This window comes from Hibiscus syriacus, unplaced genomic scaffold (assembly GCF_006381635.1).
Source record: "Hibiscus syriacus cultivar Baekdansim isolate YM2019G1 unplaced genomic scaffold, ASM638163v2 tig00110410_pilon, whole genome shotgun sequence".
Taxonomy (NCBI): Eukaryota; Viridiplantae; Streptophyta; class Magnoliopsida; order Malvales; family Malvaceae; genus Hibiscus; species Hibiscus syriacus.
In genome coordinates, this window is record NW_024062726.1 from 642587 (window position 1) to 714675 (window position 72089).

The window sequence follows — 72089 nt, forward strand, 5'->3', positions numbered from 1 at the left end:
TGGTAAAAAAAAACTAGTCATTTGAGATCATATAATGATCATACAATAGAAATGTTAAAAACATATAAAAAAACTTGAATAAAAATAAATACAAACAAATCTAATTGCATCAATAAACGAATCATTACTGAAAAACCACTGAGAATCATAAATCAGACTCGAGTATCGTGAGAAAACTATCTCAGAATACAAATCATGTATCCAAATTCAATCAAATGGTCTAAAGTAGGTAAGACCAATTAAGAATAAATAAGCAACATCATTATCAATCGAGATAACATTAAATTTAAAAAAATATCGATAAAAAAGGAAAATATGTCAAAAGGCATATAAAAGTGTGAAATAAGGATAGAGTTAGTAAAAACTAAAAAACAAAGAAAAATAAGGATGTGATATAAAAATAAAAAAGAAACAATGAACACTAACTATCTGGACCGATGTAAAACGATACAAAATAAACGAACATATAATGTAATTTGCTAAACTTTAAATTTAAAAAAGAAATATTGTTAAATGAATAATCATGAACCTATCCTAATCATAAAACAAACATAAACTATGGAAAAGTATACATAAAGAACTTACAAAAATGGTATTCAAATTTTTATTTTAATTATTATTTGATGTAAATACAAATTTAAATAATACTAACATGCGTTGCTTTCACGATGTTAGGAGAAACTTGTCCCTACCACAGCCCCACATTTTCCCCTCAATTATTGCTTTTGAAAATTATTAAAAAAAATTACATCAGCTCAAATAAAAAACATATACTAGCAGACTCAACTTTAGTCTTTTACCATCGTATTTTTTTTCTCCCCTCATCATGGAGAGCCCACCTACTGTTATCAGGCCACCGCCACCGTTACCGTCCTTCTTTCCGTCGTTACCACCTCCACTTCCCCAGCCTGATAACACCACTAACAGTACTATGATCCTCAGCCCACCTCCGCCGTTGCCATTCACCTCATCACCCCAAATATACCCCATAGATCAAAACGGAAACATCACCATAGTCACCATCAATCCACCGCCACCGTTCCCCGATGCACCGAGAAGCGTCGATTTATCTCCACTCGAATTCATCCTTTCCCTTATGGCCGTCATAACGATCCCAGCTATAGTCTACGCTTTCTTCTTCGCCGTCAAGTGCCCTCCTTGGTCTTCCGGTCAACGTCGTCCAGACAGCTCCGCCGAGGTTCCGAGGGACAACCGTGGAAGTTCTATCGAGGTGACCGAGCTACGGGAACCGGTTTCGGGTCATAAGTACATAAAAGAGACGCATTCCAAAGATATCGGAAATGAATGCCCGGTTTGTTTATCTGTGTTTACCGACGGGGAAGAAGTAAAGCAGTTAAATGGTTGCAAGCACTCGTTCCATGCTATTTGCATCGATTTGTGGCTTAACAATCACGATAATTGTCCAATTTGCCGGGCTAATGTCGGCGTTAAGAGGCCAAATAATTATCGTCGGCCGTCGTCGGCTAGAGAAAGTGATCATCATCAAGGTTTGCCTGATGCAGCCAATCTGGTTTGACATTTCTTATGTAGGTTTTTGATTTCATTATAGCTTCTTGGCCTTCAATACTTCACCAAGAAATGGTAGTTATAAAATGAATGTTTCTAAATTTGAATACAAATCGAGTTAGATCGAGTTCGAATTCATTTGAAGTTTGGGTTGCAGTAATTTTTGTTTACTCAATTACTCTCATACCTGGTTTGAGAAGAAGAGTGGAGGCGTTATAGATAAAAATAATTGAGGCCAATTTTACTTTGTAATTCCTTACAATCCTTTTAGGGTTGTTTTCTATTCATGATTGTGAATAGCAAGTAAACTTTTTAACAGAAAGTAAAAGCAGTCGGATCCCACAGGCATGATCCACGATTAATTTTTTGACCTTTGACACCACGTTTATTACGAGGAAAGAATTAAAATTCCAACATTGAAGTCGATATTATTTTGAAAAGCAACCCAAACCCTGAATATATATTGTTTTAATGGCCTTGGTAATGGAATATATGCCATTACTATTTGTTTATGAATTATGAGTGAGTGAGTGACTATCGATTATGGGTGATAAAATTATTCAAATACATCACAACAGGTCACGGCGTTTGTGAGCACTATTGACTATTTGTTTTGGGCTTTTAACCGCGTTTTTAATTGCCACTAAAAACTCTCTCGGCTCCAGTAATAGCACCACAAGAAGCGCCGCTACAAAATACATCACAACAAGTGGTGGCGTTTGTGAGCACAAAATATTGCAAAATGTTGAGATCTTTAGCGGCAATTTTCATACAAATGTTGCTATTAGTTATGATATATAGTGGCATTTTTATGCAAATGCTGCTAAGAGTCATGATATATAGTGTTTTTTTTACCCAAACTCCACATATATATAGTGACATTTTTATTCAAACGCTGCTACTGGGTATGTATGTAGTGGCATGTTTCATCACAAACGCCACAAATGCATGCTCTATTAGTGGCGTTTTTTTTCGTAAAATGCCGCAAAACATCGTGACTTGTAGTAGCGTTTTTATTCATAAAATGCTGCCGAGGTTATTTGATTTGGCGAATATTATTTTTGGTTATGTACTACTCAAATTTAACATCATGTACCATTATCCAATCACAACAAACTTCAAATTTAATTACGATATTTATTAGGTTGAAATACTTAACAACAAAAATATATTAAAAAAAATATCCAATAACAAGAAACATTAAAGTAAAGTATAATATAATTTAATATTGTTCATTAGAATAAATAAAATATGAACCTAAGAAATCATCTAATGTGGTGGATTTTGCGTTTGGTTCTGCCATATCATCCTCTTCATATCTTGAAGTTGAATTTGAAAGTCTCTATTTTTTTAGATATACTGCTCCCCTAGCTTCTGCTTCGACTTTATTATCCTCAAACGTAAGAGCTGCAAGATCATTCCAATACTTAATGAATACATATATAGTGCATCTCATAAAACAAGTCAATTCTGAAATAGCTTGTGAGTTAAAAAGTGAAAACTGAAAAGTTCGATTACCCTATAACATCATAGATCACAAGAGCTACAGTCTCGTAACCAAGCTTCTCACCACCTTGAAAAAAGTGAGAATCCAATTAGTAACTGTAACTCCCATAATCCGTATAATTATACCTATACAAATTATAGATGCCACCCGAATTTCTAAATACATTTTCCAATTCAAAAGTGATTTAAAAATTTATTTTCTTTAAAAATGATAATTGATATTATAAAAATATCATAACATATAATTTATAATTCGTTATTACAAATTTGATTCAAAAGATTTTTTTATTTATGAATAGTTAACAGTGAACAGTGGGGGAATCAGTTTCTGTAGGGGGAATCGGTGCCCCTTTAACATATTGGAAATTTTTTAACAAACGTGGTTAGTGTTCATTACTATTCACTGCTACAGTAACTAATACAATAATTTCAGCATTATATACAAAACTCATAAAATTACCATTTTGTTTCCAAATTTGTTCAACAAAGCAAATAAAACATTAATAATTACATGTCACTAATAATTTAAACATTACATCTTAGGATGTCTTATTGATATTAATATACACTCCTTGATGCTTGATGTCAACTTGAACTCTTTATTCCACTACTGGCTTTTTACCTACGCGTGAAAATCATCACACACTAAGTATATACTTAGTGAGGCAATTTAAAACAATAAACAGTGCAACACAATTAATGCATGAATTTCCATGTCAAAAATCAAATCAACATAATATAAATAAAATCATTTTTATCCATAAATATTGCCCACAATTCACAATCTATGAGGAACCCGATATAGGAGTCAAATATTGTACAAAAGTGCTGAGGTCGAGCATTGCTCACCTAATAATGCACCGTAGTGCTGAGGTCGGGTTTTACCCACCTGACTTGTACTATGCATCTTATTTGACACTATAGTACTACTTAATTCTGCAACTGCTAGACTCTATGGCATTCCATTAATACCACTGAACCTCAATAACATATTTGGGCATATATTCATCAATTAAATCATCCATGGAAACATCTAACCATGTATAAACATTAGGGCATTTCATACCCAAAATAACTTCCATATCAAATCTCATGTTGATAAAACAAGGTCGATTTATCGCAAGTCTTCCAGATGATGTATAAAACATCTACGTACACGATGTATAAAACATCTATGTACCATATCATGCATGTATTGCACTCACCTTGACACTTTATATATCCACAATACAAGTATATATACAGTTTTAATCTAACTAACTAACTAACTAACTGACAATTAGTTACAATTACAACAGAAAATAACAAACTTAACTTCTAACACTCCTCCTCAAGTTGGTGGGTAGAAGATATCTTTTACACCCAACTTGGATACAAGATATTCATGTTGTTGGCACCTAGAGCTTTATTAAATATATATGCTAATTGCTCTGAAAAAGACACAAATTCTGTCTTGATAAGCCCTTCTTGTATTTTCTCTCTTACAAAGTGGCAGTCAATCTCTATATGCTTTGTGCGCTCATGATAAACTGGATTTGCTGCAATCTGAAGAGCAGCCTTGTTATCACAATATAGCTTGATCGGATATTTTCTTTCCAACCCAAGCTCGTTGGCTAAACCATTTAACCAAGTCAATTCTGCTGATGTAACAACCATGCTTCTATATTCTGCTTCAGTAGATGATCTGGCTATGATATTTTGCTTCTTACATTTCCATGAAATCAGTGAATTTCCAAACTTGATGCAAAAACCAGAGACAAGCCTTCTTGTGATAAGACACGCAACCCAATCTGAATCACAGTATGCTTCAAGTTCACTACTGCTGTTCGAACCCATCAATATCCCTTGACATGGATTCTTTTTAATGTACCTCACTATTCTAAAAGCATAAAGCAAATGAGATTCCTTAGGCTGTTGCATAAATTGGCTCAAGTGATGTACAACAAAGGTTATATCAGGTCTGGTATGTGTGAGGTAAATGAGTCTTCCAATAAGCATCTGATAAACACTCTTGTCAGCTAACAATTCATCAACTTCATTATTCCATGTTGTGCATAGCTTATCATATTCTATAGTAGTAAACCTAATGTTCTGTTCAAGGGGTGTTTTTGCTGGTTTTGAACCACTCACTCTTGTTTCCTCAATCAACTCAAGAGCATATTTGCGCTGATTAACTAAAATCCCTTCTTTTGATCTCATAATCTCAAGACCCAAAAAATACTCCAATTCACCAAGATGTTTCATTTTAAACTTCTTGTTTAAAAGATTCTTCAAATCATCAATCAAACAATTATCATTGCCAGTGATCAACAAATCATCAACATTGTTGAGTTAATCGATTGACGGAATCGGCCAAGAGGGGGGTGAATTGGCAATTAAAAATTTGGTGGAAGCTTTTGCAGAAAATTGAAAGTAATTGCACAACGATTTAGAGTGGTTCGACTTTCTCAACCAAAGTCTAAGTCCACTACCTTAGCTATCCACACTAAGGATTTTCCACAAATTCACTAATTTGTCTTTCTTTTGAGGATAAAGAGTAACCTTACAAACCCTAAAGAATTATACCCCAAATTCTTGAGAACACTCTCTCCCAAAGAGAACAATACAAATTTGCAAACTTACAAGGAAATCTTCACAAGGTAGATTGTTTGCACAATTCTAGAACAAAGAAAAGAACACTCAAGAATGAATACAATTGAGTACAAGTAGTGTTCTTGAAAGCAAAATAAATATTGAATGAAAAATAGGCTTGAAATGCTTAAACTTGAGGTTTGATGCTTTCTCTTTGATTCTCTCTTGATTCTAGTTATTGATCAATGGCTTCTGAGCTTGTTTAAATACACCTTGAATCACTTCTGAACGTTGGGGATCATTAATGAAGTTATTGGAGCCGTTTAAGTGTGAAAACAATTAATATTTCTGCTTGGAGAGTGGGGGGAATCAGTTCCCCCTCATCGGGAATCGGTTCCCTAAGTGTAAAATTCAAATATTTCGACCGTTAAACAGGGGGAATCGGTACCCCCTTGGGGGGGAATCGATTCCCTCCGAGCATTCTGTTTTTCTTGGAGCCAAACCATTCAGGGGGGAATCGGTTCCCTCTAAGCAATCTGGAATTTTTGGCTTTGAAATAGTTCAAAATATTTTGTAAAATTGTTTTGAAATTATTTTAAGATTAAAACTTAATTTTACACTTGATTAAGGATTAAAAATGACATTTGAATGATTTGGAGTAATATTTTGATATTCGAATAATTATATCGAATATACTTAGAAAATCTTTTTGGAAAATCTTAAAATTCATTTAACTTAATTTGTTATATCGAAATATCAAAATGTTTTCAACAATCTCCCCCTTTTTGATATAACAAAACATTTTAGTAATTTTAAGATTTTGAAATCAAGTTTGAAATTACTCCCCCTTACTCTAACACTTCTCACTTTTAACATATTTATCCCCCTTTTTGTTAAATCAAAAAGATTTTTTTTAAAAGAATTGTAAACAAGGTTTTGAAAAGTACTTAGCCAATTGATTATAATAGATATAGCTTAAGCTGCTAAGAACAAAATCAAGAGAAACGTTAGCCATTAGCTTCATAATCAATATTCATAAACAATGTGACATGGCAAAATTGGTCATATATCTAATTGATGTAAATGATGCAATAATAAATTTAACCAAACAAAATATATAGAAATATAAGTTCAAACATCCATAATTCATCAAATTAATTCAAATATCCAACAACCAAAGTAAAAACAATCCAAAAACATTCAAAATGTTGAAACAATAAGCTTTAAGTTCAAAGTACTAAAGCATAACACAAAATCAAGCATCCGTAGGAGGATCAGGAGGAGGAAAATGAGCTCGCATAGCAGCCATCTCATGTGAGAGTGCATCAATGCGTTCATTTATAGAAGCGTTGTTTGTGCGCATCTCCTGGAGAATTTCCAATTGTTGAGCTCCCATTGTGGATAAATGAGATTCTATGGAAGTGAAGCGAGAATCTATGGAAGCATATCGGAAATCGAATGTCTCCATAAAGGATTGAAAGTATGGTGGCATTTTATCCTCTGGCTGTGACCAGTTTCTTCATTGATCTTCCATCCTGATTTAATTAAAGAGAATAGATTGATTTGGTTTTTGAGGGGAAAGGAAGCATCAAGACCAACTCAAAGCCCAACCTTTTTAAACAGATTACTAAGAATACAACCGTAAACTAAAGAAGAACACAATTTCTTATTGGGAACAAGATTTACGGTTTCGACAAGTTCAACAAAAATAATATGTGGAAGGTTAATTTTGTGATTATTTTGGACACAATGAAGCCAAAATAGATATAAGGCGCGAAGAGTAGAGTAACGGCCCCCGGATGGTCGAAACCCCCAAGAGATCATTAGGTGAAAAAAATGGTCAAGAAGGTCTAGAACACTTGCACTATCCCTTCGCTTATACTGAGATCCTACCGTAAGTTTTTCATTATCTAACCCTTTATTATCTAACCCTTCATTATCTAATCCTAATGATTTGTCAATGGATTCCGAGTCAAGATGAAAGAATCGTCCTAGAAGATAGGAACAGATTCCTATGGTTAAGGTTTTCTCTCGGTTTTTAATGCAAACAGCATTAGAGTAGAAGATACGAACAAGTTGATGGTAGACAATTGGTTCAAGCTCGAAGGGTTTGTCAAATTTCCACTCATGAAGAGTAGGAAGATGACGAAAATTGATGTCTAGCATGGCTTGAAGAGATGTGATACATTCTTCCCAGATTTTGTAGGACTCAAAGTATTGACAAAACCTATAGTAGAGATTTTGTTTACGACCGGGTTCATTGAAACAAGAATTGCGAATAGTCATGTTTGGATCATCAGGATTAGGAATAGGAATTTGTGGGATAAGTGGAGGATTTGGAGGTGAGTTTGGAGGTTGGCTAGAACGACTAGAGGAGGCCCCTAGAACGTTTATGAGACATGATTTAAGATAATCGGAATGGAAAGATAACCTGCAATTTTAAAAACATATGTATGCAAAATAATCAATCCCAAAACTCAATTGAGTCCTCAATATTTCAAGGTTCTCTATACCAATCCTAATGGGCAAAGTTTTTGAAAAACTTATTGAAAAATAAGGTTTTGAAAATCAATATATGTATAGTTTTCATAACAACAACATAATTCAATCAAAACACAATAATTTGAAAAACATTTTTTTATTTTGGAAAATTCTTGTGTTTTTGTTTAAATTAGTTGTAAAATCTAGTTTCTAATAACTAAACAATCAATGCCCGATCTAAAGTTTGACCTAGAACTAATTAAAACTAGTTCTATGTTCAAAAATTGATGAAATAGTAGTTTTAGAAAAAATACCTTGAAGAATTTCGGATTTGAGAGAGATTAGATAAAGTTTGCACGATTTTAATGATTCCAACAGGTTTAGGAGATGATATTTGAAGAGAATTTCGATTAAAAATGTTGTTTTGAGGAAAAATGGAGATTTGAGAGATTGAGAGAGTTATTTGCGTGAAGAAAGAAGAGAAAAGGGTTTTGAGCAAAACATAAGGGTTCTGCCCGATAAAACCAGAACCCTCAGGGGGTATCGATTCCCCTGTGGGGGGGGGGAATCGGTTCCCCTTCAAGGGGGTATCGATTCCCTCTGTACTAAAATGCTAAAATCTGATTTTTAAATACTCAAAATGCTAAATTAATTTTCTCTAGTGGTATTGGCAACTCATATTTTGAAAATTAATCATGTTCAATCAATCAAATTTATCATTAAAAATTATTTGAACATAAAGTTAATTTTCACCAAAAATCATAAACTCCCCCTAACTAAAAGCAATAAATGTAATCAGAAATTACTATTATAAGCATTTTTTTCATTTATTCTTTAAAAGTGCTAAAATTATTTTAAACACTAAGTGAAGATAGGTTGGTCAAACCTAATTCTCTCCTAAGTGTCCAAAAGCTTTCCTTGTCTAAAGGTTTTGTAAAGATATCCACTAATTGATGCAAAGTATCAACAAATTCTAGAACTACATCTTCCTTAGTGACATGGTCTCTAATGAAGTGATGTCTTATTTCAATGTGCTTAGTTCTAGAGTGTTGGATGGGATTTTTAGTGAGACAAATAGCACTAGTATTGTCACACTTGATAGGAATAGTACCTACTTCAATTCCATAATCAAAAAGTTATTGTTTCATCCATAAAACTTGTGCACAACAACTACCAACTGAAATGTATTCCGCTTCAGTGATAGATAATGCAACACAATTTTGTTTCTTAGAAAACCAAGAAATTTACATATTTATAAGGAATTGGAAAGTACCGGAGGTGCTTTTCTTATCTAATTTGCATCCTCCATAATCCGCATCAGAAAAGGCATGCAAGCTAAAGCTAGAGTCTCTAGGATACCAAAGTCCTAAACTAGGAGTGTCCTTAAGGTATCTAAAGATTCTCTTAACAGCTAGTAAATGTGATTCCTTAGGGCATGATTGAAATCTAGCACATAAGTAAACACTAAACATAATGTCCGGTCTACTTGTAGTTAGATAAAGTAAAGATCCAATCATTGACCTATATATTTTAACATCTACACATTTACCTCCTTCATCTAAGTCAAGCTTTGTTAAAGAGCTCATTGGAGTGTAAGGTTTGCCATTTTCCAGTCCAAACTTCTTGAGCATATCTTTGACGTACTTAGCTTGATTGATGAAGATGTCATCTTTTTTTTGCTTGATTTGGAGTCCCAAGAAAAATGAGAGCTCCCCCATCATGCTCATTTCGAATTCATTTTGCATTAGCTTAGAAAATTCTTGGCAAAGAACATCATTAGTAGAACCAAATATTATATCATCAACATAAATTTGAACTACTAATAAATCTTTACCTTTATGCTTTAAAAACAATGTAGTGTCAACCTTCCCTTTTGAAAAACCTTTTTCAATTAAAAAGTTTGACAATCTTTCATACCAAGCTCTTGGAGCTTGTTTTAAACCATAAAGTGTTTTTGTCAATTTAAGAACATGATTTGGAAATTTTAAATCTTCAAAACTAGGAGGTTGTTCCACATACGCCTCTTCCTTTATAAAACCATTTAAAAATGCACTTTTAACATCCATTTGATATAATTTAAATTCATGAAAACATGCAAATGCTAATAACATTCTAATTACTTCCATCCTAGCTACGGGAGCATATGTTTCATCATAGTCTATGTCTTCTTCTTGAGTATAGCCTTGAGCAACAAGTCTAGCCTTGTTTCTCACTATATTACCACTCTCATCAATCTTATTCCTAAATACCCATCTAGTACCTACATTAGATTTATTACTAGGCCTTTCAACTAATGTCCATACTTTACTTCTGTCAAATTGATTTAACTCTTCTTGCATAGCCATAATCCAATGTTCATCATTTAATGCTTCTTTAATATTCTTAGGCTCAATGCATGAGATAAATGCAACATAATTACATATATTTCTAAGAGAAGATCGAGTTATTACCCCTTTGGATGGATCACCTATAATCTCACCATCCTTGACATAGTTGTATTCCCTTGGGAAAGAGACTTCCCTTTCTTCAATGGTTGGATTCTCGAGAGGATCATGAGTTTCCTCATTTTTCGTTTCTTCCTTTGATGATGGTTATCCAATGTCATGTCTAAAGTCATTTGTATTTATAATACCTACATCATCATTCACACAAGAATCCTTCCTCGGAAGGAGGTTATCATCGAAAACAACATGTATAGACTCTTCTATAACCAAAGTTCTTTTATTAAATACTCGATAAGCTTTAGAATTTAAGGAATAACCCAGAAAAATTCCTTCATCACTTTTAGCATCAAATTTGCCAAGATTATCTTTACCGTTGTTTAAAACAAAACACTTACATCCAAAAGGATGAAAATAACTAATGTTAGGCTTTTTATTTTTGAAAAGTTCATATGGAGTTTTCTTTAAAATAGGCCTAATCATTACTCGATTTATAACATAACAAGCGGTATTTGTAGCTTCCGCCCAAAAATATTTTGGCAAATTGTTTTCACAAAGCATGGTTCTAGCCATTTCTTCTAAAGTTCAATTTTCCTCTCAAAAACTCCATTTTGTTGAGGAGTTCTAGGTGCTGAAAAATTATGGCTAATACCATTAGAATTACAAAACTCAGTAAATCCAAGATCTTCAAATTCAGTTTCATGATCACTCCTAACACTAGTTATAGAGTAACCTTTTTCATTTTGGATTATTTTTGAAAACGTGATGAATTTTTCTAATGCTTCATATTTAGTACTTAAGAATAGAACCCAAGTATATCTAGAATAGTCATCTACCAAGACAAATGCATATTGTTTTCTACCCAAGCTAGTAGTTCTAGATGGCCCAAAAAGATCTAAATGGATCAGTTGCAATACTCTACTAGTTGATACATCATTAATAGATTTAAAAGAAATTCACTTTTGTTTTCCTTTAGCACAAGCATCACAAATTTTATCATTATCAAATTTTAGTTTAGGCAGCCCTTGAACCAATTCTCCTTGAACTAACTGTTGTAAAACACTCATACTAGCATGTCCTCGTCTCCTATGCCATAACAAGTTATCATGCTCATCCCTAGCAACTAGGCACAAAATAGTCATATAAATAAAATCTAAATGCATCATGTATATATCCCTATTTTATGACCAACAAGCATAATCGAAAATATATGCAATGTCAATCAATTTTGCAATCATTTAAAATAAAACATTGTATCTTTTATCAAATTTATTTTTCAAAAGATTATGCTTTTAACCCATTTACATATAAAACATTATGCAATGTTGATTATAGAGATTAAGAGCACATGTATAAAGTTTTTGAAAATGTTATGCATTAAAACTTTATAATATTTAAACAAAAAATCTATGCATAAACATTAAGAAAATTTTCAGGTCAAAATTTTGCAAAACCAAAGTTCTTGAAAAATTGATATCAATTGTTAAAGAGATATCAATTACATTTTAAAAACAATTTTGACCAAAAATTAATATGATGAACTAGAGTTTATAAAACATTACCAAAATTTACCATGTTCATCATACAATATTTTCAACATACATGAGATAAAACATAATTCAACATTTTAAAACCTCATGCATGCATAAACTAAATGAGCAACCAAATAATAAAAACATTAAGTTTAGAGGTTACCCATTCCCTTTTTATGTGTGGCTAGAGCATCTTGAATATCATCATCTTTATCGCCATTGCTCTCACACACCTACAAGAGACATTTAAGTAGATTTTGGTATCCAAATTGCTTTGGATCCTTGAACATTAGTTTCAATGCCTCTTGTTCCTTTTGGAACCCATACTTGTCTAATTTTAAATCGTTTTCCTTTAAATGCCTCTTGTTTCTTTTGGAACCCATATTTGTCTAATTTTAAATCGTTTTCCTTTAAATGCCTCTTGTTCTTTTTGGAACCCATACTTGTCTACTTTTAAATTGTTTTCCTTTCTTTAAAGGAAAAGTACGTTCCTTATGACCATGATAATGACAATGTGAACATATTGTCATTATTGAACTAGATGAATTATTTAGAATGATCTATTTTTCTCTTGTTAAACATTCAAGCTTATCTTTCAAATTGAAATTTTCTTTTCAATACTTTTAAATTTCATTTTTGAGAGTTCTAAATCTTTCTTCAAGATTTCATTTTGATTTTCAAAATTCATTTTCATTTCTAGAAGAAGTTTGTTTAATTTGAAAATTTCTTTTTCAAAGTTTTCAGATTTTATTTTTGAAAGCTCTAACTCCTTTCTCAACATTTCATTTTGATTTTCCAAGTCTGTTTTAGCTTTCAAAAGAAGATCATTTTTAGCAATAAATTTAGAAATCAATTTATTGTATTTGGAGTTCATGGTCTCAAACTCCGAAAATAATTTATCATAAGCATCTTGTAACTCATTAAAAGATTTTGAATTTGATATATTTGAGTTAGAAGATACCTTTGGCTCTGTGAGAGCTAATAGAGACATCACTTTTATTGGTTCTTCTTCTTCCTTGTCTCTATAGATCCCCTCAAGCTTATCCCACATTTCCTTGGCATTTGAACAAGAAGAAACTCCTTTATATGCATTAGGATCAATTGCACAACACAACATGTGCATAGCTTTTGTATTTTGTTGAGATTTCTTCTGTTCTTGATCACTCCACTTCTTTGTCTTCTCTGTAGGAGAAGAATATCCTTTCTCGATCATCATCCAAGCTTCCATATCAAATGCTTGGATAAATATCATCATAAGCTTCTTCCAACGACGATAATTTGTTCAATTGAAGTGTGGAGGCACGTCAATTGGTCTGGATTCTTCCATGGAGAATGAACCGGAAGTGGACGCTATCTTTATCGATTTAACTCTTCCCGGATCTACTCAAAAGGTGGTTAAACCTTCAAATGAGTCAAGCTTTGATGTCAATTGTTGAGTTAATTGATTGACGGAATCGACCAAGAGGGGGGTGAATTGGCAATTAAAAATTTGGTGGAAGCTTTTGCAGAAAATTGAAAGTAATTGCACAGCGATTTAGAGTGGTTCGACTTTCTCAACCAAAGTCTACGTCCACTACCTTAGCTATCCACACTAAGGATTTTCCACAAATTCACTAATTTGTCTTTCTTTTGAGGACAAAGAGTAACCTTACAAACCCTAAAGAATTATACCCCAAATTCTTAAGAACACTTTCTCCCAAAGAGAACAATACAAATTTGCAAACTTACAAGGAAATCCTCACAAGGTAGATTGTTTGCACAATTCTAGAATAAAGAAAAGAACACTCAAGAATGAATACAATTGAGTACAAGTAGTGTTATTGAAAGAAAAATAAATATTGAATGAAAAATAGGCTTGAAATGCTCAAACTTGAGGTTTGATGCTTTCTCTTTGATTCTCTCTTGATTCTAGTTGCTTGTTGTTTCTTGTTATTGATCAATGGCTTCTAAGCTTGTTTAAATACACCTTGAATCACTTCTGAACGTTGGGGATCATTAATGAAGTTATTGGAGACGTTTAAGTGTGAAAATAATTAATATTTCTACTTGGAGCATGGGGGGAATCGGTTCCCCCTCATAGGGAATTGGTTCCCTAAGTGTAAAATTCAAATATTTCGACCGTTAAATAGGGGGAATCGGTACCCCCTTGGGGGGGAATCGGTTCCCTCCGAGCATTTTGTTTTTCTCGGAGCCAAACCATTCAGGGGGGAATCGGTACCCCCTTGGGGGGGAATCGGTTCCCTCTCAGCAATTTGGAATTTTTGGCTTTGAAATAGTTCGAAATATTTTGTAAAATTGTTTTGAAATTATTTTAAGATTAAAACTTAATTTTACACTTGAGTAAGGATTGAAAATGACATTTGAAATATTTGGAGTAATATTTTGATATTCGAATATACTTAGAAAATCTTTTTGAAAAATCTTAAAATTCATTTAACTTAATTTGTTATATCGAAATATCAAAATGTTTTCAACAAACATAAATAAAAAAAACTAAAATCTTCTTATCATTTCTGATTGTGAAAAAAGAATAATCAAACTTACTTTGTTCATAACCAGCCCCTAAAAGAGCCTCAGTTAACTTCAAATTCCACTGCCTAGATGCTTGTTTCAAACCATAAAGAGATTTTTGCAGTCTACATACCATATTATTCCCCTGACTACAAAAACCAGGAGGAAGTTCCATATACACTTCCTCAGACAAATCTCCTTGTAAAAAGCATTATACGCATCAAGCTGAAACAGAGGCCAATCAAATACAGAAGCAATGTCAAGGAGAAAACGAAAAGTGACCAATTTAACCACTGGTGAGAAGGTATCCACGTAATCTACACCCTCTTTCTGACTATAGCCTTTGGCCACCAATCGGGCCTTAAATCTTTCTATAGTACCAGCAACATTGTATTTAATCCTATAAACCCATTTGCAACCAATAGGAACTTTTCCAGGAGGAAAGGATACAACTAACCAAGTTTTATATGTTTCAAGGGCAAGAATTTCATCTTTCATAGCATGTACCCATTCTGGATGTTGAATTGTCTCATGATAGGATGTTGGTTCAACAGATTGTGAAATAGAAGAAACAAAAGATTGTGTACCAAATGGAAGATGCTTATAGGAAATAAAATATGAAATGGGATAATTGGAAGTGGAAACAAAATTACAAATAAAATCAGTCAACCATTGAGGTTGTTTAGGAACCCTAGTAGATTTCCTAACCAAGACTGGAGCTACTGGACCTATAGGAGTTTCTAGTTGTTGTGATGATTGCCTAGATTCAAAACTGGAAGGAGAATTAGATGAAACAGTAGGAACAAGTTGTTGCCCAAAAGAAAGGTCTAAAAATTCAGAATAAGGAACAAAATGAGTAGAAGAAAAGAAAGAATCACTCTGAACGGGAAAGTGAAAAGGAAATACATGTTCATGAAAAATAACATCCCTATTGACAAAAAAAATTCTTAGAGGTAAGATCAAACAAGAGATAGCCCTTTTAAGTGTTAGAGTATCCCATGAAAACAAAAGGTAAAGCTCTAGGAGCAAAATTATCAGTTTGTTTAGGAACAGTGGCATAACATAAACAACCAAAAACTTTCAGAATAGACATATCAGGAGGTTTGTGATAAAGAATTTCATAAGGTGTTTTCCATTGCAAAACATAAGAAGGAAGTCTGTTTATAAGGAAACAAGTTGTCAACACACATTCACCCCATAATTTAATAGGCACTTTTGAATGAAAACGTAAAGCCCTAGCCACTTCTAAAAGATGTCTATGTTTTCTTTATGCAACTCCATTTTGCTGTGGGGTTTGAACACAAGAACTTTGATGCAAAATACCAAGAGAAGAGAAAAAATGAGAGCAATAAGAATTGAAAAATTATGTACCATTGTCACTTATAACTATTTTAATAACATAAGCAAATTAAGTGGAGGTAAATGAGAGAAACTGTTTGAGAAACAAAACATCATTGTTTTTAAGCCTTAAGAGATAAACCCAAGTCATTCTAGTGCAATCATCAACAATAGTCAAGAAATACCTATGACCACTATGAGTAGATGTCCTATAAGGACCCCATAAATCTATATGAATTAATTCAAAAGGTTTTGATGACCTAGTAGTACTGAGAGAAAATGGTAATCTGGTCTGTTTTGCTAAAGGACACACATTGCAAGTATGAATAGACTTTATATCAAATTTATCATAAATATAATAGGACAATTTTTTCATAGCAGAAGTAAAAGCATGCCCAAATCTAGCATGCCAAAGACTAGTTTTATTGAAATCAGAACCAGCAGGTACATGATGAACACAAGAATTAACCCCAGAACCAATCAAAGAATTAGAAGTCAAACCAGTAGCTCCTTTAGTAGACTAAAAAATATAAAGGCCATTAAGCCTTCTACCAATCCCCTTGATCATGCCACTGTAAGGATCCTGCAAGATGCTAATGTCAGGATGAAATGAAAAAATACAGGCATGATCTTTGACAAGCCAAGAAACAGAAAGTAAATTGTGAGCAAAACTGGGAACAAACAAAACATTAGACAAAAACAGATCAGATGTTAACCTATGAGACCCTATATGAGACACAAGTTCAGTTTGACCATTAGGAAGATGAACATAACGATGGTCAGAACATAAAATGGGAAATTATAAACCCCTAAAATCAGACAAAATATGGTCAGTAGCACCAGTATCAACAATCCAACGAACACAAGCATTACTGGAAGCAGGTAAATTACAAGCAACAATACCTGCAAGACAAGCAACAATACCTGCAAGATTCACACTGGAATCTACGGCTGAGCTTTTGTTCAGCAGATGCAATATCTGATTGTATTGCTCAGAAGTAAAGGTGGGAACAATCGAGACAGGAGAGGAAACCGTCAAAGCATTCTCAGTCTCTCCATCCACAGTGTTTACAGAATTAGCTGTCATGGAAACTGGAGGAGGCTTCTTTCTGTTGAACTTGAAGTTTGGTAGAAAACCAATGAGTCGATAACACCGATCACGGCTGTGTCTCTTGACCTTACAGTATTCGCATGTCCTATTGAAATGCCTTCGTTCATTCCCTTTGGAGGTGGCCGTGAACATAACAGAAGCTTCAAGAGGTGTAGCAGACAACTGGATTCGATGTAATTCCTCATGAGTTATCATGGAATACGCCTGATTGACGGTAGGAAGGGGCTTCATGATAAGGATCTAACTCCGAATCACAGAGTAGGTTTCATTGAGGCCCATCAGAAATTGAAAAAGACGTTGTTGAGCCATGTGCGTTGAATTTTTTTGTGCAACGTCACAATCGCAAGAAGTGAATGGGACAAGAGCAGTGTACTCATCCCACAGGAGCTTGAGACGAGTGAAGTAAATAGATACAGACGAGTCACCTTGAATGAGGGTAGCAATCGACCGATGTAAGTAAAAAACCCTAGAACCATCGATCTTGTCAAAGCGCTCCTTGAGGTCCTTCCAAACATATTCTACGGTTGAGGCAAAAACGATGCCAGCAGAAAGATCATGGCTGACATAATTTAGGATCCATGAGAGTACAAGAGCGTTGCAACGCTCCCATTTAGACTGCATCAAATCATCATAATCATCACGTCGACAGCTTCCATCGATAAAGCCAAGCTTGTTCTTGGCCAGAAGAGCGATGCACATGGAATGGCTCCAGAGACTATAGTTTTCAACGCCAGTGAGTTAAAGGGACACCAATTGAACACCAGGTGTATCAGAAGGATGCAAGAAAAGTGGGTGATTTGGATCGACTGTGATCGCCATAAACCCTAAGAAAAAATGATTTGGGGAAAGAAACGAAAGGAGAATGTTGTTGGAATAGAAATGAGGCTGCTACTGAAGGGAGACGGGCCAGAACGTTTTAGTGAGGAATGGGTCAAGTAGAGAACCCAGGAAGGAACGGTCTGGAAACTGATACCATGTTGAAATTGGAAAATACTAGAATTGGATAATACCTCTCATGTATTGGAATGAATATAATACAAGTATATATACAATTTTACAATTAGTTACAATTAAAACAGAAAATAAAAAAACTTCTAACAATAATGTCAATAATATCATGCTTTGATTGGTGTTGGATGTGTCTCAAATCTCAACACCATGACAGCTTATGTCATTTGTTTCCATTGTAAACTACAAAATCTATGTTCAGTTTTTCAGTTCAATACTGTAAATACTATAAAGTTGGGTATAATCAAAGTGTACGAACCAACGAGTGAGTGGCTCTAAAATATTGCTTTTGATTATAGTCTGTCAATTGCTCAAGGAAATTTCCCTGGTCTTTCATCAAGTATCTGTACCTTTTGGCACATATTTTGGTACCTTAAACTCACTTGCAGTGAAAAATAATTTAAAAATATATAAATTTAAAATAAATCGAACTTAAAATAATTTAAAATCAAATTTTAATATGATGCAGTGAAAAATAATTAATCAAAACAGTTTAACCTAAAGAAACTTACTATCAAACTCAAATGACTAAACCTTGGAGCAACATGAAAATCTTAAGGGTAAATTACACCATTCCTCATTAAATTTTATTCTCTTATATTTTATTCACTGTATTTTCAATTTTTCTAATTTGCTCACTGAACTTTCAAATTACTCATGTTTTGAATATTTTCGTATAAGGTGATATTTTATTATTATTATTTAATATAAAAATAATTTAAAATATACAATGTAAATAGAAGGTTATCAATCGCCATCGTTGACCGCCTTCGACTATCTTAGATGGTTGTCGTTCGGTCCCAAATTTCATGGATGGTTTCGCCTCGACACCCTAAGTCTGAATTCAACCTCTATTTTGTCGGAACTTGCTCCGAAATCCATAAATTAGAGATCGAAAGTGAAGAAGCTGAAATGTTTTAGTTGAGATTAATGGGTTTTGGGACATTTTCCGGTGAAACAACCACCAGATTCGAACTCAGAGGGTCGAGGCAAACCAAGACATGAAATTTAGGACCGAACGACCACCATCTACGACGGTCGATAACGGTTGGTAGTGGCATCCGACCACCTTATGTTTTTATTTTATATTTTAAATTATTTTTATGTTGAATAATAATAAGAAATGTAACATCATACAAAAATAATAATAAAATAATTCAGAGTGAATAAAACACGAGTAATTTCAAAGTTCAATGAGTAAATTAAAAAACACTGAAAGTATAGTGAGTAAAATAGGAGATAGAGTAAGTTCAGTGAGGAATGTGTATTTTACCCAAATTTTAAAACTCAAATTAATTAAAACCTATTAATTAATTAGACTTAAAACCAATCCGGGTATAATTTGATTGAGTCGAGTTTAGTTAAGTAAAATTCTTTTGAGTCAGTGAAGTTGACAAGTCTTATTTTATAACTCAAATTTTATGTAGAAATTTTTTGAATCAAGTTAAATTTATAAAATTATGATTCATTTCAAGTTAAAAAATTAATTTTTCAAATCTAGTCGAATTTTATTTATCTTTAACCTTATCAACCTAGCTCTACAACATTATTTGGTGGGTAAAGTTCAAATTTGGTAATTAAATTGTACTCTATCTTATTCCACTCACTGTACTTTGAATCTTTTCAATTTCCTCATTAAGCTTAATAGATTGGATTTTTTGTCAACGCTTCTTTACTAGAGGCGTTATTATGTGACATTTTAATTTTAATTTTTAATGGGCAAGTTTCAAATTCAGTCACTGAACTTTACTCTCTCTCCTAGTTCACTCACTATACTTTAAATTATTTTCTATTTAATAAATGAACTTTATGCATTGGATTTTTTTGTCAATCCTTTGTTAACAACAAAAAAAACCACGTCATAATGCCGTTAGTGAGGAAACGGCTAAGTGACCAAAAAAATCAATGTATTAAGTTTAGTGAGAAAATTGAAAAGATTTAAAACACAATGCGCATAATAAAAAAGAGAGTAAAATTCAGTTGTCAAATTTGTAATTTACCCTCATTTGGGGGAGTTATGCCATTTTCTGCTCATTGGACAAAAAAAATTATCCTGAAGATAGAACTAAATTTAGCCCATTCAAGATCAGTGGATTTTGGACCGAAGACTAAGCTTACTGTCAACATGGGCTTATGTTCATGACAACATTATTAGCTTTTAATTATTATTTTGAGTTATTTGTATCATATGTCCCCAAATAATAACCATTATGTCATATTAATCTTTAAACTTTTTAATATTTTAATTCTTCCCTAACGTTTTTCTAAATTGGTCCCCAAGCTTTTGAATATTCCAATTTCATCACCAAATACATCCAAATATGTAATTAGTTTCAACCATAATACAATAAAAAAAGGCCTAAATATACAAAAGGTGCCCAACATATGTATTTGTTTCCAGTTTAGTGTCTCACGTTTATTTTGTTCCAGTTTGATGTCTAACGTTTCATTCTGTAACTCAAATTGGGTCAAGCCGTAACAGACCGTTAAGTTTGGTCGTTAAGTGACACGTGTCACAACCTAATAATTTTAAAAAATTATTTAAAATTATATATATTTTGTAAAAAGAAAACACAAATTTTGAAATAAATCCAGAATTTTGAAAACCTTCATTTCAACCCTTAAATCTATGTCGATTGTCGGCTTTTTCCATCAACGAAGCTCCACCCGACCTCCCCTCCCCTCGACGACCAAATCCCCCATGAAATCGTGACCGATCGACAGTCGATCATCCATCGGAATTGTGTGGGATCACGATTTTCATCATAGGGTTCGCAGGGTATAAAACGTTGATTCATCATCAATCGATGATGATTTCATGAGGGTTTTGGTCGTCGAGGGGAGGGGAGATCAGGTGGAACTTCGTCGATGTTAAAAGGCGACGGTCGGTGTGGGTTTAGGGGTTGAAATGAAGGTTTTCAAAGTTTTGGATTTATTTCAAAATTTGTGTTTTCTTTTAATATATATATATATATATATATAATTTTTTAATTTTAAATAAATTTTTAAAATCACTAGGTTGTGACACGTGTCACTTAACGTGGAAGTTAACGCCGTTGACGACCCGAGCACCTAAATGTGTAACGGAATGAAACATTAGGCACCAAACTAGAACGAAATAAACTTTAGGCACTAAACTAGAACCAAAGACATACGTTGGGCACGTTTTGTATATTTAAGCCTAAAAAAATTTCAAACATATAAATATAACTTGGCCTAATGATTTTGTTAACAAGGGATATGATTAGCATATACTTATAGTTTGGAATGAAATTAAAATGTTCAAAACATTTGGGGGACTAATTTAGAATAAAGTCATAATTTGAGAATAAAAATAAATTATTCTGAAAAGATATTATATTAGGATTACCTCATACTATTTTAATTTAATTTCACGTGTAAAATTTCTAATCTAAAAACATTTTAGATCTTTATCAATTTAACTTAAATAAAATTAAAATTATGTAACAATTTTTTATTTTTAGTTGCCCTCTAGTTCCAAGGCTTCACCTTAACTAATTGTTTCGACAAAAATCGCACACCTGGTTTTAGTGGGTGAGTCTTCCAGCAAGGATTTTTATGCATACTCAAGTATTCGAACATGAAACATTGCTTAAGCAATATCAAGTTGCTTACCACTTGAATTAACTCTTATAATATAAATTTTTATTATTTTAACTTCAAATATTTTATCCTCTTAATATTTGATTATTGTGACTATGTTACTCGTATATCTATATTTCAGTGATGAATCCAGAAATATAAAAATGAAGTCCAAAATTTTAATATCCTCTTATTAAAAGTAATGAGTATACAATTTTTTTTACTTTCTTTCATTTTTTTCTTAACATATTAAACTAAATTTCATATTTTTCTTAAATAATAAACACACTTGACCCCTAACAGCTTAATGCATACGCCCCTGTTATATCTATTGTGGATCAAAGCGGCAAGCATTTGTTGCCGTATCCCTGACCGTGACGAAACGCGCAGCCTGAAAAGTAGCGTGAGGAACAGCACTGGAATTTGTATATTCCCATGCAAAAATAAAGGCACGGATGCACCAAGTCCCGTACGGAATCAAATACATCCTAATTATTTTAAAAAACGATAAAATTTAATTTAATATGTTAAAAAAATAAAAAAAAAATTTATATATCCATTATTTATAAAAAAAGAATATTAAAATTTTAGACCTATTTTTAAATTTTTAAATCTCAAACCGAGCAAGAGAAAGGTTAATTCGGTCGGTTGTACACTACCTAATCACTCCCTATGATGTGAAGCAACATTATTTTACTCAAATTAAATATTCCTTAATCCTTAACTAATTACACTTATCTTAAATCACACCCTAATAAATACATTATTTTTCTCAACCCATTGCACACTTTTTAATAAATAGCATATTTTATGTCATCAGACATTAACTAACGTTTTGCATTAATCTAATGTTCACTTCATCAAATAATGATTTTAAAAAATATTTAAAATAAATTCACAAAAGAAAAAAATATCTTAGATTTCTCTCTTTGGTGTGCCGTTCATCTATTTTCTTTTTCGGTTTTATTGATTAGCACTAACTTTAATGTTGGTATGTTGGTTGTTGACTTCCAATATTCTTTATGGTCTTTTTTTTTCTATATTTTATCTTTATTTTTTTCAACAAGTCTGCCTATATATGTCTTTATGACATGTTTTCTTACGTTTTAAGCATTTTTTCGGTTCTTTGATCGTTTTTTCGTTTATCTTTTTTTTTCTAAGGGTTGATTTGACATTATCACGACTGATCAAGATGACGCTTATTCTGATATCTTGTTGATCTTCTCTGCTTTGGACCCTCGAATTGGATTTGGATACTCGATTTGCATTCATAGATAACTTTTCACATCGCTCGAGTCTGATTTACGATTTGTCGGTGGTTTTTTCAATAGTTTGATCTCCTTTTGTGGTTCGTTTGACGATGTGATCAGATCTGTTTGTATATATCTTTGTTCGAGTTCCTTGATTAGATTTAATATTTCCTTGTATGGTGTCCTTATGTGATCTGAAGTTACTAGTTTTGTTTTAATGATTATTGGAAATTTTCCTAATTATGTGCTTAATTTACTATTGTGATGGTAAATCTTTATTGTAATTTGACATATTTCCTATTTTGAATAAAATTAGTTTCTTCTTTAAAAAAATTATTTAAAATAATAATAATAATAATAATAATAATAATAATAATAATAATAATAATAATAATAATAAAGGTGGGAACAACCGATGCAATATCTGATGGTAAAGCTTTTGTTCAACAGATGCAATATCTGATTGTATTGCTTAGAAGTAAAGGTGGGAACAACCGAGATAGGAGAGGAAACCGTCAAAGCATTCTCAGTCTCTCCATCCACAGTGTTTATAGAATTAGCTGTCATGGAAACTGGATGAGGCTTCTTTCTGTTGAACTTGAAGTCTGGTGGAAAACCAATGAGTCGATAACACCGATCACGGCTGTGTCCCTTGACCTTATAGTATTCGCATGTCCCATTGAAACGCCTTCGTTCATTCCCTTTGGAGGTGGTCGTGAACATAACAGAAGCTTCAAGAGGTGTAGCAGACAAATGGATTTGGTGTAATTCCTCCTGAGTTATCATGGAATACGCCTGATTGACGGTAGAAAGGGGCTTCATGATAAGGATCTGACTCCGAATCGCAAAGTAGGTTTCATTGAGGCCCATCAGAAATTGAAAAAGACGCTGTTGAGCCATGTGCGCTGAATTTTGTTGTGCAGTGTCACAATCGCAAGAAGTGAAGGGGACAAGAGCAGTGTACTCATCCCACAGGAGCTTGAGACGAGTGAAGTAAACAGATACAGACGAGTCGCCTTGAACGAGGGTAGTAATTGACCGATGTAAGTAAAAAACCCTAGAACCATCGATCTTGTCAAAACGCTCCTTAAGGTCCTTCCAAACAGATTCTACGGTCGAGGCAAAAACGATGCCAGTAGAAAGATCGTGGCTGACATAATTTAGGATCCATGAGAGTACAATAGCGTTGCAAAGCTCCCATTGAGACTGCATCAAATCATCATAATCATCTTGTCGACAACTTCCATCGATAAAGCCAACTTGTTCTTGGCCAGAAGAGCGATGCGCATGGAACGGCTCCAGAGACTATAGTTTTCAACGCCAGTGAGTTGAAGGGACACCAATTGAACACCAGGTGTATCAGAAGGATGAAAGAAGAGTGGGTGATTTGGATTGACTGTGATCGCCATAAACCCTAAGAAAAAATGATTTGGGGAAAGAAACGAAAGGAGAATGTTGTTGGAATGGAAATGAGGCTGCTGCTGAAGGGAGACGGGCCAGAACGTTTTAGTGAGGAATGGGCCAAGCAGAGAACCTAGGAAGGAACAGCCTGGAAACTGATACCATGTTGAAATTGGAAAATACTAGAATTGGATAATACCTCTCATGTATTATAATGAATATAATACAAGTATATATACAGTTTTAATCTAACTAACTAACTAACTGACAATTAGTTACAATTAAAACAGAAAATAACAAACTTAACTTCTAACAATAATGTCAATAATATCATGCTTTGATTGGTGTTGGATGTGTCTCAAATCTCAACACCATGACAGCTTATGTCATTTGTTTCCATTGTAAACTACAAAATCTATGTTCAGTTTTTAAGTTCAATACTGTAAATACTATAAAGTTGGGTATAATCAAAGTGTACGAACCAACGAGTGAGTGTCTCTAAAATATTGCTTTTGATTATAGTCTGTCAATTGCTCAAGGAAATTTCCCTGGTCTTTCATCAAGTATCTGTACCTTTTGGCACATATTTTGGTACCTTAAACTCACTTGTAGTGAAAAATAATTTAAATATATATAAATTTAAAATAAATCGAACTTAAAATAATTTAAAATCGAATTTTAATATGATGCAGTGAAAAATAATTAATCAAAACAGTTTAACATAAAGAAACTTACTATCAAACTCAAATGACTAAACCTTGGAGCAACATGAAAATCTTAAGGGTAAATTACACCATTCCTCATTGAATTTTATTCTCTTCTATTCTATTCACTGTATTTTTAATTTTTCTAATTTGCTCACTGAACTTTCAAATTACTCATGTTTTGAATATTTTCGTATGAGGTGATATTTTTATTTTTATTATTTAATATAAAAATAATTTAAAATATACAATGAAAATAGAAGGTTATCAGACGCCATCGTTGACCGCCTTCGACTGTCGTAGATAGTGGTCGTTCGGTCCCAAATTTCATGGATCGTTTCACCTCGACACCCTAAGTCTGAATTCAACCTCTATTTTGTCGGAACTTGCTCTGAAGTCCACAAATTAGAGATCAAAAGTGAGGAAGCCGAAATGTTTTAGTTGAGATTAATGGGTTTTGGGACATTTTCCGGTGAAACAACCACCAAATTCGAACTCAGAGGGTCGAGGCAAACCAAGACATGAAGTTTAAGACCGAACGACCACCATCTATGACGGTCGATAACGGTTGGTAGTAGCATCCGACCACCTTATGTATTTATTTTATATTTTAAATTATTTTTATGTTGAATAATAATAAGAAATGTAACATCATACAAAAATAATAATAAAATAATTCAGAGTGACTAATACATGAGCAATTTGAAAGTTCGATGAGTAAATTAAAAAAACTGAAAGTATAGTGAGTAAAATAGGAGATAGAGTAAAGTTCAGTGAGGAATGTGTATTTTACTCAAATTTTAAAACTCAAATTAATTAAAAGCTATTAATTAATTAGACTTAAAACCAATCCGGGTAAAATTTGATTGAGTCGAGTCTAGTTAAGTAAAATTCTTTTGAGTCAATTAAGTTGACAAGTCTTATTTTATAACTCAAATTTTATGTAGAAATTTTTCGAATCAAGTTAAATTTATAAAATTATGATTCATTTCAAGTTAAAAAATTTAATTTTTCAAATCTAGTCGAATTTTATTTATCTTTAACCTTATCAACCTAATTGGCTGCTCTACAACATTATTTGGTGGGTAAAGTTCAAATTTAGTAATTAAATTGTACTCTCTCTTATTGCACTAAATGTACTTTAAATCTTTTCAATTTCCTCATTAAGCTTAATAGATTGGATTTTTGGTTAGTCGTTTCTTTACTAGAGGCGTTATGATGTGACATTTTAATTTTAATTTTTAATGGGCAAGTTTCAAATTCAGTCACTGAACTTTACTCTCTCTCCTAGTTCACTCACTATACTTTAAATTATTTTCTATTTAATCAATGAACTTTATGCATTGGATTTTTTTGTCAATCCTTTGTTAACAACAAAAAAACCCACGTCATAATGCCGTTACTGAGGAAACGGCTAAGTGACCAAAAAACCCAATGTATTAAGTTTAGTGAGAAAATTGAAAATATTTAAAACACAATGTGTATTATAAAAAAGAGAGTAAAATTCAGTTGTCAAATTTGTAATTTACCCTCATTTGGGGGAGTTATGCCATTTTCTGCTCATTGGACAAAAAAAATTATCCTGAAGATAGAACTAAATTTAGCCCATTCAAGATCAGTGGATTTTGGACCGAAGACTAAGCTTACTGTCAACATGGGCTTATCTTCATGACAACATTATTAGCTTTTAATTATTATTTTGAGTTATTTGTATCATATGTCCCCAAATAAAAACCATTATTTCATATTAATCTTTAAACTTTTTAATATTCTAATTCTTCCCTAACATTTTTCTAAATTGGTCCACAAACTTTTAAATATTCCAATTTCATCCCCAAATACATCCAAATATGTAATTAGTTTCAACCATAGTACAATAAAAAAAGGCCTAAATATACAAAAGGTGCCCAACATATGTATTTGTTTCCAGTTTATTGCCTAACGTTTATTTTGTTCCAGTTTGATGTCTAACGTTTCATTCTGTAACTCAAATTGGGTCAAGCCATGACGGACCGTTAAGTTTGGTCGTTAAGTGACACGTGTCAAAACCTGATAATTTAAAAAATTATTTAAAATTTTAAAAAATAAAATTATATATATTTTGTAAAAAGAAAACACAAATTCTGAAATAAATCCAGAATTTTGAAAACCTTCATTTCAACCCTTAAATCTATGTCGATTGTCGGCTTTTGCCATCAACGAAGCTCCACCCGACCTCCCCTCCCCTTGGCGACAAAAACCCCCATGAAATCGTGACCGATCGACGGTCGATCATCCATCAGAATTGTGTGGGATCAAGATTTTCATCCTAAGGTTCGCAGGGTGTAAAACGTTGATTCATCGTCAATCGATGACGATTTCATGAGGGTTTTGGTCGTCGAGGGGAGGGGAGATCAGGTGGAACTTCGTCGATGGTAAAAGGCGATGGTCGGTGTGGGTTTAGGGGTTGAAATGAAGGTTTTCAAAGTTTTGGATTTATTTCAAAATTTGTGTTTTCTTTTATATATATATATATATATATATATATATTATATATATTATATATATATATATATATAATTTTTTTAATTTAAAATTTTAAAATTACTAGGTTGTGACACGTGTCACTTAACGTGGAAGTTAACGCCGTTGACGGCCCGAACACCTAAATGTATAACGGAATGAAACATTAGGCACCAAACTGGAATGAAATAAACTTTAGACACTAAACTAGAACCAAAGACATACGTTGGGCACGTTTAGTATATTTAAGCCTAAAAAAATTTCAAACATATAAATATAACTTGACCTAATGATTTTGTTAACAAGGGATATGATTAGCATATACTTATAGTTTGGAATGAAATTAAAATGTTCTAAACATTTGGGGGACTAATTTAGAATAAAGTCATAATTTGAGAATAAAAATAAATTATTCTGAAAAGATATTATATTAGGATTACCTCATACTATTTTAATTTAATTTCACGTGCAAAATTTCTAATCTAAAAACATTTTAGATCTTTATCAATTTAACTTAAATAAAATTAAAATTATGATCTTTATCAATTTAACTTAAATAAAATTAAAATTATGTAACAATTTTTTATTTTTGGTTGCCCTCCAGTTCCAAGGCTTCACCTTAACTAATTGTTTCGACCAAAATCGCACACTTGGTTTTGGTGGGTGAGTCTTCCAGCAGGGATTTTATGCATACACAAGTATTCGAACATGAAACATTACTTAAGCAATATCAAGTTGCTTACCACTTAAATCAACTCTGTTAATATAAATTTTTATTATTTTAACTTCAAAAATCTTATCCTCTTAATATTTGATTATTGTGACTATGTTAGTCGTATCTCTATATTTCAGTGATGAATCCAGAAATATAAGAATGAAGACCAAAATTTTAATATCCTCTTCTTAAAAGTAATGAGTATGCAATTTTTTTTTTACTTTCTATCATTTTTCTTAACATATTAAACTAAATTTCATATTTTTCTTAAATAATAAACACACTTGACCCCTAACAGCTTAATGCATACGCCCATGTTATATCTATTATGGATCAAAGCGGCAAGCATTTGTTGCCGTATCCCTGACCGTGACGAAACGCGCTGCCTGAAAAGTAGCGTGAGGAACAGCACTGGAATTTGTATATTCCCATGCAAAAATAAAGGCACGGATGCACCAAGTCCCGTACGGAATCAAGTACATCCTCCTTATTTTAAAAAATGATAAAATTTAATTTAATATATTAAAAAAATAAAAAATAAAAATTTTATATATCCATTATTTATAAAAAAAAAGAATATTAAAATTTTAGACCTATTTTTAAATTTTTAGATCTCAAACCGAGCAAGAGAAAGGTTAATTCGGTCGGTTGTACACTACCTAATCACTCCCTATGATGTGAAGCAACATTATTTTACTCAAATTAAATATTCCTTAATCCTTAACTAATTACACTTATCTTAAATCACACCCTAATAAATACATTATTTTTCTCAACCCATTGCACACTTTTTAATAAATAGCATATTTTATGTCATCAGACATTAACTAACGTTTTGCATTAATCTAATGTTCACTTTATCAAATAATGATTTTAAAAAATATTTAAAATAAATTCACAAAAGAAAAAAAAATCTTAGATTTCTCTCTTTGGTGTGCCGTTCATCTATTTTCTTTTTCGGTTTTATTGATCGATAGTAGCACTAACTTTAATGTTGGTACGTTGGTTGTTGACTTCCAATATTCTTTATGGTATTTTTCTTTTCTATATTTTATCTTTATTTTTTTCAATAAGTCTGCCTATATATGTCTTTATGACACGTTTTCTTACGTTTTTAGCATTTTTCGGTTCTTTGATCGTTTATCTTTTTCTTCTTCTAAGGGTTGATTTGACATTACCACGACTAATCAAGATGACGCTTATTATGATATCTTGTTGATCTTCTCTGCTTTGGACCCTCGAATTGGATTTGGATACTCGATTTGCGTTCATAGATAACTTTTCACATCGCTCGAGTCTGATTTACGATTTGTCGGTAGTTTTTCAATAGTTTGATCTCCTTTTGTGGTTCATTTGACGATGTAATCAGATCTGTTTGTATTTATCTTTGTTCGAGTTTCTTGATTAGATTTAATATTTCCTTGTATGGTGTCCTTATGTGATATGAAGTTGCTAGTTTTGTTTTAATGATTATAGGAAATTTTTCTAATTATGTGCTTAATTTACTATTGTGATTGTAAATCTTTATTGTAATTTGACATATTTTCTATTTTGAATAAAATTAGTTTCTTCTTTAAAAAAATTATTTAAAATAATAATAATAATAATAATAATAATAATAATAATAATAATAATAATAATAATGAATTCCATGTGCTTAACGTTCCAACATGGACAATCAAACTACAACTATTTTCTTATAGAAGAAACACACAAACATGATCATTTTCCCCCTCCCAAGTACTGTGGATTCACAGCACTACACTCTGTGAAGCATAAGGAAAGAAAAGAAGCGTATAGGTTAAGAAACATCATCTTCTCCAAACCCCAAAAAGCAACAAAACAAAAAGAGACAAGGAACAAGGACTTGATTAGTATATAAATTAAATATGCTATATATAAAGGACCTTCCTTTTAGTTTCTCTTTCATTTCTATCCACATCTCTCTCTTTCTCTCCAACACTAATAATCTCTTGGTTGTTCTTTTGTGATGTGATTCTCTCCACAATCACTTATAATCTCACAAAAACGAAACAAGCCTTTACAAAAGGAAAAGAAACTTCAAGAAACCATGGTTTTTAGCTCCATCCCAGCTTATCTTGATCCAGCCAACTGGCAACAAGTGAGTTTTTTTTGGTTCGAATTTGTTCTAATGGTTTCTTTCTTCCAATAAAAAGCAAAACAAAATTCAAAAGTTAAATACTTTTGTTAATCTTGTTGAATATTCCATGTCATTTTTGTTGTTTCCACAGCATCCAAATCATCAAGGTGGTGATGATAGTGGCGTCAACGCTCATCAGCTTCCTCCTCCTCCTCCTCCACCATCGGCTCCACAGCCTCATGGAGGAGGAGGAGCAGGATCGATCCGGCCCGGTTCAATGGCTGATCGAACTCGATTAGCCAACATACCGATGCCGGAAGCGGCATTAAAATGCCCAAGATGTGAATCGACAAACACCAAGTTTTGTTACTTCAACAACTACTGCCTCACGCAGCCTCGACACTTTTGCAAGACTTGTAGAAGGTACTGGACCAGAGGTGGCGCCTTAAGAAACGTTCCGGTTGGAGGCGGATATCGAAGGAACAAAAGGAGCAAAGGAAGCAGTTCAAAATCGTCAGCCAGCGGCGGCGACCTGAAAGCAGCTTCGGGTTCTTCCAGTACGATTTCTTCCAACAGTACCGGAAACACTGATATTTTCGGCCTTGGATCTCATGTTCGTTCACCGAGGTTCATGGCTCCTTTCAATCCCCTTGCTGAATTTGGCGGCGGTGATCATATTGGGTTGAATTATGGGACTATGTCGGCTCCACTCCGCGGAATGAGTGACTTAAGCAGCTTTCAAATGGGAAACACTTTAGCCATTGGCGGCGGCAGGGACGGTGCTACTCCCGGTAGTTCTCTCTTGACAATGGCCGGTTTGGATCAATGGCGGCCACCGCAATTTCCTTTCCAAAGTGGCTTAGAATCTTCTTCTGGGATGTACCAATATGAAAGTGGAGCCATTGTTGAGCATTCGAACTCAATAGCCACCCAAATGGCTTCAGTGAAAATGGAAGACAATGGTAATAATAATCAGCAGGAACTCATCAATTTGTCAAGGCAGTTTCTGGGGATTCAAGGATATGATAATTACTGGGGTGGAACTGCATAACTTCAGGCTCTTCATCTACGGCCATTATCAATTCAAGTTTACTCACTTTCAAACCCTAGAATTTGTATTTCTTTCTTTCTTTCACTATAATTTGGTAGGTTTCAATGTATGAGTGTATCAGTTCATGGAGCTTGTATCAGGCATATACGTACTGATGGTAAAGTTCCATAATTCCACCATTAATTCAAAGCTCTTTCAGTTTATTTTGATATCATTTTACAATCTACACTTTATTTTTTTTTCAACTTATTTTATCAGAGAACATTCTTATATGATTGTTTCTATATATAACCATATCCGTCTACTTCGTATCAATATTTTCCCAAAAGTAGAATATCTTTATATATAGTGCATTATTATTTTTTTTGGGGGTGAAAAAAAAAGTCCTTCCCTTAATATGTTTTCATCAGTCTTTTTTTTTTCTGGGTTTTGTACACCAAATATCTGGAAGAGGAAGAACTGACTGATAATCAGGTGAAAACCATTCATTCTAAATGAAAAAGCGAATGATTTTGTAATAATTTGAGGACGTACTTGTTTGTTGGGCCATGATAAAGAGTGTGTGTGAAATGAAATCATAGCTACGAACATAAAAAACATTTTAAGTTTTAACAAATTAATTATATGTAAATGATGTGCTTAAATTAGTGAAAGGACAGTCTCAAAAGACTCCAAAATCTCACTCAAAATATGTAACCAAAAAATCAACCTAGTTTTCTTATATATATATATATATATATATTAAAAAGAAGACACAAAAGAATATATTAATCAACCTAGATTTGATTAATTTTCTCTAAATTTGAGTCTAACTATAAAATGTAATCTAAATAGCTCAAAATTTTTATTAATCAATGAATTTATTTTAAAGTTCGAGTCAAGTCAAATCTCTCAATTTTGTATATGTATATAGTTATAGAAAAACGTTAAATTGAAATCGATTAATACCATGATATTAGAAACATTTATAATTAAAATTAAATAAAAACTCAAATAACTTGACCCAATTTAATTTGACTTAAATTTAAAAAACTCAACTTAAATATTTTCTAAATAAAATTTAATCTATAAAATAAAACTTATCAACCCGATTAATTTGAATTTTCTTTTTAACTAAATTAAACTCAATAATATTCATAATAAGAGTGAGTTTCGGACAAGAGAGAATGTGTGAGCCAATTCCCAAGATTGAGGTGGGTGAGGACAAGTGTGATGGAATCAGGTCTCAGTATGAGACAAAGTAAGTGTTTTTGTCAGCATGTAGACCTGACGGCTGTGTCTTGGCCCCCGTGATTGGATCTTACATAGCACGCGCTTCATGGCTCCAGTTCTTCTTTTTTCTTTCAAGCAGTAGTAGCATTAGAAGAAAATCTAATACTACTTACTATTCATGCTTTGTCATGTTATCCCAGTCTTTCCATTCGTTAATATCACTGACACAACGAGCACACTGTTCCAGTTCCACTGCTTTGGCATGCATAAACCACATAGCTTGACCTTGACTTCCTCATTTTCACCATTTACTCTTAGCTTCAAACTCAAGAATCGAATTTCATTAAAATATTGATCGCCTCTTCGTTTTTCTGATCTCTAATTTGTTGAAAGTGTTATGTCTGGACAGAAAGCTATAGAATAGTGTTTCACATTGTATTATTTTATTATCATTGTTAAAAGATTATGACAAGTAAAATGATTGCACAAGAGAAAATCACATATAAAACAGAGAAAGTTTACTAATTTTGAAAATAAGTAGTTGAGGTTGCAGCAAAGATCTTGACAATAAGTTCTTAATTAGTTTTTTTTATGATTTATAATCTGTCAATAAAGTATGTGATCTGACTGAATATTAATCAGAGCAAGATTAATATAATGACAAGTATAATAATTATACTATAAAATAGCCATTAATATTTCATGTGAAAGCTGTTAATGTAAATATAATTACTTGATTATAAAAGAAACTTGTTTAATAAAAATCTATTCAAACTAGGTTTCGTACTTTTAATCAACAACCAGTTGCAGATGCAAGGGTGACTATTCCAGAATTCAAATTTCTTTATATTAATTGTCCACTTTATTATTGGTGCCTACCATAAAATTTTATTTATCCATCCTTATGAAAAATTTCTATTATTAATATATATGCATCCATACTAAAAAATATTTTTAGATCAGTCACTGGTAGTAGCTGGTAGTAGACGTATAATGCAAATAGAATTCGGGTCACAAAAGTTATAATAAAACTCTAACAATTAAATATTATAAATACAAAATAATTATTTTAATTTAATATAAAAAATAAAAAATGGTTTTTTTAAATTAGTGTAAAGTTGCATTGAAATTAATGTACATAAAATTTGCAATACTTATATGTATAACTAGGGTCTTAATGCAATTAAATTTTGATTTAAAAAAGGAAACGGTTTCATGTTTAGAAAATAATGAATTAATCTTTCAAATGTAAATGATAAATAGTTGTATAAAATCGTAGCCATTCTATTGCCCTCTCTAAAATGTTCAAATTTCCGGTAAACGTGGGTTGATGTTAGCAGAAAGCAGAACAAAAATATTCAGCAACATGGGTCTAAATGTACAATTAAGTAAACAACATAAAGGGTGCATTCACCAAAATAAAATTGGAAAATTAAACCAACCTCATGATTAGAAATCATGGCTGTTGGTCCATTGCACATAAACAACAAACATCAATGAAATACAAGTAATGAGATGACAATTATATAAATATTACTTCAGTCTATATAAGGATACACGTAGAATTAGTCTTATAAATTTTTAGAGACGGGTTTATAAAATCTTAGGAGTTAATCACTTTGATCCATACTTATCTATATCGAACTAGGCTACCAATATAATAATATTAGAACTTAGGGAATCTGGAATTGGGTGATACTGAAGGAAAGGAGTAGGAGAGAATGTTTTTTTTGGGGGGGGGGGGGCGGGTTTGCTTTTGCAAGAACCGAGGGTGCTTACCAAGAAGGAATAAAGCACATTCAAGACCGTCAAAGGTAAAGCCTTTTCTCTCTCTCTCTATCTTCTCTCAGTCAAGACAGATAACAAGTTATAGTTTTGGTTGGTCGGTCGGTCAGACATCATCCTTGTTATCCTTTGAAAAATGTGTTACATATAAGTTGTTTCAGAATGATCCCTAAATTGTGGAAATTAGCGTTAGGGGTACTGTTGGAAGAATGAGAAGGGAAAAGACCGTACAGAGAAAAGCAGTTGGAGAAAATTGGCTCGGAAATCCAAGGGAGAAAATCAAATCTAAAACTGTGTAGTGAATGAAATTCCATTCTCTTCCCATGTATGATGGAGGCACATGGAGTTGTGTGCAGCTTTAACTTTTGCAACGTACGCCAAGAACATGTAGTGCCTAAACCAGCCGATCTGATTTGATCAGTAATCTGTTGTTGAAAGACTACTATTCTACAAGGAGAGACTGAGATTCCAACTTGTTATTCTTCGTCATGATCCATTACGTTATCAATCATACCCATGCATGCATGCCCATGAAGTTTTAGATTCCCAAAGCTCCCCCACTCATTCCCTCCCACCTAGAAATGAGACGAGACAGATAGTAAGTTATTCAAATTAAACTCAATTAATGTTCGATCCAAATCGAATTTGATAATTTTAAACTCGTTAATTTTTGAATCGATTCAAGTCTATTTTTAAACTTTTTGAGTCGAGTTAAACTCATTAATATTCGAACTTGACTCGTATCGAACCCAACTCACACTTCTCTATGTTTAAGGGTTTGCTAGTTCTCTCTCTCAACCCCACCTAAAAGCCCCATATTTTGAAATTATGGTTTAAATCATATTCAAATAAAATTTAAAAATAACCCAAATTCATAAAAGTTATTAAGTGAAAATAGTACGTAATGTCATCTCTTGCTTGCATAAGCCACAAGTATTTCCTTTTCCTTAACAAGGTAAAAGAACAAATCTTTTGTATTCAAATTTCAAAACAATGTTGTTAAGGGAAAACCTAGGGGGTTTCCCACTGCCAAGAATCTTTGGGTATCTTCATTTTGATCTCTATCCCTCCATTGTTGTGGCTGGTTTTGGAGTTTTCTTGGGCCCCCACTGATAGATGTCGTCTTTTAGGCGAGTAGCATCCTAAGATGTCACCTTTTTAGCTGTCCAATGAATAAATATGACCAATTAATATCCCCTTTCGGGTTGGCACTATCCTATTAAAACACCATTATAGAATCCATTAAACCATTTTATTAGTTAAAAGAATGTTATTTTTTTTTGAGATTTTAAACTCGAACAATAGTTATGTTTGTAGAGTATACATTATTGTCTAAAAAGGGATTTTAAATAATATTACCATAAAATAACTCAGAGTATAAAAAAACCTACCATGTATCGATAAAAGAAAATTCAAATATGATGTAATAATTTAAAATAGATAAAAATAAACAATGTATATCAATTTTAAAATAATAATAATTTTATTTTTAATATTTTTTAAATGCTAATGTTTAAACACAACCGAGTAGCTCCGCATATATCAGTGTGCATCATTAGTTTATGTTTAGTCTTTTGTTGCATATGCCAAATCTAGGCGGGCATTCCGTGCATAGATATAGTTTTTTTTTCTATATGATTAATTTTCAATGTTGGTCCAAAAACATTACAATTTTTTTAATATAAAATTTTAGGGCTTAGTTATTAAGGCATCGCGTAATGACATCAGCTTTTTTATTGGATGCTAATTTATGACTCACAGATACAAGTGCATGAATATTAACATTATCTTCTTGTGTTATTAAATTGATCATACAAAGAGAATTAGTGAATGTGGAATGTCTTGCCAACTTTGCTCCACTGTTCATATGATTGCACTACGCGTACCTTTAATCAAGCTTAATTTGATATAGAAGTTTGCATAAATTGTTTTTGATATAGAAGCATGTGATTTTTGCATGGAAGAGAATTTTTAATTTTTAACTAAGTATATCCTTAATTATTTTATTTTAAAAAAGTGATTTTTAAATATTTATATGTGTACAAATCAATATATAAATTAATACAATGCATAAATTATCTAAAGTACTCCACCACACCCTTAAATGATAAGATAGTCAACGTTTAAGTATATTCGATCTCATATCCTTTTATAGATTCTATTGATAACAATACCACTTAAACTAAACTCAATCGACTATTTAATACTTATATTAAATACAATAAAGTATATATGAAATAACAATACATCATCACATAAAAGAGCAGTGATCAAGGCACTTTATTCACATCTCAATGATAAGAATCTTAATTTGTTTGACCCATCATTACGAAACAAATTAAGTTAAGATTATTAATGCTTAATTGATTAAGAAGAATTAGTAATTAAGCAATTAATGCGTAGTCTCTTATCAAATTGTCGAGGGTGCGGCGAAGAATACGCTATCAGATGGCCCCCAGAGTTTAGTGTACACAAAGGTTGGTTTGAAATTTGGAAGGAGGGTTTAAATAAAAATTATTAGATTCATTAAAATTATATACGTGACGATAAAGGGAGTGACTCTTTGGTTTTTCTACAATTTCAGGTAATTGTCTAGCATTGTAAGTAGGGATGGCATGGGTCGGGTTTTTTGTCCACCCGACCCGACCCGAGAACAAATGATCCTCCACCCGAGATTCGACCCGAACCCGACCGACATATAATTTAGAAACCCGAACCGATCCAAAATAATAAAAAATTATTTTTATTCAATAAAAAACAATGACTTAATTGAAGAAAAAAAATTATATATAGAGGGGTATTATTGTAATTATTTCTAAATATATAAGATAAAATTATATATTTTTCGGATCGGATTTGGTTGGGTGTTTTTCACCCTAAACCCGACCAGACCCGAACCCGATTTAAAAAAAAACCCGACCCGATCGTGTCGGATCAGAACCAATCGAATTTGGGTCCCATGCCCATCCCTAACGGTAAGCACAACTTTGAGTGATTCATGATGCTTTGCTACACACTTGAAGGCTTTGTTATTGTCACAATATGAGAGAGTTATTTGCTTAATATTTCTCATGAATTGAATAAGCCTATTGAAATTTTAAAATTCGATTCCAAATGATTATTCCTTCTGTCATAGACAATAGATGATATGCTTCGAGCTTTTTGGATTTACTTCTAGGGGATATTTGTTTAGCAGACAATATCATTATCAAAGGAAAAATCTTTTTCGAAATTATATTCCTACATTTGGTTTGCGGAAAAGATCGTTACTAGGTAATAACTTACTATCGATAGTAGCAGTTTTTTTTTATTAAAATGATGAGAATATCATTACCTCCAAATTAATAGTATTACACAATTCCTGTCACTTTAGACAAAAGTACCCATGAAATAATAAATTCTTTTCATATGGATCATTTTCAATTCTCATTCTTCGTGCTTTAATCAAAATTATAAACATAATAATAATACTATACAAAGAGTTTAATTTAGTAAAATATTAATAAATTTGAGTAATTAAAATTATTTCATATTTTTAATATTTAATATATTAACTAGTTATAATTTTGAGGTGAAAAATGATATTATTGTAAAAATTAATTATATAAAATAACATCTAATTTTGAGTTATTAAAAAACGAATCTTATCCAAAAATAATATTTTTGTCCACTTGAGACCATAATAATATTATTTTTATATCATGTTATATTATATATAAATAAATATGATACTTATGAAAACTATTTAAAAATATAAATTTAATATAATAAGTCTTAATATAAAAATAAGCTGTAACGCCCCGAATCCCGTGTTAGTAGTTCGGGTCAAACCGAAACCCATAAATTGAACCAAATGACCCATTAGAATGGTTTGGACTTATTTAAGTAGAGAATGAGCTTGAGTTAGGCCCAAAGGCTAGTGGTGATTCAAGTTGAAACTAGAAGCAGAGACACTAAAAGTGTAATTTACCCCTTGTTTATTTTGAAAGATGAAAACCCCTTCCCTATGATATGTTTTACGTGAACCACTCCCCTTACATTCCCACCAAACACTCTTATTATTCTTCCTTCTTTTCTCTCTTCTTATTCCTTTCTAAAGTTAAGATTATAAGGGTTTCAAGTGTAAGTTTGGTTAACCAAGGTAAGATTATTAATCTCCACCCTTTAAGCTTCAATTCAAGTTCCATTTCCCAAGTTTTAGACTTAGTTTCAAAAATGGGTTTTTGGGAAGTTTAAGAGAATCTATGGATTCTAGCTCGTTTTTGTGGATTCAAGTTATAGAAAGTGTTTTTAACTTTAATCCAACCACCCAGTCAAGCTAGAAATTCCTTTTCTTACTTTTGATTAGTGAAAGAAGTAGGAGAAAACTCAAGAATAAAGGGAAAAAAGAAGATATCCCTTGGGTGATTTAAGGACTTTCCTAGCAGCCAAGAATTCAAGGTAACACATTTATAACTTCTTCATATCACTGTGAGTCATTAGAGATGCATTCTAAGTTTAGAGTTGAGTTTTGGAGCATTCATGGTAGATTCCATGTTTTGTGATTTTTAGCATGTTTAAAGCCTTCTTTATGACCCCTAATAACAAATAAAACACTTAAACACTAATTAGGAACCTCAATAGGACTTTTTGGATGGCTAGTTAGGTGTTTTCGTGCCAAACCAGGGCACTTTGTAGCGATGGTATCAATACTATTCATCTTTAAGGCAAAACCTAAACAATATTAAAGATGTATTATCGATACTCTCTATAGAGGCATCAATACTAGGTATTTTTCAAAACATCGAACCTAATTTTGGTATTGATACTCAATCAAGTATCGATACTCCAACACCAGAGTATCGATACTCAGTAGAGTATCGATACTACCTTACCCAAATAACTTATATCAGTCTGGGGCTATAGATACCAGTAGGTGGGTATCAATAACAAAGGTTTATTATTGGTACTGAAGGGTTAGTATCGATACCCACAAAACATTTTTGGATAATTATTCCAAGGATTAAGGAATCAGTCTCGAGGTACCCCACATACTCAGATTAATAGCAGATAAGACTCCAAGTGATAACAATAATTTATATTAGAATAATAAAAACGGTAACTGTTAGGATCAAATAAAACTAGCATTGTTTGTACAATCGGGCAATCGGGGAACGATTAGGACACCTGGGTCACTTTAGTAAATGATACTAGCATCGAGCAATAAAATCAGTCCGAATATCCTTAGGTAGTGCGCGAGGCACTTTAAACTGACTAACTAGGGCTGAGGCCCAAAACTCATGAGGGGTGGGTTAGTTGATGGTGTTGTGTCCGATGTAGATATTCAAGGCCTCATCCTCAGTAGACTAAAGGGGTGCGTGAGCTCCAAGATGCACAACCCTCAGCCGCACCATGATGTCTACCGTAGAGTAGAGAGTGCAGTATACGAGTATACTCACTGTTGCATTTTACTAGTTAGCTTGAGCATCTATTGAGCACTCTTAGTATGACTTAGTTGTTAGTGTGACACTAGGCTAGTGAGCTCAGTGTTTGGAATTTGTTTTCTTAAGAAGGTTAGTAGGAGAAGCAGTTGAAGAGCTTTTTGTTCAGCCGAGGTCCAAGCCGATATTCAATGTAGAGTACTCCTCAAGATTATCTTTTAGAGGGCATGTATATTTGTAGATCCCTTTCTTTTTGTATATTCGAGTCGTAACTCATTTTAAAGTAGTCTATATATTTTGATTTAATTATTTTAGGAGCTCCTGATGTAAATATTTTATATAATTGTTGTTAATTATTTTATTATGAGTATTTTCAAAGGAATTTTTTAATTTAAGAAAAGTTAAGAAAATTTTTGTTAGCCACTCTGTTGGTTCCGTTTGGCATTCTAATTGGTCAACTGTGTGTCGTACTGGTTTAGAGTATTGCATAAGTGCCTAAACTATACTCAAAATTAACTTTTGGTGCCTAAAGAATTTTTCGCTAAAAATATGTGCCTAAAGTTTTCTCTGTTACACTTTTAGGTGCTTACCGTTGAAAAAATGTTAAGTGACACATGTCATGTCTAGATTTTTTTTTAAATATTGTTAAATAGTATTTTATTTTAAAAAATATAAATGTGACACGTATCACTTAACGATTTTTTAACGGTAGGCACTTAAAAATATAATTGAGAAAACTTTAGGCACCTATTTTTAACGAAAAATTCTTTAGGAACTAAAACATTTTTCGAGGCATTCTTTAGGCACTTATTTTTGTATTAAGTCATATAATAATTATATTAATTATATGTTAAATTATAATTTAATATTAAAGTTTAATTTGTTAACCAACGAGGTTGGTTCAAGTGGTAAGCAACTTGATATTATTTAAACAGGTCTCGAGTTTGAGTCTTTGTTTATGCAGAAAATATTCATTGGGAGATTCACCCATCAAAGCCAAGTGTGCGATGTGGGTCTGTCCGGATTAGTTAGGGCAAAGTCCAGAAACCAAGAGGGTAACCAAAATTTCCAAATTTCAAAATAGGATAATCAACTAGGTACCAATTTCTGGGCGCTGTGGGGGTACTAATCCTTCCCCACGCGTAACCGACTTCTGAACACGATTTACACTACAACAAATTTTCTTATTAGTGACATCTAGGTTATTGTCACTAAAACCTTAATTTATGTCACTAGATGTATTTTGTGATGTAAAAGTCAATGTCACGAAGATCGTCACCCTAGGTGTGTCACTAAATGTCAAAAGCGACGATGTATGTGTTATCATCATATATTGTTAAATATATAGTGACACTAATGGATAACGTCACATTTTAATTTGCATTCAGTTATAATTACTTTTGTCACCAAATGATATACATTTTCGTCATTAATAAATAATATTGTCACCAATAACACAATAATTTCATTGTATACGCGACGAACAGAAAATTGTCACATTGTTAGTAACATAGTATATCGTCACCTAATAGTAGCATGATTGACATTTATATATAACGTCACTATATAATTAATATTCAATGACAACTAATTATGTCATTAAATTATGTAAAATTTCGTTATTGATTATTTATAGCGTCATGGATAATACATTAAAATCAACCTATATGTGACGAAAGAGATATTGTCACATTTTTAGTGACATAATATAAATGTTACCTAATAATATTATGAATGACGTTTATGAATAACGTCATTTTATAATTTATATTCTATGACAGTTGGTTACGTCACTAAATTAAATAAGATTTCGTTATTGATAATTTATATTTTCACAAATAATGCATTAAAATCAACTTATACATGACGAAAGAGATATTGTAGCAAAACAAAAATAATTTATATTCTATGACATTTTTAATGACAATATAAAATAAAATAAAATTATTTATACTGTAGACACTCATTTGCGTATGTATTTTTTATTATAATATATAGTATATGTATCATATGATATGAATATTATATTATATACTATAATTATAATAAACATATATTAATTTTTTTATTTATTTTCGTTTTGTCTTCAGGATCAGACCCTAAGCCCATTACAAATAAAGAACACGTGCGTAGTCCAACAGTGGACCCAACAACACGCGCAGCCCGGATCCAAGTCCTCAACCCGAAGCTAACCTGGAGCATTCAGAACTGGCCTGCTGGAGTGACCCACATCGGTTAGGGTTGTTGAAACCCTAACCCTATCTCTTAAGCGGCACATGCTCCCTTCTCTCCCCTGCGCCACTTTTCACGGCAGTACACCCCAACGATCAGGTTTCTCATCTCCGCAACGTCCGGCGCAAGAAAGGCAAGCCAACAAACAACAAGCATCAATGTTATACTCGGAATCAAACACTCAATATAACCTAAAAATAGGATTTTTTTTTACTTATAAATTGATGTAAACCGAGCACAAGGGGGACACGATTGACAGAAAAATATTACGAGACAAATACAGAGAAGAAACGAGAGAAACAGAAACACGAAAAATCATGGGAAGAACAGAGGAAGACTCGAACGAAAACCAAAAAAAATAAAAAAGGGGTACTAGATTCATTCGAAGTTAAAAAAAGAGAGAACGGGGGGATCCATTGGAGAAAACTAGAAATCATTTCTCAAATACAAAGAAGGAAACAAAGAGCCAAGTAAAAAACCTGACCTTTCTATTCGAAGAAGGCAATTTTCGTTCACCAGAGCCAAGAACATTCAAAAGGGGTAATTTCAATCGATCAAAGGTAATTATTCGAATAGGATTTTTAAATTTAAATTTAAATTCTTAATTTTCGCAATTAAAGACAACCGACAAATTAATTGGTACCGAAAGGGTGGTTCAAGGGTGTTAATCCTTCCTTGACCGTAACCGACTCTCGAACCTGACATATTTCTGGTAAAATGCAGATCAGGTAAGATGGTGTCCAACCTACCTAAATGTTTTAAAATGGTCGGTGACGACTCTAACCCAATTATTCAAGTCGAAACTCAATTCTGGGGCCCAACCGAAAGACGGTTCCGACATATACAAATCTAAATAAAAAATAAAATAGTTCACTTATTGCAAAATAATAAGATTTAAACAAATATTTCACTAAATACATAATAATTTCATTTCTATAAATATAAAAATATTTATATGTTTACAGAAAATAAAAATAATAAGATAATAATATGACTTGTGGAATATTTCGTTGTAGCAATCTCAATCTCAATCCAATCCAAACCTGGTGCCATCCTAAAACATATAAAAAAATTATAAATACTTTCACCAGCTTTTGCAATCAGTTACTCTTAGATATTAAAGGGAATTGCAAAGGTGAATTAAACCACAACCAAAATCATCAATTATTATAGCACAACTGCTCTCCACTGGCAGAGCATTCTACAACTTAATTCATAAACACAACAGTTAGGTTACACTGAGAGAATGATTCGTTTGCAATCCAACTACATTGATAATTATGCTAAATTGCAGAATTTTGCAAACTTACACTAAAATGATGCTAATAACAATATTTTCAATCAGTTTAAATGGAAATGTAAATAAATTAACATAATAAAAAAGAAGGAAATAAATTCAGAATTCACAAACACATGCACGTAAAGGAAGCATAAAACATAGCAGAGTTTGAGCATACCTTGTGAAGGTGAAATTTTACATCAACAACATTTATTTATTAAATGAAGGATTATCAATGAGAAAAGGAAACAAGGCATGCACATGTTTTTGAATGAGCTTTCCAATCAGATTGCACAATATCGAATAATAAAAGCAGCAACGTTTAACAAAATTTAAAAGAAAAAACTAACAATTATTTTGTAAAGAGTAGCAACGTTTAGCAAAATTTAAAAGAAAAAACTAACAATTATTTTGTAAAAGACAGTAGCGTTTAGCAAAAATTTAAAAGAAAAAACTAACAATTATTTTGTAAAAAGCAACAACATTTAGCAAAAAATCAGAAATCGAATAATAAAACTAACCCTAAACCATATGAATTCAACAATATCGAAAAAAACATATTTAACAGGCAAGAAAATAAATTTCAAATAAAACAAACAATTACCTGCAAATTAAAGTTGAAGAAACATTTGTACTACTGCAATCTGAATCAAAACAAAAAAAATTATAAAAATAATAAAACTATTGTAATACCCTAATTTTTTAATCATGGACAGAAAATTTTGGAGACCCTTCAGAAAACAAGGACCTGCCGGCCCAGTTCAGGGGCGCTGCTGTAGCAATAGCTTCTGATGAAAAAATTGCTTTGCTGGGTGCCATCCAGTCTCTGTTTGAAGGTTCAATGTATACATTTGTCTTCCTCTGGACTCCTGCTTTGAGCCCCAACGAAGAAGAGATTCCTCACGGTTTCATTTTGCCACATTCATGTTGGCGATGTTGGGAAGCTCCCTTGCATCTCGATTGATGGCTCGCTCATCACTGAGGGTAGAAAGTTACATGCAGATCGTTTTCGTGGTTTCCTCTGTTTCTCTAATTCTTCCGATTGTAACCAATTTCTTGGTAGCACCTTCCAAAGTGAAAGGCGGAAGCATCTCGTTCGCAGGTTGTCTTCAGCTTCTTGGCTTCTGTACTTTCGAGGCTTGTGTGGGAATATTCTGGCCATCCATTATGCAAATGAGATCCCAATACATCCCCGAGGAAGCTAAGAGCACCATTATGAACTTCTTCCGCATTCCTCTCAACATCTTTGTCTGCATCGTGCTGTATAACGTTGATGCATTCCCCATCACTGTCATGTTCAGCATGTGCTCGATCTTCCTCTTCGTCGCTTCCAACTTGCAAAGACGACTGATGGCAATATCAGAAAAACCAAAGATCGAAAATTGGTCGGCGATGAAGGAAAGGGACCCCGAGGCTGATCCACTAAACGAATGAAAAGGAAACCAAGGATATGATAACAACAACATAATTCATTCCTAATATACTCTTGCATGAGGGTTATATTTTACATTGATTTTTACTGTAGCTTTTAGGAGCTTTTAGAAATGAAACCATGTCCATAGGAATGAAAAAACCAAATGAAAAAAATTTACCTTTCTTCTTCGTCAGTAGGTTTCTTTTCATCGTTGGGGGGCCTTGAGCAATAGAGAGCCACAGTGGCCATTTTGTTTCGTTTGGGGTGGGAAGAAGAGTAAAGAAAGAAGAGAATAGGAGATGGGAAGTAGATAGAAATGGCGCAAGGAGATAGGGGGTCTCTAAATGTGATTAGGTTTTAATTAAACCTAAACAAACCCATGGGACAGGCCTTAAAACGTGATCGTTTGGAAAAGTCCAAATTTTGGAAAGTATGGGATAATTTCATGTGAAAGGTCCAATCTTTTGTAACATTGTGATTCAGCAATTGTATGAATTTTCAGTTTTTCAGTTTTGAGCTTCACTTTTTAAACTCTTTCATTTTTGTCCTGTTATGTGTATTTGCCTCCTTTATTGGGATTTTTGCATTTAATATATTATTTTAACAGTATTCATCTTAGACCAGCTTGTTATTTAGGGGTTTATTTCCATCTTGATATGTATGTTTCACATTATTCGCTTTTGTTGCCATGATATTTGATGGTTTTGTTATTTGGTTCTAAAAGTTACCATTTTTTCGTTGTGATCACTCGTTTTCATGTTTTGATAAGTCTTTGTTATTGCATTTCGATATTCCATGTTCGCATATTTTATATTAAATCCATTAACCCTCGTTATGTTATGTATGTATGTGTATCAAACCATGTACTTGGATACGCGTTGCTGTTTTGTGAAAGTATAATATGCCAAATATATATATGTAACGCAAAGGATGTTTTATATATTAAACAATATTTATTCCATACATTATTGCATTACTCTACTGTATATATGCATATTGTAGGTACCTTTTTATCAGGGTATAAACCGTTAATATTATCATTAATAAAAAACCTTGGTGCATACAGGTCTTAGGTTTTATTTTGATTAAATTGTATGAAACCTCGTGTGTATAACTCGACTAATATCAAATAATTAGATTAAGGGTGATATCCTTTTATTTTAAAATTATCTTAAGGGGTTTGTCTTAACTTATTAGAGAGCCAATTTTGACGATTTTAAACTGAAAGTATATCCCGAAAGTGAAACCTAAAAAAAGTGATTCTTCACTTAAAATTTAAGAACAAAAAAAAAGTAAATGTTCGGTTATTATATTATCTTATTAAGGGTGAAACCCTCTTGTTAACTTAAAAAATTGATTCTTCATCTAAAAAACTTTGAATGTGAGATAATCTAATATAGAATAATGTCAATAAAATAAACTCTATAAATTGCTTTATTTAATAAGATTGTAAGATTATCTTACTTTTTAACATTAAGTGACATAATTTCATGACATCTTTTAAAATCGTCATTTAAAAAAGAGAGATAAAAATAAGTGACAAATAATTGATTTTGTAGTGCTAAAACTATTTTTTTATAATAATAAACCCTTTTATTTGAAAACGTCGAGCATGCACCCTTTTAGCTAATTTTCGGTTTCAGTCTGTCCTGGGTTTTGATTGTAAATCGGTAGTGGGATTAGATGAATTTGATGTAATGGGTAAATGCTAAATCGGCTTTGTTTGGGTTTATTGGTTAAAGTATTGGGTCTGATGGGTTTAGGTTTTGTACATGGGTTGTATTGGGACATTTGTGATTGATTTAAAAAAAAATGTTTCCTGTTTATGAAAACCTGAATTATCGAACCAAACTGAAAAAATCGGTTTCACATATTTTGATTTTTTAACCATTCGGTTTCGGTTTAAATTTTAAAAACTCGCTTATTTCGGTTCGGTTCAATTTTTAGTAAAAATCCGAACGAACCGAATACACACCTACGTAACGTCATATAGAAATTTTGTCATAAATTGACAAATTTGTTGTAGTGTTATGATTTTTCGCAGACCCAAATTTGATATTTTTTATAAAATAAAATATTTTATTAAAATTATGCGATTTTTGGTGTTCCAATCACACCTTAAAATGATTGGTGTCGACTCCTTACATTTCAAAATCTTTAAAAAAAAAACTCCAAATCGTATTAGTTTTTTCTCTCACTCGGACGAAAAACGGTGACGACAATTACATTGGATCGATATAGTATGCTTCAGCCTTATCTGTTGCGGAAGATGGCTATCGAATAAAGAAAAATCACAACTGATAATTTGAGAAAATAAAAATGAAGATAAAAGAGATAAAATTTATGTGGAAAACCCCTAAATAATATAGGGTAAAAACCATGGGCAACGGTAGAAGAATTTCACTATAAGAAAATAGGAATTACAAATTCTCTCAATCTACCAAGGAGAAAACAATGATAATTCTCTCTTGAAAAAAAAGGAGAAAACAACTCTCAAGAAACTCTCTAAATTCTCTCTAGTATTGGAAGAAAGCTAGAATGCTTTGGGATGGTTTTGAAGCTAAATGAGCTAGGGTATTTATAGTAGAAGCTTTAAGGACTAATCTTGAAAATACCCTAAATTAAAATGACTTAATGTGAGATTTTGTCATGTCACTTTTCAACCATTATTAGTGCCAACTATTAACCATTATTGTTGTCAACTTACAATGCATTATGAACCATTATTATGCATTATACAACTATTATTAGTTGTATGACAACTAATAATTTTGCATGATAACTAATAATCTCCCACTTGAAGATTTGATTAGAATAATCATATCTTCACACCATTGTTTCTACCTTGTACCTTCATGTTGCTTACGTTTCTAACAGGCTACAAGAGGATCTACACCAGGTAAATTTATCAGCGTTGATCGCCTTTGTCATGAAATCTGCTATGTTGTCTTTGGTATGGATCTTCTGCATATCTACCGTCCATTCTTCCACCTTTTCACGAATGAAATGGTATTGAACTTGTATGTGCTTTTTCCTTGAATGAAATGCTGGATTCCTTGCTAGATACAAGGCGCTTTGATTGTCACAAAACTGAGAACATACTCTTGATTGTGCCCAAGCTCCTCCAATAGCATCTTCAACCAAATTGCTTTTTTACTGGCTTGTGTAGCTGTTACATATTCTGCTTCTGTTGTGGATGTAGGCACAACTGACTGTAATTTTGAAACCCATCTTACAGCTCCACCAACGAATTTAAACACATATCATGTAGTAGATTTGCTTTTATCCAAATCCCCTGCATAGTCAGAATCAACATACCCATTGATAAGTAAATTTGATCCTCCGTAACATAATGCAACATTTGAGGTCCCTTTGATGTATCTCAGGATCCTCTTTACTGTATTCCAATGCTTTTTTCCTGGATTCGCCATGTACCGACTAACCACTCCTACTGCTTGTGCAATGTCTGGTCTTTTGCATATCATAGCGAACATTAAACTTCCCACTGCCGATGCATACGGTACTCGAGACATCTCCATCCTCTCTTCTTCACTGCTAGGACTCATACTGGAGGATAATTTGAAGTTAATAGGAAGAGGGGTAGAAATTGGCTTACAATCTTGCATGTTGAATCGTGACAAGATCTTCTTTAAGTAATTCTTTTGTGAAAGCCAAATCTTCATATTACTTCTGTCTTGGTGAATTTGTATCCCTAGAATCTTGTTTTCTAATCCCAAGTTCTTCATTTCAAATTCCCTAGCCAGTTGTGCCTTCAATTCTTTAATATGATCTTTGTTGGGTCCTGCAACCAATATGTCATCCATATACAACAGTAATATAACAAAATTGTTATCACCAGACCTCTTGAAATAAGCACAAGGGTCTACATTAAGTCTATTGTATCCAAGGCACATACTGAAGGAATCAAATCTCTTATACCAACACCTTGGCGCCTGCTTTAGCCGTACAGAGATTTGTTCAACCTGCAAACCAAGTTCTTCTTTTCTTTTTCTTCAAAACCTTCAGGCTGGAGCATGCAAATTTTCTTCAAGATTTCCATGAAGAAAAGATGTTTTAACATCTAGCTGCTCTAGATGTAAGTTCAATATAGAACACATTGCCAAAACTACTCGAACTGTTATTAGTCGAACCACAGAATAAAATATTTCATTGAAATCAATATCTTCTTTTTGAGCATATCCTTTGACCACTAGTCTTGCACGATACCTCTCAACTTGATCATCACCATTTCGCTTGATTTTGAAGACCCATTTGTTACCAATTGGCTTCCTTCCTTGTGGTAGTGGCACAAGGTCCCATGTATTATTTTTATGAAGGAATTCAATTTCTTCTTGCATCGCCATCATCCACAATGAAGCATCTGAGCTGTTTATTACCTCCTGGTATGTTGATGGCTCACCGTCCTCTATTAAAAGACAATATGCAATATTACCTTCTATAACATAATCTGAGTGCCAATTGGGACGTCTTCTCACACGATCTGATTGACGAGTTATTGGAACTTCAGAACTCTCTGGTTCTTGTTCATCATGTGTTGGTTCTGCTTCAGAAGAATCTCCTTGTTCAAACTCTTTTTCCACATGTATCTGTATAGTCTCTGACTTTTCAGTGCTATCATCGTCTTCTTTTCTTTGTAGTTTATCTTCTACAAAGATAACATCCCTGCTAATGATCACTTTGCGGGCAGTGGGATCCCACAAACGATACCCCTTTACTCCATTAGCATACCCCAAGAATTTTCATTTCCTGGATTTTGGATCCAACTTTGAAATTTCTTGGGCGTTGTACATCACGTACACAATACTTCCAAATACATGGAGGTTTAAATATTCAGTTGGTTTACCAGTCCACATCTCCATTGGTGTCTTCAGCTCTATTGTAGTTGATGGAGCTCGATTCACCAAATAACAGGCGGTATTGACTGCTTCTGCCCATAATGATTTTTCTAGGCCTGCATCCCTCAACATTGCTCTTGTTCTTTCTAACAAGGTTTTGTTCATCCGCTCTGCCACTCCATTTTATTGAGGAGTGTTTGCCACTGTGAACTGTCTTTTGATGCCTTCTTTCCTGCAAAAGTCATCAAATTCTTCACTTGTGTATTCTCCTCCATTATATGTTCTGAAACACTTGATCTTATTTCCAGAATCAAGTTCCACCCGCGCTTTGAAGTTTTTGAAAGTGGAAAACACATCTGACTTCTTCTTAATAGGGTACACCCAACATCTCTTGGAGTAGTCATCAATAAATAAGACAAAGTATTTTGCTCCGCCTAGGGATGTAACTGGTGCTTGCCATACATCAGAGTGAACCAATTCTAGAACACTTTTGGCTCTGGAATTTTACGTGTTGAATTTCAACCGGTACTACTTACTTGTTATGCAATGCTCACACAAAGGAAGTGATATATTTGTTAAGCCTGCAAGTAGCTTTTTCTCCATAAGGACTTTCATTCATTGTTCTGACATGTGTCCAAGTTTCTGATGCCATAGCATTTCAGAATCTGAACTACATGAGGCAACAGAGGCTTCTGCTTCTAGCAAAGTTTCTTCATTCAGCATGTACAAGTTTGCAACTATCTTTTCACCTTTCAGCGCCACAAGCGCTCCACGGAAAACCTTCATGATTCATTTCCGTGTTTCAATCTTACTTGCATTATTATCCAACAATCCGTAGGATAATAAATTTTTCTTTAGGCCTTTCACGTGCCGCACATCTCGAACAACTTTAATTGTTCTATCATACATCTTCAATTTGATGGTTCCCAAGCCAATGATCTCTAAAGCATGTCATTTGAACTATATACAGATCCTCCTGAGACAGGTTCATAATGATGAAACATTCTCTTCTTGAGGTCATGTGATATGTTGCTCCCGAATCAATGAGCCATATGTCTGCATATCTCTTTCTACCTTCTATGGTGGTTGACGCTTCACAACATATAACATCTCCATCATCTGAAGTGTTTGCAGTATTGCCTTGTGGATTGGAGTTTTTATTTAGACTCCAAAAATCCTTCTTCAAGTGACCCTTCTTTCCACAGTTGTAGCACTTTAAATTCTTCTTGCTTCTCGACTTCGATCTACCATGTTTGTGACTGCTACTTTGGCCACATTCTGTTGATCTCCCTCTCATCGTTGTCAATGCTTCTGCTTGTTGCAGATTTACTTGTCTGTCTTCCTTGTTCTTGCGCCGATTTTCTTCTTGTAGAACAGCAGCTGCAACGTCATCGAAGACTAGACTAGTGACATTACTGTTTGTCAAGTTGATGATGAGTTGATCATATGAATCCGGTAAACTTTGAATTAGAAGTTCAACACGTTCTTATTCTACTATTTTACAGCTTAAGGATGTAAGCTGGGAAAATAAAGTGTTCAGTGTGTTTAAGTGCTCCGTCACTGAAGTAGATTCTGACATCCGGAGAGTGTACAATTTATTCTTAAGGAAAATTTTATTGTGCAACGATGTGGCCTCGTACAATTTGGTGAGATGAGCCCATATTTCCTTAGCTGTCTTCTTCTCCTCGATGCTTGACAATACTTCATTTGCTAACTAGATGAAAATTTTCCATAGTATTCCCGTCCATTTCGATCCATTTGTTGTCGTCTGTGAAATCTACCGGCCTTTCACTGATAGCTGTTAGACAACCGTCTTTCCTCAGGATGACCTTCATCTTTAATTTCCACAATGAGAAATTTCTCCTATTAAATTTTCAATATCAAATTTCGTTGCCATAGTTTCTATTACGGATAGCTCCCACTATTTCATTATCGTGAATAGTTCTCTAGAACCTTCAAAGAATGGGTAATACCTTTTTACTTTCTTATGTTGGAGGATCCACCTTTTGGTGGCAACCACAAAGACAATAAGCAGATATTACACACTTAAATATGGCTCGGATACCAATTGTTGCGGAAGACGACTATCGAATAAAGCAAAATCACAACTGATAATTTGAGAAAATAAAAATGAAGATAAAAGAGACACAAAATTTACGTGGAAAACCCCTAAATAATATATGATACAAACCACGGGCAACGGTAGAAGAATTTCACTATGAGAAAATAGGAATTACAACTTCTCTCAATATACCAAGGAGAAAACAATGATAATTCTCTCTAGATAAAAAGGAGAAAACAACTCTAAAAAAACTCTCTAAATTCTCTATAGTATTGGAAGAAAGCTAGAATGCTTTGGGATGTTTTTGAAGCTAAATGAGCTAGGGTATTTATAGTAGAAGCTTTAAGGACTAATCTTGAAAATACCATAAATTATAATAACTAAATGTGAGATTTTACCATGTCACTTTTCAACCATTATTAATGCCAACTATGATCCATTATTGTTGCCAACTTACAATGCATTATGAACCATTATTATGCATTATACAATTATTATTAGTTGTATGACAACTAATAATTTTACATGACAACTAATATTATCTAGTCAATACAAGAGTTTTATACACCAATAGCATCGAAATCGATATATGTTGTGTATACACATGGATAGTCCATTTTATTTACCGACCTCAAATTTTCGTTGATTTCGTTTAACAGTAAACTTTTGATTAGATGCCTCCCCAATCATTATTCTTCATAGGTTATCATCCATCACAATACGACTTAGACGTGTTAATGAACCAATATACCTCATTAGTTCATGGTGATATTAAACAAACTGTCGTTAGCAGTGACGATGGAATCTAATACATAACCGACACCTCATTGTGAATCTAATTCACATAGAGGTTGTACGTGAATGAAAGATATTTTTTTCTTTTACATTTATAGTAAATATCAATCTCAATAATTTTAATATAAAAATTTTATTTTTATTTAAATAATATAATTTTTTTTCAAGTATTTATCAATTATTAATTAATTAATTAATTATTTAATTACTAACTATTTTGCACGAACCAACTTACCTCATTGGTTAAAGGAACTGTTATAGTTTCTATAGGTCACATGTTCGAACACCAACGGCTGCAGCAGGGTGATTGAGCGTAAATCGTTGAGAGTATTTAGAACAAATACTACTTTGTAATTAACTTAGTTTAATAAAAAATAATTATTAATTATTTATATCATAAATTATGTAAACATGAATTATATAAAAAATTTATTTAAATGAATCAAGATTGTAAATTAAAAAAAAGTTCATTAAAATATGAAAAAATAAATAATAATAATTTAATAATTTCATTAATTAAAATAATTAAATTTCAAATATTTCATTGGAGATGCAAATAGCAATTTGTGTCTTTTTTTTAACACTGGAATTGCATTAACCATAAATAGCATCAGTCATTATGATAGAGCAAATAAAGTTAGGATAATCATCAGCAAAAGAAACAGATGAGCGAGAATGACACCCAATAAGCTAAGGAATGAGCAGCTAAATTTGAAGAATGAAGATACATGTTATTCGCATGGATGGGTTATCAGCCAAAGACGGAGAGCCTCCTCAAGATGAAAACGATACACCGATAAATCCAATGTTTCACGCATCAGCTGACGGACTATGTTTGTAGAATCACACTCAATGATAACCTGTGGAGCACCCAAAGAGAGACCCAAAAGGAGGCCGATGGATATCGCATAAGCTTCGGCGATACAAGGCTCACCCCTAATCTCCAAAGAAAGTGTCTGTCCTGCAATCACCATACCTGCTTCATCTCGAGCAAGAATCTCAACTGCCAGAACACCCGATGGAGATACGACACCATCAACGTTAATCTTTATGGTCGAACAAGGGGTTTACTCCATCTAGAGGGCCGATGAGGCAAGGAGAGAGAAGCCGAGAAACATGAATTTGTCATAAGCAGCTTGAAAAGAGCGGGATTCGTTAACCACATACCAACCTGGAAGAAGCCTAGATTCATGAATAAACATATTTCTTCTCATTCCAGGTTGCTGCTCCCGGTTGCATGAATTCTCCACAAGTGACCCGTCGATCAGCATTATCAACATGGACAGAACTCAGATGGATCGGCTTTGAGCCACCCCAAAAATTATTAAAAACCTGGACCTTGCTGTCAATACCTAGCTGCCAAAAATATCCCGTTCGAAAAATTGCCACATGAAGACTACGCCATGCATAGGAAGGACGGTTGTCAAGAGTAGCAGTTCATAAATCTCCGTTTGAAAAATATTTAGACTGAAGAAGAAGGCTCAACAAGCAATTCGGGTTTCGAAGCAGCCGCCAAATTTGCTTCCCCAGCATAGCTAGATTAAAATCATGAAGATCTCGAAACCCCAAATTTGGTTTTCAGTTCGTCTTGTCCACCAATAATCCCACAGCAACCGATTGAGGTCTGAAACAAGACTTGTAGGGAGAAGATAGCAACCCATAGCGTAAGTAGGCAGAGCTTGACCCGCAGATTTAATATACACCTCCCTGTCCCCATACGAGATTAAGTTCTTCGACCAACCCTGAACTCTCGAATGAAGCTTGTTGCGGATGAATGAGAAAGCTTGACGTTTATTTCGCCCAATAATCAGAGGTAGACCCAAGTAAAAACCCGGATCCGAGACCTCCTCAACACCTAACGTCTGGCATGTTGCAATTCGGAAAGCAACCGGAGTCTGAGAACCACAGAAAAGACTGGATTTGTGATAGTTTATTAACTGACCAGAAGCTTGAGAGTAGCTCTCCGAAGCCTTTTGAACATGAAGCAACTCATCCATCGACGGCCGGAAAAAGAGGATACAGTCATCGGCAAAGAGCAAATGTGCACTTGGAGGTCCTGCACGACAAAGTTTTTACCTCGAAGCTGTCTCTGATTGAGTTTTTGTTGCAGCAAAGACGATAAGCCCTGAGTTCAGAGAACAAACAAAAACGGGGACAATGGATCACCCTGTCGCAATCCTCGGGTTGGCTTGAAAGACTCTGATTGCTTGCCACTTATACGGATGCAGTAAGAAACCGAGGTGACACAATTCATAACTAAATCAACCCATGACTGATGAAACCCGAGACGCTCCAACATAGCCCCAAGAAAAGGCCATTCTATGCAATCATAAGCTTTCTCCATATCGTACTTTAATGCTACCCCACGGGATGATCAACCGGATTCAGACTTTAGAAGGTGGAAAACTTCATGAGCGACAATCATGTTATCCGAATCCCTGTCGACCCGGATCAAACGCTGTTTGAGTCACATCAAATCAAGACGACAGATAAGGTTTCATGCAGTTCACTATACACTTCGAAACAATCTTGCAAATGACTCTGCATAGAGCAATCGGACAGAATTTTTGAAAGCGAGTTGAATCATCCACCTTAAGCAGTAACACCAACACTGTTTGATTAACAGATGCCATGGAAATCCGACCAGCTAATAAATCCAAGCACAAGGTGGTTACTTCGGCTCCCAGAAGAGGCCAAATAGAATGAAAGAAAACAACAGGCAGTCCGTCCACCCCGGTAGCTTTTAATGGGTGGATTTGTTTGAATGCCTTATAAACCTCATCCGGCGTAAATGGAGCAATAAGATTTGCATTCACGTCCTCAGTAATGACTGGTTGAACAGAAGACACCACCTCATCCATCCAAAGTTTATCATTACTGGAGAACAGATCAGAATAAAAAGAAACTGCCTCCTTTTGGATGTCTTCAAGTAAATTCACCCATTCCCCATCAGTAGTAAATATCCCTCGAACAAAATTCTTACGCTTGCACCTAGAAGCACTTGCATAGAAATATGAAGTATTACGATCTCCATATTGATACTAATTCGTTCGAGATCGTTGGTCCCTATAAGCTTCTTCTATAGACATACGATGATAGAGGTCTGCTTTTAACTTTGCCACCTCAATCATGTCAGCATCTGTCAAAGATCGAGAAAGCCAATGATCAATCCTGGATCGGACCGATGAAATCTTTTTTTTTTTCAAACCGACGATCCAATTGCCACTGCTGAAGATTTTCTCCTATGGACTGGATACGTTCAAGAGTAGAACCTCCAGTTCCCGACTAGGCTTGCTGAACACGTACCCGACATCCTTGATTAGCAGAACAGCAAGCATCAAACCGAAAATAGTCATTTTTTGTCAGAGATTGAGCTGGCACAGATGAGGCCGTGCATTCCATGGTTATAACACAGTGATCAGAAGTGGAAATAAATTCGCTAGAAGCACAACAGGTTGGGTGTTGACTGAGCCATGACGTTGAAGCAATAAAACGGTTAAGGCGGGAACAAATAAGGCTGGACTGCTCCCGACCTTTATGCCATGTAAACCATCCATGCCTGGGTCGAATATCAGAGAGACATTCCGGGCGAGGGTAGAACGAAAAGCTTCCCTATCCCCACGTAAAAGCATACGTCCACTCACTTTTTCCAAGTCAACAAGAATTTCATTAAAATCACCTCCCAATAACACATTGAATCATAAATTTGATCCATTATGAGAGCCTAAACCCAAACCCAAACTAAGTTGATGTCATTGTTTACATCAATTAGGTGAAGATGTCATTGCTTACATCAATTTAATTAGGTGAGAGTTAGGTATGTCTCATTTTTTAATGGTTTTAATTAGTTTATTTGTGTGATGTAGGATTGTTCTTAAGTAGTATAAATACCCCTCCCCATTTTAGTTTAAGAATCAAGAAAAATTAAGAGCTTCTAAGTGAATAAAGAAGCAAAATCTTATAAGAGTGAGATGTAGTTCTTGTTTTTGAGTGAGAGTGCTCTTGTAATATTTGTTTGAGTTTCAATAAAAGTTGTTTGTCTGAGTGATTTATTTCCAACAAAGTGGTATCAGAGTGAATTGGAAAGATCGAAGGTCTCGACAAGAGGAATCCGATGTCGTCTGAATTTTCTGAATCTGAGTTCTGACGCACCGTCACGCACCGCCGGAAGACTGCTGCCAGAAATCGAGTTAACTGACCGAGTTGAGTCGAGTCAACAGAGTTGGAGCCCCTTAACTGAGTTGTCCAAATCCCTCCCAAGGTTTTTCGACGTTCCAGATTCATCCGTGCAATCGGATTTTGCAAATTCTCATTATATTGAGAGATATGACAAATGGTATGACACCATTCCAAGTTTTGACACTCAACAATAACAACAACTACGACAATTGGAGTATCAAAATGAAGGCACTTCTTGGATCACAAGATGTGTGAGATATCATAGAGAAAGGCTATAACGAGCCTACGATGATGATACTTTTGCTACTCTTACACCAGATCAAAAGACAATTTTGAATGATTCAAGAAAAAGAGACAAGAATGCTCTCTACCTCATCTATCAAGCATTAGATGAAGATAGTTTTGAAAAGATTTCGAGTGCAAGCTCTAGAAAGAAAGCGTGGGAGAAGCTTTAAACCTCTTACAAAGGATCCGAGCAAGTGAAGAAGGTCCGTCTTCAAACATTACGAGGTGAATTTGAATCCTTACACATGAAAGCATCTGAGTCTATTTTTAGATTATTTCTCAAGAGTAGTAGTTGTTTCTAATCAATTAAAAAGAAATGGTGAAAAGTTAGAAGATGTGAGGATAATAGAGAAGATAATTCGTTCGTTGGATCCCAAATTTGAGTACATCGTCGTGACGATTGAAGAAACTAAAGACTTGGAAGAAAAGACGATCGAGCAACTCCAAGGATTATTACAAGCATACGAAGATAAGCATAAGAAGAAGCATGAGTTTACTGAGCAACTCCTTAAACTGCAACTCAAAGATATGCATGAAAGCCAACGCAATGATAGAAACCAACGTGGCCTAGGTAGAGGTAAAGGCCATGGACGAGGTGAAAGTCGCGGTTATGGACGAGGTGAAAGTCGCGGTCGTGGACGAGGTTGAAATTACAACAATAACAATTCCAACAAGAACTATGAGAAAGGAGAAAACTCAAACCGAGGTCGTGGAAGAATCAATCCGAACTAAAAGTATGACAAATCTCAAGTTCGATGTTATAATTGTCAGAAGTTTGGGCATTATACTTCAGAATGTGGAGCTCCCAACAACAAAATTGAGGAGAAGGCCAACTACATGGAGAAAAAGACAGATGACAAAAAACTTTTCTTCTAGCACGAAAGGAAACTGATGGTGGCCAAGCAAATTCTTGGTATCTTGACAGTAGTGCAAGCAATCATATGTGTGGAAGGAAAGACATGTTCGTGGAGCTAGACAAGTCAGTAAGCGGAAATGTTTCATTTGGAGACGATTCCACAATAGTAGTAAAAGGGAGAGGTAACATCCTAATTCGTTTGAAAGATGGGAGACATCAATTTATTTCAAATGTTTACTATGTGCCCAGTATGAAAAGTAACATCTTAAGTTTAGGGCAACTGGTAGAGAAAGGTTATAATATTCATATGAATAATTATAATCTTTCTATAAAAGATGATAAGAATAACTTCATTTCTAAAGTGTCGATGTCAAAGAATAGAATGTTCTTGATCAACATACAAAATGATGTTGCAAAGTTCCTGAAAGCTTGTTACAAAGATGCATCACGGCTTTGGCATCTTCGATTTGGGCATCTCAATTTTGGAGGTCTAGAGCTACTATCTAAGAAGGAGATGGTGAAGGGACTACCTCACATCAACCATCCTGACCAGCTTTGTGAAGGATGTCTAGTCGAGAAACAATTCAGGAAAAACTTTCCAAAGGAGTAAGAGACAAGAGCCAAAAAGCCACTTGAGCTCATCCATACCAATGTGTGTGGACCTATCAAGCCAAGCTCTCTCGGTAACATTAACTATTTTCTTCTCTTCATTGATGATTTTTCAAGAAAAATCTGGGTATATTTCTTGAAACAAAAGTCAGAAGTTTTTGAAGTCTTCAAGAAGTTCAAAGCAGAAGTGGAGAGAGAAAGCGGTAGAAATATCAAAGCCATGAGATTCGACATAGATGGAGAATTTACTTCTAGGGTGCTTCAAGAGTTCTGTGAAGTAAATGGAATTCGTCGACCAATGACAGTTCCTAGATCCCCTAGCAAAATGGTGTGGCAGAAAGAAAGAAAGAAAGAGCATAACAATACTCAACATGGCATGAAGTATGCTAAAAAACAAGAAACTACCCAAGGAATTTTGAGCGCAAGCAGTAGCGTGTGCAATCTACTTGACAAAACGATCTCCAAAAAGAAATGTATGGGGAAAGACACCGCAAGAGGCATGGAGTGGAAGAAAGTCTGGCATTTTCCACTTGAGAATATTTGGAAGTATAGCCCATGCTCACGTACCAGACGAGAGAAGAACGAAGCTTGATGATAAAAGCAAGAGTTTTATCTTCATCGTCTATGATGCTAATTCGAAAGGCTACAAGTTGTACAATCCAGACAATAAGAAGATTGTGATTAGTTGAGATGTGGTCTTTAACGAAGAAGAAGAATGTGATTTTAACTCTCATGCAGATGACTTCAATTTCTTTCCTCAGTTTGAAGAATATGAGCAGACAATGAGGGAACAACTAGGTGAACCTCAACAAGAGCTTGAAACTCCACCCACTTCACCAACATCAACCATTCAAGGAGACTCATCACCTTCGTTATCGTCAAGTGGGAGTCAAAGTGAAAGAGTTGTGCAACGTACAAGAAGCCTTAGAGATCTCTATGAGGTAATTGAACGATAAGATAATCTTACATTATTTTGTTTGTTTTTCGATTGTGAACCAGTGAGCTTTCAAGAAGCAGTACAAGAAAATAAATGGAGAGATGCGATGGACGAAGAAATCAAGGCCATCGAGAAGAATGACACATGGGAACTTACCTCATTTCCCAAGGGACATAAGACGATAGGTGTCAAATGGGTGTACAAAACAAAGCAAAATGCCAAAAAAGAGATTGAAAGGCACAAGGCAAGGCTAGTTGCTAAATGCTATAGTCAAAAGGCTGTAATTGACTATGATGAGGTATTTGTTCCTGTTGCTTGATTGGAGACTATCATACTAATCATTTCTTTGGCAGCTCAAAACAAGTAGAAGATACAGTAGATGGATGTAAAGTCTACTTTTCTAAGTAGAGTTCTTGAAGATGTAGTCTACATTCAACAACCATCAGGCTACAAATTCAAAGGGCACGAAGATAAGGTGTTCAAGTTGAAGAAAGCTCTTTATAGGCTAAAACAAGCACCAAGGGAATGAAATAGATGAATCGACAAGTACTTCCAAGAGAATGGCTTCAACAAATGTCCCTACGAGCATGCTCTATATATCAAGATCAAAGATGGAGATATTTTGATCATGTGCCTCTACGTGGATGATTTGATCTTCACCGGAAGCAACCAAAGCATGTTTAAAGAATTCAAGGATGTTATGATGAAAGAATTTGAGATAACAGACATGGGGCTCATGGCGTACTACCTTGGCATTGAAGTTAAGCAACAAAAGGATGGAATTTTCATTTAATAGGAAAGCTATGAAAAAGAGATACTATAATTTCAAGATGGAGAATTGTAAGCCAATAAGCACACCGACAGAATACGGGATCAAGATGTCCAAACATGAAGAAGGCGAAAGTGTAGATCCAACATTCTTCAAAAGTTTGGTGGGAAGTCTATGCTATCTAACTTGCACGAGGCCCGATATTCTTCACGCAATTGGATTGGTCAGTTGCTACATGAAATCTCCAACAACCACCCATTTTAAAGCTGCAAAGAGAATTTTTCACTATCTAAAAGGTACAATTGACTTTGGCTTGTTCTATTCAATTTTTAATGATTACAAGCTTGTTGGAGATAGCGACAGTGATTGGGGTGGAGACATAGATAATCGAAGGAGCATTACTGGATCGTATTTTTCATGGGAGATAATGTTTTCACATGGATATCAAAGAAATAACCGATTATCACATTGTCCACTTGTGAAGCGGAATATGTTGCTGCTACCTCATGCGTTTGTCAAGAAATTTGGCTTAAATATCTATTGAAGGAGATAAGTTTGATATAAGAAGAGACTACCAAGGTTTGTGTCGACAACAAGTCAGTCATTGCCTTAGCAAAGAATTCAGTATTCCATGATCAAAGCAAGCACATCGAAATTCGCTACCACTATATAAGGGAGTGTGTTGCAAGAAACGATGTGGAAGTTGAATACGTTAAGGCACAAGATCAAGTTACCGATATTTTTACCAAGCCCCTGACAAGTGAAAACTTTATAAGATTAAGGAACTTACTAGGGTTTACAAGATAAAGTTTAAGGGGGTGTTGGATCATAAACTTGATCCATTATGGGAGCCTAAACCCAAACCCAAACTAAGTTGATGTCATTGCTTACATCAATTAGGTGAAGATGTCATTGCTTACATCAATTTAATTAGGTGAGAGTTAGGTATGTCTCATTTTTTAATGGTTTTAATTAGTTTATTTGTGTAAATACTCCTCCCCATTTTAGTTTAAGAATCAAGAAAAATTAAGAGCTTCTAAGTGAGCGAAGAAGAAAAGTCTTATAAGAGTGAGTTGTAGTTCTTGTTTTTGAGTGAGAGTGCTCTTGTAATATTTGTTTAAGTTTCAATAAAAGTTATTTGTGTGAGTGATTTATTTCCAGCATAACCATGGCAATGTCGAAGCACCCTGGAGACGATCAAGCAATGCCCAAGTCTCAAAATGTCGACAACGATCACTATGTCCATGTAACCCAGTAAAACGAAATTTATCAGTCTCACTCTCGACAATAACATCAATATCTAAATCTGAAAAAGAAAGCAAGGTAACTGAAACTGTACGATCCCAAAATAACAACAAACCAGAACAAGTATTACTATTATCAACCGATATACAACTCTCTATTCCTAGACGATGCTTCAAGAAATCATATCGGTGGTGGCGAAGACGACTTTCACAAAGGAACAAGAGGGTGGGTCCTTTATGAGCTACTAAAAGCTCTAGAGATCGAACTGTCTGGGGGTTGATTCCCAAGCACCCGGCAATTCCAACATAAGATTCATAATGGCTGGCAGGGCTGATCCTCAGTCGCCGCCAAATTTTCAGGAAAAATAGTTACCTCAGGTAAAGAAGAATGAACCCGAGCCTTCTTACGGACCAACTGATGAGCGGTGTCAGCTTGCTCCGAGACAGATGCTTGAGGACCCTAGATGAGAGTGAAGCAGTAACCTGAGGTTGAGAAGTACCTGAGGAAGGGCCCTCCAAATTTGTCCCAGTGAGAGTTGGAATGTTTGGAGATACTGGAACAAATGTGACAATCCCTGGTTTGACACGAGAATTAGTACCTGATACACCAGAGAAAAAGACTCGAAGCCAGTCCCTTTATTCCAAATCCTAAGAGGTTATCGGGTCTGTGTGAGTACAGCCAGTAATCAAATGACCCACTATACCACACCGAAAACAAAAGTTTGGAAGACGTTCATACTTTACAATGCAAAGACGTGGCTTGTCATTCGGACGAAGACCAGAAGAAACACACCGACGTAAAGGCTTACGGATATTAATACGAACCCAAATTCGGAGGTAAGATCCAAGTCTTCCAGCCCACGATCGAATGTCTAACGCTAAAGCCTCACCAATTTTATTACCCATCATCTTTCCTACATGAGCATTCATCCATCCCATAGGGAGGTTGTAAATACGAACCCAGATATCTAAATAATTGAAAACATAAACTGCAAGTCACCATGAAGGTTCATATCGGTCTATTACTACAAGATCGCCATTAAAAGTCCATGGGTTACGAGAGAACACAAAATCCACAACAACCTTCGATGACAACTTGAAGAGAAAAGTATATTTCCCCAGAAAAGTCACATATACCAGTCTAGCGTTACCCCAAATAGCCCCAAAAACTCGCATTAGAGTCACTCTCCCAATCAACCAATTAGCAATAACATTTGGAGGTAAATCAATCAGATCCCCCGGAAGAAGAACTTCTGAGGTCTCATCAGTTGTAAAGTGCAGCTTGGCGAACAATTTCTCAACTTCCTCCGCCATATCATACAGCAAGGAGTATATCCAAAACCAGGAACCAACTTTCAAGACTAAACAAAAAGACTCCAAAAGATCTGACAAGTTTGAAATAGCAGGTAATGGAGAAGTTAAAAAACTACTCCACAAGGATCGTGCATGGCACATGCAAACACTGTAATCAACAGACCCGGTTTCCGAAAAATTCGTGGTGCCCCTGAAGGAGAAAATCCCATGGCCAGCAATAAAAATACAACAATCATCCTAATCAGAAAAGGGATACGATAAAGAATCCCCGTGAGTGTCATGATCCGTAAGCGGAAGGGGATTAAGGTAAGAACCATAGAAACAACATACCTTTAACAGACCTTGATCAAAACCTGTACCAGAAAGGCATAAACCAATCCAATGACCGTGACACCCTCCGATGAGCAGAGGGCCGTGTGAGAACTACCATTTTATCTTTCTATATGAAATATTATTAAATATTAGTTTAATTAGTATTTGTGTCTTCCTTTATCATCCAATAAAAGATACATTTTATGACATTAGGGGTATATTTGGTTCCGTTCGGTTTAGTTTTTCATTAAATTTGAATCGAATTGCACCTTGTGAGTTTTTTAAAAATTGAAACCGAAACCAAATAGGATAAAAATTGCGATTTTTCGATTTAGTTTGGTTCAATTTGATTTTGCAATTTTTGACTGTTCACTATTTTTTCAAACTCAACCTAAAAAAGCAATTTTAAAGCTTAAACCTAGTGCAATTATATAAATTTAAATTTATAAAAAGTATTATTAATTTTATGATTTTATTTATTTAAATTTATCTTATAATGAATTCAAAATGAACTTGTTTTGATCCTTATTTTCTTTATTTTTTAAAAATCGATTAGGTTCAGTTCAAACAATTTTTTATGAAAAAATCGAAACCGAAATTAATTGTATATTTATTTTTTAAACCGGACCGTAAATTAAAAAACTCGAATAGAACATAATCACATAATCCAATTCGGACCGATTTTTTGGATGCTTCTATTATTGCTCGTGATTGGTGGCAGATTCTGCATGTTCGATATAGCTTCATTTGGTTGTCCTGCTAGCTTTTGTTTCTCCTAGTTTTTGATTAGTCAGGAAGCTCTTTAGATTTTGGTGCGTCAGGTTCAAATGATTCGTTTTATCTTGCAAGTGTCTCTGTTTCTCAGTGATAGGAATCGTATAAATTCAGGTTGATGCTGCTGTTTCGTTCCGATGTTTTGTTTCTTTCCGTTGGTGTTGTTGTTATGTGTTTGCTTCCTCTTTGGTTCTCAATTGGTGTATGTTCATTGTGTGTATTTGATCCTTAACACCTCAAGGTGCACTTTTTTTCCTCCATTTAGGATTATAGAGGTTTTTTAATGAGATCCTTGAGGTGGTATATTTTGTAAATCTTATTAATACAAAATACCTTCTTTCAAAAAAAAAATTGTTGGCAAACCCTACTGACACGTTGTATCTTGTTGAATAAAAACAATTCCGGTTAAGAGAATATTTAGTGTTATTTGAATGTTATTTTTATAATTAATTATTAAACGAATATTGTTTCCATAAAATTGTTGATTTATTAAAAATGAAATGAAAATGTAAAAAATGTTGCATTCAATTAGCTATAGATATTAATACACAATTTTTTTTTTGAAAAGACACAAAAATTGTCTTACAAGAGAAAGAAATAAAACCAATTTTGCATTTTAGATAAGGGCAATTTTACGTGGCAACCCGAAATTCTGGTACACCTTGATTTCACCATCAAGTGTGGCAGCAACGATTACTACGCCCCATGCTGTTGCTTCCGTAGGACCGGCGGCTCCGCCACCTACAACATCGAACCATGACCAAATAGATGGTACAGCCGGCAGCGAATTCGACACCTCCAATTTTGCAGGGACGGGACTCGAGTTCGAAGCTGGATCGCCGGCTTGTATCGATGAAGATGACATCGACGGCGAATCACCTTTTCTTATCGACGAAGATCCTAACTTCGAAGACGACTCCTCGCTGATCCCTGGTTCGGCATTAGATGTTTCGGAAGGTTCTTCTTCCGAAGGTGCAGTGGTTTTCTCCCCATCATTGTTCTTCTTGTTGGGAAGTGGTGGCAAACCTTTCTTGTTTGGTTGAATGCTGTCTTCATTGATTGGTGGTATGTCACATGACTGCGTTCGTCTCGAGTTCCTCTTCGACTGTGATCCCCCCATCGACGGAGGCTCGCCTTTTATAGTACCGGTCCACGGGATAGCTACCGAAACGGCTTTACACGGAAACTGCTCAGTTCCGCGAGCATTCACCACAGTTCTTTTACCGGTGCCGGTGCTGGTGCTCTTCGGCTCGTCGTATCTCCAAAAGAATACCTGGGAATCTTCACTTGCAGTTAACACATACTTCCCATCTGGAGTAAACGAAGCTGCAATTTGACTACTAGTGTTTCGGAACCCTGCAAAAACCATGAACGTATATGCAGAAAGTGTCGAACGAAAAATGAAAACGGATACGGAAATTTAAGTCTTTTCCGGAGCCATACCGCTGATCCGATAAATCACTTCCGAACCTTCCAGGATTCGGATTCGAGAATCCGCCGAAGTCACGAGTACTTGAGCTGGATTAGTCGGACAAAACAGGAAACCGGTGATCTTTTTAGCATTAGCCTTCTTGGTTTGAACGTTAATCAGTTCTTTCTGAGTTAATTTGCATTCTACAACATCAATTAAAACAAGAACATTACAGAACAAATACATGGCAACTAAATTTTGAACCGAAAAGAGTAAACTATATGTACCTTCAGTACTATACAGTCGACAATTGCCTTTATGTGAACCGATAAAAGCACCCTATGAAAGCATTCAGTACAAATTAGAAAAGAGTTGGAGATTTCGCTTAACATGAATGAACGGTTTCAATCAATCACAAGACCTGGCCATCAGGAGTGTAGCAGGCAGCAGTGACCATTTCATTGACATCGGTCCAATCGACGACTCTCCGATCCGGTACATTCCAAATTCGAATTTTCGCATCGAGTGATCCGCTTATGAAATGATCGTCGTCGACGGGATTGAAGTGTATGCAAGTTACTGGAAAATGAAAAAGCAGAAGCTGGAAGGTATAAGTAAGATTGTATAGTTTGATAGATTAACACGAAGGTAATCTTACCATAGTCACTATGTGCAAACACCTTTATACAGCTCTTGGTTTCCAAGTCCCACAGCCTCACAGTTTTGTCCATTGAAGATGAAAGTAGTTGCTGCAAAATCGATAAATCAACGGTTTTATCTCGATTGAAATATCAACGGCAAGGATTGCGAGAATAGAACCTGAGATTTGGACCAAGACAAGTCCAGAACATCTTCTGTATGGCCATTGAAAGAACAGATTGGTCTGTCTGAGAGTGAAAACACAACTTCTGGCTTATGGACATAATCAGGAATTTGACTGTTCTTATTCGGTGGCGGTTTCTGTTGCGACGGATGAATAGGTGAACTCCCCGGTGTTAGACCGCCTTCGTTCATCACCTCGCATTCTTGAACTTCCCACACATGAATTACGCTATCCTCGCCCGCGCTGGCTAAATACCGGGAGTCGGTGCTGAACTTGATGGCCCAAATGGATCCATCGTGAGCCTGAATCTCTTGACATAAATGCAAAGCACTAAGTTCCTTGTATGATTTCCCTGCTTGTCTAACTTTCACCCATTGATTGTTTCCAGTCCCAGTTCCAATCTTAGCATTATTATTCTTCTGACTTTGTTCCAAGGCTAAAACTACTTCCCTTTCCTTCTCGCCCCTCAATGCCATTGAATTGGTTATGCTTTTCAACATGGAAGCACCTTTACTCATGCTCGTCTTCAAGCTCTTGGAGATATAGTTCGGCTTATTATCATTTGCTCGACGCATTAACTCCTTCACAACAGGTGAATACCCCACGCATTTGTCGAATTCAGCCATCGTTAACTTCTTCCCCGTTTGAAGATCGCTCAGCTTGTTCCACATCCCGTCTTGATCATACTCGTTGACGATGAACTCTTTCCCCGTGTCCAGATTCTTAATCAAGAAGAACGATTCGTACGCACGTTTCGAGGCAATTGAGTTTAAAGAAGCGCTTTGTCTATGTCCTGCACGGTTATTCTCTGGTTTTCTTGGGGAAGAAACTTTGAGTTTTCCCAAGACGTATGATTTTGCAGATGGGGTTGATATTAATGAATATGTTCTCGTTAGACGTTGCTTCGATACGGTGCCGAGCATCTCATGTTTCCTTTGCTTTTCGACTGAACGTGAATCGATCTCGCCTTCTGATCGGGATCGTACCAACAGGAAAGAAACCGGCGAGTGAGGCAACTCTTGTTTCGAAGAATCTTCATTCGTTGTTTTTTCAGGTTCCGATGTGGGAGCAGTAGTCTTAACACTCGTCAGGGGTCTGGATTTTTCAGGCGCTTGAGCTGTAGTCTTAACACTCGCCGGAGCTTCGGATGATGGAGGAGCCCTAGAAGTAATCTTAATAGATGCAGGATCTGGTGCAGGAGCCGGAGCTGGAACCGGAACGGATTTGATAGGGGGCTTGTTGGAAACGATGCGTTTGAGACTGAGAAGTTGTTTGTTGGAATTTAAGCCCATGCCTTGAAAAAGCTTTTGTCTACGCGCCTTAATGGAACCCGGAGACGCCATCCAGATATTGTAGTCGGGAGCCGCCTGGGTTGCCGCCGGGGTCGCCATGGGGGCGACGGTTGGTTGTTCCATCGTAACGGGCGGTGCCATGGAAGTGAAGGCAACGTGACAGTCGTCGAATTCTTCGTTCTCGTCATCGGAGTTTTCGGAAGCCAAGTCGCGAGTAGGTTCGAAGAACTCATCGTCGTCATCTCGTAAGCCGTCCCAATTCATGGTCATGGTCTTTTTGCGATCCATTCTTCGAGTATTCATTTTGACACATTTACACAACACGACACGAGACGATACAGAACAGAACAAAACAAGAAAGGTTTGAGGTTCGGTCTTTCTGGCTTGCTTTGAAAGCCTTTGGGAGGGATTGCAAAGGAAAGAGGAAGACGAAGGATGGAAGCGAGGAAAATAAGGGAGGATTAGTGTTTAACGTGTGAAGGAAAAGGAAGAGAAACGGTCAAATCGGGCCATTACTTTTACAGCTTCATGGTTAATGCCTTTTACAAATCAACTTTGACTCTCAAGTGTTGTCGACGCCCATCTTCAAAATAATGAATTTTTTAAATAAAATATTAGTATATCAGGTATATATTATATAAGTTTATTTATATTATCATATATATTCTATAATAATTAGTATATATATATATATATATATATATATATAATAATATATATATATATATATATTTGGAATAATAACGTCGGATATTATTAAAAGCAAAGGGTAAAGGTAGAAACTAGATGTCTTCCAGTTTCTCGAAACAAAGCAACAAATTAAAGAAAACTAGCCCTAAAAACATGAAAATCATAAAAACAAAATTAAAGATAAAACTAAACCTATCTAATCTCTTCATCCGGTCATTTCACTTCTCACATTTCTTGAGATAAGATCGATGAGGTTCTTGCAATAAGCTAAAAAGAAAAACTGTGATCGAGCCTTTAGAACATCCAACCGTCCATGAAAGTCTATGACGGATCAATCGAAGGCATATCCTCTACCGCTTATCTCGTCTGCTGATTTGGGATTTCTTCAACCTAAAATATGTCGACATCTTCTTCCCTTGATTCTGTAGCCAACAGATGTGCAACTTTGTTTCCTTCGTGGAGTAAATTTGAACTCACAAATGTGGAAGTCCTTTACATGTTATTTTGTGGCCCAAATTAAGACACTAATTTCTAAGGGGCCTGGTTGCAAGGAGGTTAGTTTCTCCGTCATTGATCTTAAATCGCCTTCAAGGATGATTCGGTTGAAACCTAGACATTTTGCTAGTTCGAACTCATGTATCGCAACCATTGCTTCTGCTTTAAAAGGTGAGAAAACTTTGAATATTTTCCTTCTACAAGCCCTCATTTCGTACTGTTCATTGTTTCAGACCATCATGTCTTGTCTTCCTTTTTTTTAAACAAGCATCATAACTAACACTCCAAATTTTGAGTTAATAGTTTTGGGTTTAACCAAAAGGTATGTGGAGTTAGTGAATTTTATAATTTAAGTCTTTGAGTCTAATTTGGCTTAATTGAGTTGTACTTAGGCCCAATTAATCAAAAGAGGGTTTTTGAATATTAGAAAGATAGGAAAGGACCAAGAGCGTAATTTCTCCATTTGGTAAAGATGAGGGTTTTATAACTCATTTCCATCTTTTCTCTTCATTTCTTCCTTTTCATCTCCTTCTTCCTCTCCAAGTTTCATAACTTAAAGGTAAGTTCTTGAGCCCCTTTTTCATGCTTCAAATTTGTCCATATTCCCTCCAGCACTGTTGTTTTAATGATTCAAGTATTGGGTTCTTTCTAGCTAAAGGAAAAATGTGGGGTTTCATCCAAATCATAAAGGAAATGAGTGTGGCTAAGCAAATAGCTTCATTTCGGGTTTATAACATCAATGTAGTGTATTTCTAATCCTTTGGAGTGTTAAGGCTTTCTAAAATGTAAATGTTTGCTAAGATTTTAGTAATTAAGCGTTTTAGGTTTTATGTCTGATTTTATGATTAGATGATGAATTTGATGTAAAGAAGACATTTTCATACCATTTTATGTCCCTAAGCAACTTCCTAAAGTTTTAGCACATGATTAGGAACCAAACCAAGACATTTAGGATGACTTTTGGGTGTTTCTCGAGCCTAAATAAGACATTTTTGGGTTCGAGTATCGATACTGGAAGAAAATTATCGATACTGGATGAATCAAGACATAAATTAGGGGTTTCCAGCTGGGAGTAGATACTGCCTCTACAGTATCGATACTCAGGGTGATAGTATCGATACTGGGCCTCATTTTCAGCAACATAATGTATTTTTAATACTGATACTTATAGGAGTATTGAAACTTGACCCTAGGGTATTGATACTACAAGTAGAGTATCAATACTACCCACATCAGATGGTTAGATTTGACCTTTTTAAGGGCCATAATAGCTAATGATGATACGTAATAAGGGAACTCATTCCATGAGATACACAAAGGACCAAGAGAGCTTAAAAACTCTCGTAAAAGTGGGTTACAAATGATGTAACCATACTAAGATAAATACACCCAGGCATCTTCAGTCGAGCACGTATCGAATAGTTGAGAACAATAATCTTTATAGAGGTTGTATCGATGAGTGATACAATTAGTTAGATTCAGTGACGACATAAAGTGTGATCTTCGAGAACATCGATGAACGAGAAAGAGTCGAGTATAGTAAAAATATTTGAGTTATTCGAGCTGACGAGTCATATTTTACAACTCAACCTTAATTTGATTTTTTTTCCAAATTGAGTCGAGTTTAAGAAATTTGAGTCGAGTTGTTTGAGTTTATTTACAAAATAATATTTTTTTTATTAAACAATGGGCCTTGTTAAAACCCATTTTTATCCAAGTCATGTCGAACCAAAACCAAAGACAGCGGAAAAAGGAAAAATAGTACTCAAAATATATTAATAACTAAATATAACAATTACATAGTATAGTTTAGAAAATTCAACATCACAAGACGATACAAAAAACAAAGCAAAACGATGATAGTCTAAAAAATCAATTCCAACAAACTACTTCAGTTCTCGAATTTCATTTTCAAAAACCTTAGATTTCCTCTTTTTCTTCATGCGCTATCGGTAGCTTTGAAAAAGCTTTTTCTTTATCAATAATTCCTAAGTACAAATCAAAGCTTCAACCATTGTCGGGATTAATGAACTTCTAAAACCATCTAGAACTTGTCCACATGTGTTGAATGCACTCTCTAAAGAAATTGTAAAGATAGGAATCGAGAAAACATCTTAAGTCATTTGTGCAAGAACATGGTATCTTTGATTATTCACTTTCCACCACAATAATAAATCAAATGAACTCGAGTTGTTTCCATCTTCCTCCTCAGCCAAATATTTATCCAACTCAGATTTTTGTTCCAAACCAAGTCATTGCTTCTTCAACAGATATTGTTGCATGACCAAACTCGCCTTTGATTGATGTAAATCCATAGGTATAGAAACTTTTCTCGAAACACTTGATTGACCTTCATGGCTCACATTTTCCCGACAATGGAAGAGTTTTCATAAAACAAACAATGCAATTCTTTATCAATCATCTTCATAACATCACTAGTAACATGGGGAAAAAACAAGTATACCCAAAAATTGACAAAGCCTATTTTACGTCTCGGATCTAAGATAATGGCTAAATAAACTATGAAATTGATATTCTTGACATTATCCAAATATTTGTTGTATTTCTCTCTAATTTTTGAAGCCATGGAGATTATTTCCATGTCCTCACAATTTATCCATTCATCAAGTAAACAATGTATGTCAATCAATGTTTCCCAGAAAAAATGGGAGGTGGCATGCAAAGATTCGGACACCTTAAATCAATGTAAGATCATAAAAAGGCTTTAGAAATTTTGTAATTCTTCGAACATTTTTCTAATCATCAAATATAGGGACTCTATCTCTAATTGTGAGGTCGAGAAAAAAGCTATTGTCATTACAAGCATATGAATCAAATGCATGCTCATAATTTTCAGCCGCCTTTAACATCATATACGTTGAGTTCCACCTAGTAGGCACATCTAAACACAAATGAGCTTTAGTATCTATCATTTCTTTTACTGCTCGATCATAGAATTTTTTTCATCCTTGATGGTGATGCACTTAAGTACCTCACAATATCTCTAACTCGATCAACAGAAAAAGAAGCATACTTAACACCTACTTGCATGATGATATTAATAGCGTGTGCAATACATCTCATATGCATATATTTCCTATTTGCAATAGAAGTATTTCGATGGTTCAACTTCTTTTTCAAATATTCAATACCAACACCATTAGTAGATGCATTATCAACTGTAACAATGAAGGCCTTCTTAATCCCTCAATCCCAGATGCACTTTTCAAGGGGTTGACATATGCTTTCACCTCTATGAGCGAATTTCGGACAAAAGTTTATGATTCTCTTTTGCAATATTTATTCATCATCTATCTAATGTATCGTTAGAACCATGTAAGATACCCATTGCAGTGAAGTCCAAGTGTTAGTTGTCAAACAAATTCTACTTTTATATTTTTCAAAAGCATTCTTCATTAACTTCTTGGAGTTGAATAAATCGAGACAATCCCTTCTAATTGTAAAACAAGAATGGTAAAGAAATGACTTAAACTCTTCACCTTCTACCATTCAAAAAGGTAACTCATCCACGATTATAATGTAAATCAACGTCTTTCTAATAACATCATCTTCAATTTTCCAAGTTGAAAGTTTTGTCGCTTCACTTTCAAGGCCAGTCCGAAGTATTGCTATTTTTAATTGCTTAGAATCCGCAGTGTTTCATCGAGGTTTTTCTACGCATGTCTTCATA

At 34.3% G+C, this 72089-nt stretch overlaps 4 protein-coding genes across 4 annotated transcripts; 3 read left to right on the forward strand and 1 right to left on the reverse strand.

The window, feature by feature from the left end:
* The first annotated feature begins 784 nt into the window (after positions 1–784).
* Positions 785–1587, forward strand: LOC120124067 (RING-H2 finger protein ATL33-like). Its single transcript, XM_039142825.1, has one exon. It carries the CDS (start codon positions 827–829, stop codon positions 1535–1537), a length of 711 nt encoding a protein of 236 aa, XP_038998756.1. The 5' UTR covers positions 785–826; the 3' UTR covers positions 1538–1587.
* Positions 1588–30119: 28532 nt separating this feature from the next.
* On the forward strand, positions 30120–31431 carry LOC120124045 (dof zinc finger protein DOF2.4-like). The gene is made up of 2 exons (XM_039142805.1): positions 30120–30323; positions 30454–31431. Exons 1-2 carry the CDS (start codon positions 30273–30275, stop codon positions 31351–31353), a joined length of 951 nt encoding a protein of 316 aa, XP_038998736.1. The 5' UTR covers positions 30120–30272; the 3' UTR covers positions 31354–31431.
* Positions 31432–43987: 12556 nt separating this feature from the next.
* On the forward strand, positions 43988–44802 carry LOC120124033 (molybdate-anion transporter-like; the record flags this gene model as incomplete). Its single annotated transcript, XM_039142798.1, is given in 2 exon segments — positions 43988–44189; positions 44192–44802. Coding segments are annotated over 2 exon segments (726 nt in total), but the record flags the coding sequence as incomplete, so codon positions are not given.
* A 19501-nt stretch (positions 44803–64303) lies between these two features.
* LOC120124034 (WD repeat-containing protein 44-like) lies at positions 64304–67536 on the reverse strand. Its single transcript, XM_039142799.1, has 6 exons — positions 65918–67536; positions 65757–65847; positions 65520–65677; positions 65386–65437; positions 65131–65301; positions 64304–65043 (listed from the first exon to the last, which is right to left on the reverse strand). The coding sequence occupies exons 1-6, from the start codon at positions 67514–67516 to the stop codon at positions 64304–64306; spliced, it is 2811 nt and encodes a 936-aa protein (XP_038998730.1). The 5' UTR covers positions 67517–67536.
* Positions 67537–72089: the final 4553 nt, after the last annotated feature.

Coding starts and splice junctions, on each gene's coding strand:
- LOC120124067 (XM_039142825.1), top strand. CDS start 827: ATGGAGAGCCCACCTACTGTTATCAGGCCACCGCCACCGTTACCGTCC.
- LOC120124045 (XM_039142805.1), top strand. CDS start 30,273: ATGGTTTTTAGCTCCATCCCAGCTTATCTTGATCCAGCCAACTGGCAA. Junction 30,324..30,453: donor ATCCAGCCAACTGGCAACAA/GTGAGTTTTTTT, acceptor TTGTTTCCACAG/CATCCAAATCATCAAGGTGG.
- LOC120124034 (XM_039142799.1), bottom strand. CDS start 67,516: ATGAATACTCGAAGAATGGATCGCAAAAAGACCATGACCATGAATTGG. Junction 65,848..65,917: donor TGTCTTGGTCCAAATCTCAG/GTTCTATTCTCG, acceptor TCGATTTTGCAG/CAACTACTTTCATCTTCAAT. Junction 65,044..65,130: donor AGTGATTTATCGGATCAGCG/GTATGGCTCCGG, acceptor TGGTTTTTGCAG/GGTTCCGAAACACTAGTAGT.